This window comes from Nicotiana tabacum, chromosome 4 (assembly GCF_000715075.1).
Source record: "Nicotiana tabacum cultivar K326 chromosome 4, ASM71507v2, whole genome shotgun sequence".
Taxonomy (NCBI): domain Eukaryota; kingdom Viridiplantae; phylum Streptophyta; class Magnoliopsida; order Solanales; family Solanaceae; genus Nicotiana; species Nicotiana tabacum.
The window spans coordinates 67,481,342-67,553,430 of NC_134083.1; the positions used below are offsets into that span (position 1 = coordinate 67,481,342).

General features: G+C 39.3%; 2 protein-coding genes and 2 long non-coding RNA genes across 6 annotated transcripts; 2 read left to right on the forward strand and 2 right to left on the reverse strand.

Moving 5' to 3' along the window:
* Positions 1 to 3,776: 3,776 nt before the first annotated feature.
* Positions 3,777 to 21,051, forward strand: LOC107762128 (DNA mismatch repair protein MSH3). The gene is given in 15 exon segments (XM_016580455.2): positions 3,777 to 4,903; positions 6,136 to 6,330; positions 6,564 to 6,728; positions 9,466 to 9,564; positions 9,650 to 9,898; positions 10,232 to 10,483; positions 10,559 to 10,690; positions 11,790 to 11,999; positions 12,001 to 12,051; positions 12,129 to 12,200; positions 13,655 to 13,804; positions 14,321 to 14,812; positions 15,098 to 15,423; positions 16,181 to 16,285; positions 20,588 to 21,051. Coding segments are annotated over 14 exon segments (3,354 nt in total). The 5' UTR covers positions 3,777 to 3,946; the 3' UTR covers positions 16,185 to 16,285; positions 20,588 to 21,051.
* Positions 21,052 to 22,681: 1,630 nt separating this feature from the next.
* On the reverse strand, positions 22,682 to 32,984 carry LOC107762127 (single-strand DNA endonuclease 1). Its single transcript, XM_016580453.2, has 14 exons — positions 32,782 to 32,984; positions 32,511 to 32,668; positions 31,555 to 31,616; positions 31,303 to 31,424; positions 30,902 to 30,953; positions 30,643 to 30,715; positions 30,469 to 30,542; positions 27,182 to 27,241; positions 26,890 to 27,055; positions 26,688 to 26,787; positions 26,422 to 26,504; positions 26,067 to 26,167; positions 25,071 to 25,201; positions 22,682 to 23,307 (listed from the first exon to the last, which is right to left on the reverse strand). The coding sequence occupies exons 1-14, from the start codon at positions 32,847 to 32,849 to the stop codon at positions 22,761 to 22,763; spliced, it is 1,797 nt and encodes a 598-aa protein (XP_016435939.2). The 5' UTR covers positions 32,850 to 32,984; the 3' UTR covers positions 22,682 to 22,760.
* Positions 32,985 to 34,259: 1,275 nt separating this feature from the next.
* LOC107762126 (uncharacterized) lies at positions 34,260 to 38,361 on the reverse strand. The gene is made up of 2 exons (XR_012708757.1): positions 38,006 to 38,361; positions 34,260 to 34,528 (listed from the first exon to the last, which is right to left on the reverse strand). It is a non-coding gene; the product is annotated as an uncharacterized LOC107762126 (long non-coding RNA).
* A 1,390-nt stretch (positions 38,362 to 39,751) lies between these two features.
* On the forward strand, positions 39,752 to 44,448 carry LOC107762130 (uncharacterized). 3 transcript variants are annotated; one of them, XR_012708761.1, is made up of 6 exons: positions 39,752 to 39,878; positions 39,953 to 40,035; positions 40,292 to 40,394; positions 40,743 to 41,867; positions 43,372 to 43,436; positions 44,221 to 44,448. It is a non-coding gene; the product is annotated as an uncharacterized LOC107762130 (long non-coding RNA). The 3 variants fall into 3 exon arrangements; XR_012708760.1 differs by lacking the exon at positions 40,292 to 40,394 and having other exon boundaries at positions 40,743 to 41,643; positions 41,724 to 41,867; positions 44,221 to 44,446; XR_012708759.1 differs by lacking the exon at positions 40,292 to 40,394 and having other exon boundaries at positions 44,221 to 44,447.
* Positions 44,449 to 72,089: the final 27,641 nt, after the last annotated feature.

Below are 72,089 nucleotides of genomic sequence, written 5' to 3' on the forward strand. Positions count from 1 at the left end.
GATTTGGTTGTACTTAGAATAGGCGTCAAGAAAGCTGAGTATCTCGTGGTCGGCCGCCGCATCGATCATGCGATCGATATAAGGCAAAAGAAATAGTCTGTAGGGCACACCTGTTCAAGTCTTTGTAATCTACGCTCATTCTTAATTTATTTCCCTTTTTAGGCACTATAACTATGTTAGCTAACCAATCTGGGTACTTAACTTCCTGAATGGAACCTATTTTAAGGAGTTTGGATACCTCGTATTTGATGAATGTATGCTTTACTTCGGACTGAGGACTCCTCTTCTGTTTAATCTTGCGGAACTTCGGATCCAAGCTCAACTTGTGAGTAGTTATTTCTCGCGGGATTTATGTCATATCAAAGATGGGACCAAGCGAAACAATCTACGTTAGCTATAAGGAATTCAATGACTTTTTTTCTGAGCTAGGGAGTTAACCCTGTGCCCATGTATACCTTCCGATCAGGCAAGTGTTTGATCAATATGACCTGCTCCAGCTCCTCGACCGTTGACTTGGTGGCATCAGAATCGTCAGGGGCGATAAATGATATGGGAACTCCGTAATCATCATCCTCGCCTATTTTTGCTTCTCCAGTTCGATCGAGGCCAATGTTTGTGATTTCTATTTAGTTTCTTCCTTCCCAATCAACTTCAGGTTCTTTGATGTCGAGAGAGCGGATATCGGGATCACCTCATCGACCGCAAACCTTTTTTGCGGTCGGCTATTCTCCGTAAACTGTTTTGATCCCTTCCGGTGTGGGGAAATTCAATTCCTGGTGCAGTTTTGAGAGTATTACCCTCATGTTGTGAATCCATGGCCTTTAGAATAGAGCGTTGTACCTCATATCCCCCTCGATGATGTAGAACTTCATTTCCTGAATGGTTCCGGCAGTGTTCACTAGCAGGGTTATCTCCCCTTTAGTAGTTTCACATGCCATGTTGAATCCGTTTAATACCCGGACCACGGGCACTATTTGGTCTTGTAGACCCAGCTGCTCTACAGCCCTCTATCTGATGATATTGGCCGAGTTACTTAGATCAATCAATACACGCTTAACTCGAGATTTATTTATGAGTGTAGAAATTACCACACATCGTTATGTGGTTGCACGATGCCTTCAACGTCTTCATTGTTGAAAGAGATGGTCCCCTCCGGCATGTAATCTCGGGTTTGCTTTTCCCTTGTAATGGACACCTTAGTGCGCTTCAGCATTGGCCCTGGGGATATCGACTCCACTGATGATCATGTTGATGACGTGCTGAGGTTCCTCCTGCTCGGTCTGTTTGTTGGAGTCCCTATTCCTGAAGTGATTTTTGGCTCAATCACTCAGAAACTCCCAGAGGTGTTCGTTATTGAATAACCGGGCCACTTCTTCCCTTAGCTATTGGCAATCTTCGGTCCTGTGGTCGTGGGTGCCATGATACTTACACACCATGTTGGGGTCTCTTTGGACAGGATCAGACTGTAATGGCCGAGGCCACTTGGTATCTTTGATGCGTCTGATGGTTGATATGATGCCGACAACATCGACGCTGAAATTGTACTCCGATAGCCTTGGTGCCTCCCTGGCCCCGATTGGCTTGTCGAAATCGTTTTTACTCATGAGTCCTCGGTTATTATGACCTCGATCGCTTCTTTTTTCATTCCTCGCTGGGTTACATCCGGATCCACTGCCCCTTCGATCTCCGCTATATGGTTGGTACCGATTTCTGCTAATCGACGACTCTTTTAGACCTGTCATTAGTTCTGATGGGATACACGGACCCAGAGGGGGCTCTGATCTGATCATCCTCCACTCTGATTTTTGATTTATACTTGCTATGGATGTCAGCCCAAGTTACTGCCGGGTACTCTATAAAATTCTGTTTCAGCTGATGTGAAGCCAAAAAGCTTTGGGGGTTGAGTCCTTGAGTGAATGCTTGAACAACCCAATCATCCGCAACCGGGGGAAGATCCATCCTTTCCATTTGGAACATCGACACGAACTCCCTGAGCATTTCGTTATCTCTTTGCTTGACTTTAAAGAGGTCTGATTTTCTGGTCTCGACTTTAATGGCCCCGACATGAGCTTTTACGAAGGCATCCGCAAGTATAGCAAACGAATCAATGGAATTAGAGGGCAAGTTGTGATACCATATCATTGCTCATTTAGACAGGGTTTCCCCGAACTTTTTCAATAAAACCGACTCAATTTCGTCATCTTCCAACTCATTTCCCTTGATGGCACACATGTAAGAGGTTAGGTGTTTATTCGGATGGTCCCGTTATACTTTGGAATTTTGGGCATACAGAACTTTTTTGGGATCGATTTCGGAGCTGCGCTCGGAGGGAAAGGTTTTTGGACGAACTTCTTGGAATCCAAGCCTTTCAATATCGAGGGTGCTCCTGGGATATGATCAACCCTAGAGTTATAAGTCTCCACTTTTTTGTCGTTAGCTTCGATTTTATTTTCTCCCGATTCCACCTGTTTTGTTAGTTCCTCAAGCATCTTTATTATTTCGGGGTTGGTTCCGGGTTCAACTTCACCCGGCCTTTCTGTGGCCGGTTCATATCTGCGAGTATTTTCCCGGGATGGTTCGGGCTCAACTCTGTTGGGGGCGCGACTTTGGTTCTGCAACTGGGCTATCGTTGCATGTTGAGCCTGTAACATTTCGAAGATTACCCACAAATTGATCCCATCACCTTCGCCGTCGTGTGTACTCCGGGCCATCGATTGGGCTCCCCCACGAACGCTATTTTCGGGGTTAGTATGGAATTTTGCGTCGATAGCTACATGTGAGTTAGCATCGATCGGGTCCGCGACTGAAACTCTGTTTGTGTCAATAGGGGGCACCTCGTTGCTGGGTACTACATTGTTGTTCTAGCCCTGGTGGACAGACTCAACATCAACGTTTAAAGGGGCAGATTGAGAGTTCGACATTTTTAATTTGACCTGAAATTAAAATCTCAAAGAACAAGTGTAAAATAGAGTGTATTATGGGAATTTGTATCAAATTACCACTATTATCCCTAGCCCAGGGAGCCAAACTGTTTACCTTTAAAAACAGATAGCAATTGAATTTATATATGATTTTAAGAATATGTGGATTAATTCAATACAAGTGATTAATAGCGTTAGATTAAACAAATAAAAAACGTAATAGATGACCAAACCAATGATAACAGTGATTCCGAGCTCGGTTGATGGCTCGATGAAGAACCTGCCCTCGATTCCAAGCTTGTACTTATGAAGAATTTAAGAACATGAATAAGAACTTTGAACAACAAAAAGAATTAGAAATAAATTATCTTGATATACATGTTATAATGTGTGTTCTGAATAATAAGCTTTCCCCTTTATATAATAGGGGAGTTTTACCATAAGTATAATTCTAATAAAGGTAAAAATCTTCCGTTTCGTTAATATTTTTTGCCGATATGGGCCGAGATTCACTCTGTGATATCCGGTTAGGCACGAATATCACGACCCTTTGTTAGTCATGTGCTTCTGTTTGGTAATGCTTTCCGAACTCTCAATCCTCAAATCGGACCAGAAGGATATGACCCCGATATTCCCGAATATAAGTGTTTTGACCGAGCCCCGATACAAGAGGTTTGTCGACGCCGATCCATTACAGTCTCTTTCCTGCTCCGTTTAGCTCACTGGGAAGTCGAGTCATGCCGCGGGGCTCGATTTTATCAGTATACAAATAATTAACCTCTCTGGCGCTTGGACAACGTGTTTTTCACCTTTAGTGACACGTCAAAATAACAGTGTTATTTACTGCACTTCGACATGGTAAGGGGATATTGACCCCAAAGTATGATAATAACTGTAATGTAAACGCGCCAACAGAACCGTAACACTACAAAACCAAACCACCTTTGCACTTCGTACCGCCAAAACGCCCCCCGTCGGAACCACCGCCACCACCACGACGATCGACGACGGCAACATTTGTAAAAATGGGAAAACCAAAACAACAAGTGATTTCCCGCTTCTTTGCACCAAAACCAAAGAACGAAAAAGACCCTTCAACTTCAGCTTCAACCCCTCCCTGTACTCCACCTCCCAAAATTACTGCCACCGTCACCTTTTCACCTGCAAAACGCCTCAGAAATTCTCAACTCACTTCTCCTCCTCCCACAAAACACACCAAAATCCCTAAGCTATCACCCCACGTACACAACCCACCCCCTCCTCTTCCTAACCCCACTCTCCACCAGAGGTTCCTGGATAAACTTCTAGAACCATCTACCGACCTTCTGGAACCTTCTAAATGTTATGATATTCAAAACCCCAAGTACACACCATTAGAGCAACAAGTTGTGGAGCTTAAGGCCAAGTACCCAGACATTTTATTGATGATCGAAGTTGGTTATAAGTACAGATTTTTTGGTCAGGATGCAGAAAATGCTGCTAGGGTTTTAGGAATTTATGCACATATGGATCACAATTTCTTAACAGCTAGTGTACCGACTTTTCGGCTGAATGTCCACGTAAGGAGGCTGGTGAGTGCAGGATACAAAGTTGGTGTTGTTAAGCAAACGGAGACTGCTGCAATTAAGGCACATGGCTCGAATAAATTGGGCCCTTTTGGCCGTGGGTTATCGGCACTGTACACGAAAGCTACTCTGGAGGCTTCGGAAGATGTAGGGGGTGGAGATGAGGGAGTCGGGTCATGTAATAACTATTTGTGTTGTGTTGTTGAGAAGGGAATGGAGGATGTTGATTTTGGGATTGAGGGTTGTAGGGGGGTTGATGTGAAAATCGGGGTTGTTGGGGTTGAAGTTTCGACCGGAGATGTTGTTTATGGGGAGTTCAATGATAATTTTATGAGGGTGGGGTTGGAGGCGATGATCCTCAACTTGATGCCAGCTGAATTGCTTGTTGCCAAGCCTATATCTAAGCAGACAGAGAAGGTGACTGATTGTTACTCCCTCCGTGTCAATTTATGTGATGTAGTTTGATGTGACACGAAGTTTAAGAAAAAAAGTACGACTTTTGAAATTTGTGATCTAAAGCTTAACGGGTAAAATAGGTAAAAGAAAAAATTTATAGTTAAATTATTTTCAAATATAGAAATGTGTCATTCTTTTAAGAACAGACTAATAAGGAAAATGTATAACGTAAAAAAGAATTATTGCTCATTTGTGTGCAAATCTGTCATCATTGACTTCCTATTAATGGAAATGCAATATTCAGTTTGTTGAAGAATTAATTAGAGAATTAAAATTTCTCACTCTCTAAAAGCTTAAACTTTTAATAAAGGGAGCTGCACAATAAAAGATAGTATTTATTAGTAGGTCGTTCTGTTGCAGATTCTTTGTTAATTTTGTCTGCATTAATTTCTAGATTGAATACTGGACCCAGAGAATCTTTATCAACGGTGATTCATTTGAGGCACAAACATGAGTGAAACCTTAATCGTCAAAGCTCGAGCTGACCATGTATTAAAATAAGGTTCATGTTTGCCATATCTCTAATGGGGCAAAAATATACAGGCATTTAATCCTGATTCAGGCAGTGGTAGAACTGCCTCCCGTTTTGCTGAAAGTAATGGTTACGCCTCGTCCTTTCTCACAACACATTGTAAAGAAATTGCAGTTTTAGGATGTATGACCTTTTCTTTTCTTTTTTTGGGAATATGGTCCATTTGTTTCTATTAACGACGAACAAACTTGTGTAACTCACAAACAGGGACCTGTTTGTAACTCGAGCAGACCAGCCAAACTATGAAATGCCACTCATATAACTAAGCTAGCAAGTTATTATAGCCCAGAGAAGGTGTATATTCAAGTGAGATGAATGTAATATTTTAATATTCGAAGAGTATATGGACTGATCACTCACAGAAATACGACAGGAAACTGGTTAAATTATTAGTTTGAAGGTAGAGAGAGCGCTTCTTATTTTTGTTTGCTCTGTCCAAAATTTGTTGGTGATATCTTCTAGAGTTTTTGGACATGAAGTTACCGGTCTATTAGTCTGTTTAGAATTGTGCTTTTGGATTGTCACGTTCATGGGGTAATGTTATTGGGGCTTGTTTGGAACTCATCCAAAAATATAATAATTGAACTTTGTAGGGAAATTATTCAATTAAATGTACTGCAAAGCTCAGTGGTTTTGCTTTAATTTATTCTATTCTTTTCAGCTGCTACTGGCTTATGCTGGACCAGCATCTAATGTTAGGGTGGAGGATGTATCATCAGATCGGTTCAGTGATGGCGGTGCTCTTGCTGAAGTGATGTCTCTATATGAGGGCATGCAGGAACATTATTTGTCAAATGTCCAAGAAAGGGAAGAGGCTGAAGTGAAAATGCACGAACACAATCGGATCACAATCCAGGTGTGATTTCTACACTTGGATTTGGGACTGAATAGTCTAAATTTTTGATATACCATCTAGCAGATGGAATCAAAACGTCAAACTTAATATCTTCATATCTTTTGTAAACATGTTTATACTTTCTTATGTTATGTCTTTTTCTTTGTCCGTGGGGTGGGGTTCACTATGATATTGGGTTTCTCTGTGCATTAAATATGCCGCCTCCTTTCATCTTATTTTGTCTTGATCTGTAGGGAATGATGGCAATGCCTGGTCTGGCTATACAAGCATTGGCCTTAATTATTAGACATCTAAAACAATTTGGTTTGGAAAGAGTTCTGTGCTTGGGAGCTTCATTTCGTCCCTTCTCTTGCAACATGGAGATGACCCTTTCAGCCAATGCACTGCAGCAACTTGAGGTGAGTGGGTTAACGCTCCCCCACCCCAAAGCAGATAAACCAAAGAAAAAATTTGATATATTCCATTAATGAACTTTAGTAACTTTGGGACTTCCAGGCATGAGCAATGCATTTTCTTATTGTTTTCACGTGTTCTTCGCCGAAGCTTCCTTCTCAAAGCAATAGTTGATGGGACTCAAAACTAAAGGAGGGTGTGACTGCTGCAATTTATAAGAATTGAAGCATGAAGTAAGCAAAATTAGTTGGGGTTAAGGGGAACCATCTGTAAATGTGAACCTCAGTAAACTTGAGCTCGATTAACATAACTCTGCTATCATTATAGAATCTAAATTTGCTGTCAAGACAGCATTTAATTTTTCTGTGACAAGTAAACTCCATACTGTAAGGTAGATAAGCATTTAAATAAGCAACTGTCAATCATCTTATGATTGATATAATCAAGCCAATGAATTTGTTATATAGAGAGAGTCTAGATGTGGATAATATACCCAGTTAAAGGCAATCACTGACTCTCTGGTACCTGAAACATTTGTAGGAGTGGTTAAAACATCACAAGTGTATGAACTAGCAAGACAAAAGTGGGTAGCTCAAGTGGAAAGCTCTCTCCACCTCCAACCTGTAAGCTGGGGGTTTGAGTCACCATGGGAGCAAAATGATGAGACTTTTGACTCCTGGAGGAGAGGTTAGGATGGAGTAGATGCAAGTTACCAATAAGAAAAAGTGTCAACCAGCAAACCACTGTTGCATAGCTATCATTACTTTTCTTAAGGTGCTTATATGTGAACTAAACACAGGGAAGCGAACTGTTTTATGAACAACACTTGAGATCAAGACTCCACCACTTCTGTTCCTTCCACGTCTCCCATTCTCTCCCTATTTTCTCACACATCTCTTTCTCGCTTGTCTAGTTCTTTCATTGTACTCCTTATTCACCCTTCTTCCTTTAGCTCACTGGTTTATCTTCCTCCTCCAATTTTTGCAGTATATGAACTATGAGGAGATATGTTATTTTGTACAAAGTAGATACTACTCTGTTGAAAGTTTTATTCATTTCATATGGAAATTGGTCAAAATTGTACAGATTTTGATCTTTATTTAGCTTTGCTTACTTATTGCCACATTTGTCCGAGTAGAATTGAATATGTAGAGAATTCATTCCGTTTCCCACTAGTTCGTCATTGGGGCACAGTTACTGGATTGTTCTATTAATTAATCAGCTATTACTCTGTTTGCTATTTTCGTCACTTTTTACTTTATGAGAGTCAAGTTGACCAAAACTTAGACGTAGATAAAATTATCATATTGTAGTCAAACTTTACACTGCTCTGCTTGTGGAAAGTGTAGTCAGGCACATATTTTGGAGGGAGAACTTATTCATGATCTTTGACTTATAAGATTATCTATGGTTAGGAAGTCCCATAACTAACTCTTGTTCATATGTTTTCTAGTTGTAAAATGATGTAGTAATTTTTTCGTGTTATTCTTTCTTATCTCATTATTTGTGCATCAACGCGAGCCAGACTGCAAAGCTTACCTTAGCACGTGGGATTAACATTTTTCTTAGTAGGAAGTAGAAACTGATTAATATCATATTCTCTTTCTGTCTTATTGGTTTGTAAGAGTTAGATTCTGTTATATTCTAAATTTAACTGGGTTCCAATAGTTAAAAGTATTCAAGAATTCGGAGAAAAGGCTCTATCTAGAAAGTGCAAAAAAGTCAGGTAGGACAATTAATTTCGGAGAACGAGATTGCATTTGATTTTTGTGCATTTGCTAGCATAGGCTGCATAGCAATGTGTTAATATGTGACTGATAGGCGTGGTGTGCCTATGAATTACTAAACACATAAAAATGTGGTTGTTCTTGAATGGATAGCTGGTAGCGTCTATGATTTGTATCTGTACACAATACTACTAAATCCAGGCTACGTGAGATGCACAGGGGTCCCTTATCCACAAAAAAATGTGAGATAGCATAGTGGCCAAACTGCAAAACCTAATCCGGTGTCCCGCTTGATCCCTAACTAGTATTAGACCTGGTAGGACCATTAAAGAGTGCCCTGTTTGGTTAGAACTCGTAATAAGCATGTATTGCTTCCTTTTAATTAGACCTCTTTCACATTGGCGTAGTTTCAAGTGAATTTTCCAGAGTCACATCTGGAGGGACTACTGGGTTTACTTCTGTTAGGGTTTTGATCTGTTATAAAATCATGCAGGACGGAGAGGAGAATAATTTAGCAATCTTTTTTACTGGAGAAGAAGATGCCTAGCTTGTCACAGCATCAGGAATCTTCAAAAAAGAGAATGAATTAGAAAATAGTTCCTACATAAATTGATTATATTTATAATACTCCCTCCGATCCAATTTACGTGAACCTATTTCCTTTTTAGTCCATTTCGAAAAGAATGGCTCTTTTCTAAATTTAGAAACAATGTGACTTTAAACTTTCCATTTTACCCCTAATGAAATGATTTATAGCCACACAAATATCTATGGATTGTTTTAGGCCATAAGTTTTAAAAATCTTTCTTTCTTTATTAAACTCCAGTCTTTATTAAACTCCGTGCCCAGTCAAATAGATTCACATAAATTGAAATGGAGTGAGTATAGAATTCGATAAGAGTTCTAAAAGTTTTCTTTTCATTCTCTCTACTTTACTCCACCGGTAGTTTTTTAGCTCTCAGGAGACATACAAAGGCATATGCTTTCCTGATTTGTAATTTTACCGATGATGTAGGTTTTGAAGAATAATTTTGACGGATCCGAATCTGGCTCCTTACTGCATTGTATGAATCAGACACTTACTGTAATTGGTTCAAGGCTTCTCAGGCACTGGGTATGGAGATTCTTTGGCCCCTAGTTTGTTGGGTTATAGTAATATGAGTGGATACAGAGTACATCAGTAATTTCGTATTTTGCAGGTGACTCATCCTTTATGTGATAGAAACATGATAGCTGCTCGTCTTGATGCAGTTTCAGAGATTGCAGAATCTATGAAAACTTATCGAACTTCTTATACTTCTTTCTTAGAGGTGGAAGGTGCTGATGTCACCATTTCGCAACCAGAGATACATCATATAATTTCTTCAGTTCTGTCCACTCTAGGAAGGTCACCAGATATTCAACGCGGGATTACAAGAATTTTTCACAGAAAAGCTACCGCATCTGAGGTGAAGGGATTTATCTTTTGTTTAATTGATCAAGATCTTCTTAGGTTTATACTATATGCTACAGTCTCTGATCTGATGAGGAAAATCATCAACATGCAACTTTTCAAAGGTTCCGTCACTTAAGCAACAAGTTCTGTAACTACAGACAGGAACCTATGGTGGGGAGATATTAAACTTTCGGTTAGATGTTCCGATCAGCTCGCAGTGCTTACATATGAGATCATGAGAATATATCTTTATCACTCACCATAAACAAGCATACACTGTTCCTTGAATTGGTTTTGCAGCCTCAATCATCTTAAAGATGAAAGTTAATAGGAACTTCTTTATCAGTTTATTGCAGTCATTCAAGCTATCTTGACTGCTGCAAAACAACTTCAGCAGCTTTGGATAGAAGAGGATAAAAGTACGAATCTGCAAAGAGAGACCTTGCGCTCAGTACTGTTGAGAAAGTTGATATCAGTTGCCTCATCGTCTACTGTTATTAATGCTGCCGCAAAGCTTTTGTCTGCTTTAAACAAGGAAGCCGCTGACAGACGAGATCTTCACAATTTATTCTTCATTTCGGATGGAAAGTTCCCTGAGGTTTGTTGTATTCTCTTTCTGTGCCACGTTTCTTACCTGACCTTGATTCATTGACCAATTTCAGTTTGTACACAGGTTGCTGAAGTTACAAGGAGAGTTGAGTTGGCAAATGAGAAGTTAGACTCATTAATTGGTGTGTATCGCAAGCAGCTTCATGTCCGCAATTTGGAGTACATGAGTGTAGCTGGAATTACACATTTGATAGAGGTACATTAATAGAAGAAGTCAGAACAAGCTTTTATCATGTTCCCATTTTTCTTCTTGAAATTCTCCTTTCATGTTTATTGGTTTTAACTATTTTAAAAAATACTACTTCAAACTCTTGGTCAAAAATATTCGCTGTTGGTGGAATCTTTCCAGTGTGCTTGAAATAACGAGGACCTGTTCTTGCTTTTCCTGATTTTTAATTGCTTCTGTTGACGACTTATATGAAATCCTTTCTTCAAATGTTTTAACTGTTATTAGAGTCTTTCTGAAACTTATTTGGGCAGTGACAATGATTTATTTCTGTTAAGTCCTTTTACGTCTTCTTGCTGTTGACAATTTGGAAATATTTTGCTTCGCATTGCAGCTTTATTTCACTCTTGGTTGACTATACCTCAGGATTCAAAGTGTTGCAGTTTGAGAGATATATTTTGTTGTGTTGTTTTCTTCTACTATGCTGTCATGATCTATCTTATTTTACTCTAATCACCGAAATATTTACTCACTTTGTTTTCTCTTTTTTCCTTTATTTGGTTTTCTTTTCGAGTTGATTCTTTTTGTTGTTTATTTCTATCTTCTTCTTTTTGGGTGGGGGAGAGGGGAGAGTGGAGGGGATGTGGTTATGGGTTGTCCATGAAAATAAGAAGCATGGTCCTCCTGGTCGCCATGTCTGGCTTCAGCAGCGCCAAATGTTAACCTTGTCTTGTTGACCAAGTCCTCTTCTGCCCAACACTATTTTCTTTTCCACCATGCGTTGGACATATTTAACAAAGATGTATATCTCATGCCTTTTCCCCTATGTAAATTCTCCTGGATGCAAGTGTCTAGACGAATTTTTGAAGGGACAACACAAATCAGATCAAGATTAGGCATTGTAGTGCAAAACCGTATTCCAACGTCTGTGTCATTTCTGCTTTGTGGTTTCTGAGCAAGGTTTTTTGCTTGTTGGTGCTGCATAGGCTCCAAGTTTGAGGCCTTTAGGTTGTAATTATCTTTAGTACATACCTTGAACCTGTGGTCCATCATGAGATATTAAAACCAAGGAAATATGCCCTTTTATGTCGTATTGTTTTGTTTTGACTGGATGTTGCTTCAACTGCAGTTGCCTCTAGACACAAAGGTGCCGCCAGATTGGGTCAAAGTGAACAGTACTAAGAAAGCAATACGCTATCATCCACCAGAAGTATTAGTGGCTTTAGATGAATTAGCATTGGCAAATGAGCAGCTCACTGTCGTTTGCCAAGCTGCTTGGAATAAATTTTTAACGAGTTTTGGTGGATACTTTGCTGAGTTCCAAGCAGCTGTGCAAGCCGCTGGCTTCATTGGATTGTCTAAATTCTCTTGCCATTCTTTCGAGGAATAAGGTTAAATATTATGTTTTTACCCTTTCTGCTTCTACTTGTTTTATTGGATGTGAATGGTGCTTTATTATTTGTTCCAGAATTATGTCCGTCCACTCTTTGTGAAAGATGATGAGGCTGTTCAGATACATATTTGCTCTGGTCGTCACCCGGTATGTGCTTAAAACAGTATTTATTAAAGTTTCACCATTTTTAAGACTGCTTTAGATATTGTAGCTTAACTTCTGTTTGTGATTTGAAAAATAACTTACTTTAATTTTAGCTGACAAGAGAGTGTAGCTCAAGTGGAAAGTCCCTCCATCTCCAACCTTGAGATTGGGCATTCGAGTCACCAAGGGAGCAAGGTGGAGACTTATTCTGGTTTAGATCAAGGGAGAGAGACCGGTTTCTTTATTTGGTTTGCGAGTAGGATAACTAATATAGGCTAGCTCTATGTGGCATGACATATCCTGTGCTTGAGAAGGTCTTGTGTCCACTGCACTGCACTGAAAGTTATGATTCTTCAATCTCAAAAGTGAAAAAGATCAGGAATGGTTGCTCTTCAAAGATCTCCCTCGCTTACCTTTAGCAGGGACCAAAATAACTGACTTGACTCCTGGGAGGAGAGTTGGGGTGGCAGTAGATGTAGGCTACCAAAACAAAAGGAAAAAAAGAAGAAAGAATGAGACTCTGTTTATGTCTTCATCTGCATTAGATACCCAAGGATGGTGTATTGTGCTGAATTTTTGTCTTATTGAATTATATCAGTACAAAAGAAGGCATCCCATCATATTTTCCTGCAAAATTATGCTGAATCTGAATGGAAAATATCCTGAATTTTAAAGTCATTGGGTCACATTGGCTGATTTACCATGAAGATCAGGTACCTGTAATTAGTATATCACCTGGAAATTCAAGTGTTGAAATGGCTACTGCAGTAACCTTTACCAACATTAAGACATTCGGCAGTTACATTTTTGTGCCACTGGGCAACTCATCCATCACATTCCCATAAAGAACCACCCTGAGCTTTTTTTTTGGCATCCAAAAAGAGAGAATTGTTAAAAAGATTATTTAGCACTTTCTCATTGATTGTCAAGTAGATTAAGCCTTTTGGAAGCCAAGAGATAGTGGGATACCACTAGCATACATTTCATGTAAATCCATCTAGTTTACACTAATTTTTTATTTTTTATTTTTTTTTGTTAAGAGGGAAACCCGCAGCCGCTACACTTGGTGCGCACTGGGTAAACCTCCCCCTGTGTAATAGCCTGCAAACCACACATGGGAGGTAAACCGCACTAAGCAAGCCATGTGCGACAGGCTCAACCCAGAGACGAATCTTCTTAATAGGCCTATATGATTTCAAACTACCATTAAGCTAGATGCTCCGATGGCTTCCAAATAACATAGAAAATTAAATTTTCTTTTTGTTGCTTGGTAGTGCTTCAGAACGACATTAGATAACCTCTTTGATGCTTGCTGCCTTTGCCAATTGAAAGAAGGATTAGGATGCTCTTTTTACCCTTTTCGTTTCATTGGTTGTTTAAGACATTCCTTATGTGTGTTTGTGATTCCTGATTGACATATTTTGAAAATTTTAATTTTAACTGAGGGCTTTGAACAGGTTTTGGAGAGAGTATTACAAGATAACTTTGTCCCAAATGATACAGATTTGCATGCAGAAAGAGAGTATTGTCAGATTGTTACTGGACCAAATATGGGAGGAAAAAGTTGCTATATTCGCCAAGTTGCTCTTATTGCTTTGATGGCTCAGGTGAAGCCATATTGATGCTTGCTTCTATGTGATTATCTTTAGAGTTCTTTGCTTCACAATCTTTGTGCGGCCTTAGACGTGAAAACATTTTTTTACAGAAGAATGTATATATGTGGTCAGAAAAAGGTAAAACTGTCAGAAAAGTTTACTGGGAGAGATATATTTCTTGGTGGTGGTCTTTTATAGGTGATCATCTCTGTGGCAGTATGACTGAAGGAACATTTCCTTACTAGTTAACTGTTTAAAATAAAGAACACTTTAAAGGTTTTGTTGTAACTGCAGCTTATCATAATCTTTTTAATGTAAAGCTGGCCTCTAGTTCATGTTCTCATGGCATTGATGATGATTGATTACTTGTATCTCAAACAAGTCTAATTGGAAACAAGTCTAAATATCTAATTGGAAAATAAGTCTAAAGGAAAGCAGTCTTAGTGATGGCTGGTTGGTGCATAATTTGTTTGCTAAAGATCAACAACATTATGGTTTGATTAAGGTGTTTTTTCTGGATTCCTCTAGGTTGGATCCTTTGTTCCAGCGTTCTCTGCAAAACTGCACGTGCTAGATGGCATATATACTCGCATGGGTGCATCAGACAGTATACAGCAAGGAAGAAGTACATTCTTAGAAGAACTCAGCGAGGCTTCTGATATACTGAAAAAATGCTCAGCCAGCTCGTTGGTTATACTTGATGAGCTTGGGAGAGGCACCAGTACGCATGATGGCGTAGCAATTGCTTATGCAACACTTCAGTATCTCCTAGAGCACAAGAAATGCATGATTCTATTTGTCACCCATTACCCTGAAATTGTCAGTATCAAGAATGAATATCCAGGCTCTGTGGAACCATACCATGTGTCATACCTGACATCCCAAAGAGATGTGAATGGCGATTTCAAGTCAAATGAGAAGATGGATCTCATCAATACTGAAGACATCACCTACCTTTACAAACTTGCACCAGGGGTCTGTGAGAGAAGTTTTGGTTTTAAAGTTGCTCAGCTTGCACAAGTAAGTTAGCCTGTATTCATGGTTCCTCTTTAGACTGGTCCAGTAGAAGACATTCTCAATCAAGCCAGATAGTAAATCTAATATGAAACTAGAGAACTTGGAATCCACTCTAAGAATCTAAATTTGAAAGGAGGGCCACTAGCTAAAGTTTTGAGTCACTATTGCTCCAGTCTTTTTCAATTTTACTCCATTGCCTGTGTCAATATGGTTTGATTTGTAGTCCGATCATTTCCATTGGTCTATTCAAACATTCATCATTTATCTCATAGTTCTGGTTGGTTTCAGCTGCCGGTTGCGTGTATTCAACGAGCCATTGTAATAGCTGGAAGACTAGAAGCAGCAGTCTCTAACTACACAGTGCAAAATCGAACTAGAAGGAGCTCTTCCATAAGTTATAGCATAGATGGTTGTAAAGAATCTGAACCAGTGGAGTATGTCTTAGAACCTGATTGCTTGTCTGCTGGAAGAGCTGAACGCTTAGATGATATGAGCGAGCTTTATAGGGAGTTGTTTCTGAACCTAAACTTCGCACTTCTTGAAGAACATGATGATGACAGGAGGCTTCAGTTTCTAATGCAGGCTAGAGGGCTTGCAGCTCAGTTAATAAGTAGGTAAGGACTAATTAATTTATCCTATCACTCTTTCCACTGCTATCAAGTATTCCTTCCTTTCCATTTACACGAGGGTTTTTTCCTTTTTGGTCAATTTCAAAAGATTGACATACTTTACTGTTTCCGGAAGCTCTGTAGTTTTACCTTTCCATTTTTCCTGTAATGACATGTTCTTATTTCTTATAAGAATGACTTGGCATAATCTTCTTCTTTCTTTGTTAAACTCCATCAACATTTAAACAACATCATACAAAATGAAATGAAGGAAATGGTTTTTTCACAGTGATGCATCATTATCTTGACCTTAAAATTTTTGTGCATATTTCTTACTCCCGGTCCCGGGTCCACTTGTTTGTTATTACAGACTTTAGGCTCTTAAAATACCTTGAATTGCCTCCAATTAGGCGTAGCTTGAGTGGCAAGGCTCAGACCTCAAGGACTTCATGGTCCTGGGTTCGACTCTTCCTGGAGGGGGGCTCTTTAAGAAATTTAGAACTTACTCTTCCTCTTATCTACTAATCTCTTCAACTGGAGTTTTGTTCTGATTGCTTTTATTTCCAACTCCAGTTGCATTTCTTCATAATAGTGGGTAATTGTGTCTCCTGGAAAAGAGAAAAAAGGGTGCTCAGGCCCAACTATCCTTATTTGTAGTTGTGGCTGCATTTCATGGCGTCTTCTGTAAGCCCTGCATCCATGCTAGTACTTTGCTAATATCCCATTGCTGTTCCAACATGAAAAAGACCCTTGTCTTTTGCAGGTAAATGCTGCCTTGAAACTGTTTGCCTGCCTATACAGTAATATTAAGGGGACAACTATTTTGGTCATAATAGAGAAGTCAAATTCCTTGCTTTGTATCATTCAGGTGATGAATCATCTTTAGCTTCTGCTTATCTTGTTGCGCTCTTATCATCGCTGTCAATGTCCCTCTTACTATTCCTCCACCATATTGTTGATGAGAATTTACAAAGGTAGTATTTAACTATTGAAGTGATTTATCTTCAAAAAAGAAAATTGAAAGTGAGCATTGAGATCATCTTGAAACTCTTATCTGCATATATAATTTGTTAATTATTGAAATCTGGATCATCTAAACAAAAAGTAAATATACCTTTGAAAAATTTACTTGATAACTAGGGGTGGCAATTTGAGCCCAAACCTATTTGCCCCCCCCCCCAAACACCCCCCCAAGGTTGGGCTGGTCATTGACCCGCCCATTTGTTGAACTCGGTCCATCTTGACCCAACCCATTTTAGCCCATCTAAAGTTGGGCTTATTTTTAGCCCAAATTGATCCATGAGTAACTTTGCTAAAATATGTTTAAAATAATTTTTGTTTGTTTGATATGTTATATACGACCATAACAAAAGAAAAAAAGTCTTATTTGATAATTAAACAATACATAAGATACACATTAATTAAAGTTTGATAAGAATTGGGCGGGTTGGGTTATGGCCCAAATTTTAGCCCAACTTGACCCAGCCCATCTCAACCCAAGTTACTTTTGGGCGGGTCATTGACCCGCCCATTTATTGACACAGCCCATTTTGACCCGCCCAAAATCAGCCTAACCCGCCCATTTGACACCCCTATTGATAACAATATATATTAACATCAAATTGCAATTTTAATACGCTATTAGATATGTGAGTAAAGACCACATACAGTTGATGTATCTCGACATGGTGAATGATTTTATTTCTTTATAAGATCCTCATCACCGCTAAGTAGAAGCGGATTCAAGATTTAAATATAATGGGTTCCATTTTTAGGATTTTCAGTATTTAGCTCATTATACTATAAAAATTATGGGAATTTGTTGTTGTTTTGGTAGGTTTTTGCATATATATCTATACATTGTGTGGAAAGTTGTGGGTTTCGGATGAACCGGTAGCTGAAAGGTTACATCCGCTCCTTCCTCTAAGCTTAACGACAACATAAACTTCATCATACGCTTCAATGTTGGAGATCTTAACAACCATTTTAAACATGACGTTTCTATTAATAATTATAGTATCATCTCCAATGCATTATAACATTCATCAGCAACACCAGAGTGTAAAACCATGTTAGTATTAGAAGTGTTAAAGACTCCAAAAATAATTAAAAATAATAATATATCTCAATTAAACCTTCCTTCAATTCATTCCTTCCTATGAGCTGCAGCCTACATGGCTTCATGATCCTAAAGTAACAAAGAAATAAAATCAGTACTATTCAGGACACTCGTTTGAAGCTTGTACCTGAAAGGCACTTTTGATTAAAACTATAATGCTACTATGTTCTAATATTTTAAGGCAACATGTCAATATCTATTAGCAACAAAATACTCGATACAGCCACATCCTTGCAATAAAGGTTTTTTCCAACTTTATCAAAGTTGATAAAGAATGCCTTAAACAATCAATGAAAAAGAAGGGTAAAAAGAGCATCCTAACCCTTCTATTCAATTGGCAAAGACAACAAACATTAAAGAGGTTATATAATGTCATTACGGAGCACTACCAAACAATAAAAAAATTAATTTTTTATATTATTTGTAAGCCATTTGAGCATCTAGCTTAATGGTAGTTTATATCATACATGCCTATTAAGAAGATGCTTCACTAAGGACTATAGAAGAGATCGATTTATATGAAACATGGACTAGTGTCATCCCTTGGATTTCCAAAAGGTTAAGTTACTTGGCAGACTATGTGAAAGTGTTATCTTAGAGATCAGTTTATATTAATGTTCCTTTTAACACATTCTCTCTTTTCCCGATGTCAAAAAACAAGCCGAGAGTGGTTCTTTATGGGAACGTGATGGATGAGTTGCCCAGTGGCATAAAAATGTATTTGTCAAATGTCTTAATGTAGTAATGGTTACTGCAGTAGCCATTTCAATATCTGAAAATCCAGGTGATATACAAATTGCAATGGTAATTAGTAAAGTTGATAAAGTTCAAAACAGAATAAAGAAAGTCCCAAGAGCAGAACCTGTCTAACTCGCCCAAATACAAGGGAGCGGGTACTGCAAAAAAAATTTATTGCAAGAGATGTAACCATTTTGAGTATTCTGTTTCTCACAGATATTCACCATAATCTCTGTTGCCTTGGTAAATTTAAACATTATAGCTTTATAGTCTAATAAAACGTGCCTTTCAAATACAAGTTTCAAGTGTGTGTCCATTGGAGATGGAAACTATTTTTGATAGAATGATCATGTTTAAAGTGGGTGGTTGTTAAGTGCTCCTGTCCAACATTGAGGCATGTGATGAAGTATATGCTGTTAAGCTTACCGACAATGAGAATCTTATAAAGCAATATAATCATTCTCCGCGACAAGATACATTCACTGGGTGGTGGTTACTGACATATTTTATAACAGATTGAAATTGCAGGTTGATGCTAATCTAGATTATTACAACAACAACATCAACCCAGTAGTAATCCCACTAGTGGGGTCTGGGGGGGGGGGGGGGACCTCGGCTCAAAGACAAAAGATCTGTAACAACAATAGAAATCAGACAAATAGAATCAGTACCGTAAGAGACAACAAATAAGTGAAAGGGCAATAAGTATGTCAATAATAAAATTGAAAAATAAATTATGGAAATAACGTGTGATGAACAACAACCGCTAGCAGACCTAGACCAAACTCTATCAGACTAGCTGGAAAAACGCTCAACTACCCCCTAACCTACAACCCTAATGCTCAACCTCCATACCTCCCTATCCAGGGCCATGTCCTCGGAAATCTGAAGTTGCGCTATGTCTTGCCTGATCACCTCGTCCCAATACTTCTTAGGCCGCCCTCTACCTCTTCTAGTACCTGTCAAAGTCAATCGTTCACACCTCCTAACCGGGGCCTCTAGGATCCTCCTCCGCACGTGCCCGAATCATCTAAGCCTCGCTTCCCGCATCTTGACGTCCATGGGAGCCACGCCCACCCTCTCCCGAATATCTTCATTCCTAATCTTATCCAGCCTAGTGTGCCCACACATCCATCTCAACATCCTCATTTCGGCTACTTTCATCTTCTGGATATGAGAATTATTGACTGGCCAATACTCAGCTCCATACAACATGGCCGGTCTAACCACCGCTCTATAGAACTTACCTTTAAGTTTCAGTGGCACCTTCTTGTCGCACATGACTCTAGACGCTAACCTCCATTTCATCCACCCACCCCGATACGGTGCGTGACATCCCCGTCGATCTCCCCGTCTCCCTGGATAATTGACCCTAGATACTTGAAACTCTCTCTCTTAGGGATGACTTGCGAGTCAAGCGTCACCTCCACGCCCGTTTCCCCCGACCCCTCGCTGAACTGACACTCCAAATATTCCGTCTTGGTACTACTCAACTTGAAACCTTTAGACTCCAGGGCCTGCCTCCATACCTCCAGTCTCTCATTCACGTCGCCTCTCGTCTCATCAATCAGAACTATATCATCAGTGAACAACATACACCATGGCACCTCCCCTTGAATATGGTGTGTCAGTGCGTCTATCACCAGAGCAAATAAGAACGGGCTGAGCGCAGATCCGTGGTGTAACCCCATAACCACCGGAAAAGGCTCTGAGTCCCCTCCCACAGTTCTTACCCGAGTCTTAGCTCCATCATACAAATCCTTTATTGCCCTAATATAAGCTACCAGCACACCTTTCACCTCCAGGCATCTCCAAAGAATGTCCCCAGGGACCTTGACATACGCCTTCTCTAGATCAATAAATACCATGTGCAAATCAATAATCCTGATAGATTATTATGAAGTAGAATTTTCAATGTTATTATTTTTGTTTAATAGGATCCAGTTTCAATATTTAACAAGCCATATATGGAGAAGGAGTTCAAGATGATTTAAACACTCACTTTCAATATCTTTTTGAAGATAATCACTTCAATTAAATAAATAATTGCCATTGTAAATTCTCATTAACAATATGGTTTTTGTGTTCATTTTTTGGGTGTGGATGATCTGCAACTTATATGAGGCGCAGGAAAGTTCCATCTTAAGCGAAATGAGAACTAATATCTACAGTAATTCATAGGATGGCAGGTGCTGACTTACTCATATTCCCTGATGATTCCAGAGTGTATTCTTAAAAAGAACACCCATGCTGGTAGTAGATAAATGCTTCAGGGAGTATATTAAAAAAAATCTTTTGTTTTTTCTTTTTCAGATGACGGTAGTGTTCAAGTTAGCCTGGACAACCGCATCTCGACTATTTCAGTTGCCAAACCGCTGCAGCTTACAATCACTAGTATATGAGAACCTGCCCGAGGAAGTTGGATTAGATGGGCTTACACCAAGTATTGTGGCTGGATTTAAGAATTCTAGTCTTATACCTCTTGCCTCCAAGTATCACTATTGGTCATTAATTTTCTATAGCTATAGACAGCCAATCTGTCTATAGCCCATGGTAGTCTGCTCTTTCCAGAGATTGCACCGGCATAAACCACTGGCTCAGTATCATTATGTGTCGAAAGTCATCCTTTCGCGATTCATTTATCAATTTAATTCATCAATTAAGTTAAAAGTGCTATATATCTGAATGAATAGGTAACTGTTGTCCTGGATGCATGTGAAGTAACTCCACCTGATCTTTTTCCATGGTTATTCTAACTATGATTTTGTTGGTAAAAATCAATGGTGATCCAGCTGCAATACAAGAATACAGCAAGAAGTAAAAACAATGACGAGTTAATGTATGTTGTATATTTGAGAGGGATATCTGTAAAAGCAACACACTTGAGACTTAAAAGTTCTAAAAAAAAAAGGCAGTCCGGTGCACTTAGCTCCCGCTATGTGCAGGGTCTAGGAAAGGGTCGGACCACAAGAGTCTACCATACACAATCTTACCTTAATGCATATCTTTAAGAGGTTGTTTTCACTGCCCGAACCCGTGACCTTCTGGTCACATGTCATTGATTGTTTCCAACTTTTTAAAGTCAAGGTAGCTAAGATGGCTAGAGGTTCAATATTCCTTTTCTTTTCCCCCACGGCCCCACAGGCAAGAACATCGAAGGATGTCAAGCCTTTTCTGAAATTGGCACAAATGTTACCCGAGGAGTTCACCATTTTTTTTTATTTAATTATTTAATTCTTCCGGTGATGGTTGGGGGTTTGGCAATAGGCATTCGACTGTACCTTAAATAGCTAAAGTGTAATACATGAAGTAGGAGATGTGGTGCCTTAGTTTCTCAACATTAGAAAGTTAGTAATTGAAAGCTCCATAACAAAATCTGATGCTTGTGTGGTGTTGCCTTACTCAGAAGTCAGGCTTCTTTATCTTCTTCAGCTTGAAGGCCACTCTAACTTCTCTTTGGCATGGTCCTCAGTCTTGAATAGCATGGTCGAAGCTGGTAATGTTGTTTGCCCATTTTGCGAAAACATTTGTTACGCAAATTGTCTCCCTAAATCAACGAACGGCGTTTTCATTTCCTTGCCTACTATCAAGTGCAATCATCCTGAAGGTTATTTATTGACTTCTTTCAACATGTTAACAATAGGCGTAGAATCCAGTTGAAGAATTTCATTGGCAAATCCTTGAAATGTACCAGTTATCTCAATGTAAAGCTATTGCTGCATTTACCTCGACCACTCGTCTTGCTCGGGGATCCGGCAGCCGGTTGGCTACTGTTATTGCTATACTCACCTCTTTATATTCCCGTGTTTACTTCCTTTATTGCACACTGAAGCTAACTTAAATCTCAACACACTTGTTTCGGTTTGATTTTTTTAGGAGGGAGGGAAGTCAAGTAATCAGAGGCGGATCTAAGATTTTTATAACATGGGTACGCCACTAAAGAAAGGAGAAAAAACTATTAAGTGGGTATTGATCCCTACTCCTCTAGGTAAATAAATTAGCATTTAACCAAGTGCATCATTTAGTCTCTTTGGAACATGAGTACAATCAGATAATATTATTAGATCAATGCTAGAAAATATGTACATGAAAAATATAGTTTGACGGAGACACCATGGGTTCACATGCCCCATATATTGGGCTATAAATCCGTCCCCTTGAGTAATAAGATCCAACAGCAAGAGTAATAGGAATTAGCTTAGCCAGTGATCGGAAATGCTTTATGGAAGAAGGGGTCTCGTTTTCTTTTCGGTTACAAGAGAGCGAGAGTGTGTACATTCAACATTCTAATTCTCATTTGAAGATGGCTGGCTGGTGGTATTCTATGGCTACAGGTTGCTCATCTAGGAGAGCAGACTAAGAAAATATATTGCGACAAGTTGACAGCATGCGAGCAATTGCCAGAGATGGGGAAACTTATGATAAACATTAGAATAAATATATATATACACAACCCATTACACCAAACAAATATCCACGGCCACTTTCAGTAAAACTTGTCCTTAATTCCCGCAATGAACATTCTCAGTTCTCTGGCTCTTCTTATATGTTCAGGAGAAAACATATCATTTTCTGAATCACTAAGCTCAATTACATCAATGCATTCAACGTTGTCCTCCTCCTGGTGTTTGGATTTCCCAGAAGCATGCCGCACTGGTGGAGGACTTGTGAGATCAATTACTTCAGCTTTAGACAAAGCTGGTAAAATGTCGTCCTCTTGGCAAATGGGGCTCCCAGAAGCAAAACCCTTCTTGACACTGTAGCTATTCCACGTACTATGCGTCTGTATGCTTGAGTCTATATGAATTTGAGCAATGCTTTCATCATCTTCTGATGCTGATCCAAACAAAACAGTTGCACCATCAGCAGCTGAGCTTTCTCGATCAACCTCAAGCAAGAGGTCTTGGAGTTTTTGATCAATCTGACCCAATGGCGGCATTTTCTCTAGTCTCGGTCGTCTTGACCTAGTATTATTTCTTTTCTTTCCTTGAACTCGTCTTTCCTGGAACTCCAAAATCCTTTCCGGACAAGCCCTGTTGGCAAAGAAGAGAAAAGATTCAATAACATAGATCAACCAATTTTTTAGTCAAAGAGGAACCTTGTATTTTATTCTGAATGGATTTCTCTTGAGCTTACATAGTTACTAAGCAATTGCTATACCTGGAATTAATGCATTTTATGTCAACCTTCTGGCCGATAGTACAAATTCAGGAAAACTTAAACTAACATCCTCATTGAATTTATTAAGTTCTAGTGCAGTCAGATATGTTGTAGACAAGCAACAACAAGACCTGGCATCTAACAATGGCTTGCTATTCTAAATAGAAAGTAACAGGAGTTGATTTGACCAAACCGTGTTGTGATACATTTGGGGGCAAAAGAGACCTTAATAACAGTGATATCATGCTTCAAAAAGCAAAATTGAGAGGGAAAAATCTTGCGCATAATTGGTGTCTACACCAAACCACATTAATTCATCATGGTCAAGTGATAAATTGAGGTGAGAAAACGTATTACTTGATCATGGTTAAGTGTTGGAAGCGTACGCATAAGTAGAGGCGGAGCCAGGGTTTCAAGCTTATGGGTTCCGAGATCCTAGTCCTTTTAAATTACTGGGTTCTAAATTAATAATATTTATATATTCAATGGATTTAGATATAGGGTTTGGACCAAAGCTAGTGGGTTCAGCCGAATCCGCAAACCAAACACTAGCTCCGCCCCCTATAAGTCATCTAATTATTGGTTTGGTGCAAATACTAGACGTGGATAACAAGCTGGACAGAATAACATAAAACAACACAAACCAACATACTGATCTAAAAGTTGCTTCACCGGAGGGCCTAAGTTGATGATCATGAATTTATAAATTAGAATTTAGGTAGAAAAGTGGTGTGCTTAAGGAATCATCTCTTTTTCAAAAACCAAAGCAGGAAACAAACTGTTAATGGCTTATTCTCAATAAACATGAATACCTTTTACTACTCAAGAAATTGGAAATTTTCGTTGTTCCAAAAGGTATGACCGGAAGCCATCTCATATAGCTGCTATTGATGATCAGACCAAATCTCTTCAATTTGATATGCATAACAAAAGCTTATTTATCAAACAGTCTTCTACTAAACTCCATTGGCGTTCATGGAATATAGGATTCTCCTTTCCATATAAATAAACCTCCGTGTAAAGACATTTTACAACGGCAAGAAAACTACGCTTCTTAATTCCCCCCAAAAATGTACTTCCTAGTTTTTTCTTGCATGGAGTAGAAGGTGTGAGTCTTTATATGTATTGTGAAACGTCTTGCTACTCAAACATAAAAATATTTAGGTCTTCGCAGAAAATACCTAAGCGATGCAGTTTGTTACAGATATCCTTCACCTTTTAAAATGTCGTGTTTGATGCATTAAGTTGCATTTAGGTCAACAATATCACCAACCAATGTGATACATATATGAATTTACATGAGCTGTTGAATCAAAAAAGAGTTCTTGCTCATTCATCTTTTCAGGAGATAGAGAACAGAATGAAATTTCTAAACTCCAATATGTTAGAATATTTTGGTAATAATATGACCAAAAAATTTATTCAGTAATTTTCATGATGACGGAATTTGACGACCTACCCATCTGAAAACCAGTTTCAAAATGGTTCAGACAAATGGTTATTTTCCTTATTTCCTATTGCTTTCGATGATGTATAAATAATTAAAAACTGACCTTACTGATTAATCCGTAAATTAGTAGCCCCTTAAATCATTAGAACATATCTCTGTAAGTCATCAAGTTAATAGTTGACATACCTCTGAACGAGATCAGCTGGTACTATAGAGGTTTCAAGTCCATCCATTTCTTCCCAAGATACCTCAAAGCAATCTACTCCTTGAACTTTCCTCGGCTTTATAATTCGAGATAAAGGACACTTTATTGGCATCTGTGCATGTTCAGATCTTAGAAATCGTTTCCAGAAATAGACTTGATAAAATGAAATATAATGCAATAGAAAAAATATTCCAACAAAATGATCACAAAGATATTGAGATAACCATAACTCAAGGCGTCATTACATGTGCAGCCTTGCAGCATACCAAACTTCCTTCTCACAGACAAAGCAGACATCACAAACAGTTCACACATTAAGACATCTAATTTTCATATGGCACAACTGTCAGGCCCCTATAATGATGAGGCCATTAAATTGTTATTCTATTTTCAAAGTCTTTCAGATATGCAATCTCTTCTCTTAATTAAGATGGTGAAACATCTTTTGCAATCATATTACTTTGATTTCTCCTTTCAGCAATATTACATTACATTCAAGTCTGTTAAATGTACAACCCCAACTCTCGAAATGAATGAGAGAATGTCTTCCAAATCATGTATTTTATGGTCTTGAAGTCACAAAGTATCAAACATATCCAGAATGCTAGTGATTCGGTACACGTTCCCTGAATCACTGGTCTGATCAAAGCATACAGAATCCCACAACCATCTCTCATCTACTTTCTGAACCCAAATATTTGGGGCTAGTTAACTGGGACAGAATACAATTTTGATAAGCAATAAAGAAGTTTCAGTATCATCTCTGAATAGAGAAGTGCAATGAAGTTCTGCAGATGCTACTATCATCACGAGGATCATTCTCAGGTAGAGATATGCAGAATAGCGTAACTGCAAAAATGATCTTGATAGTAAACTACTGTACGGAAGCAAAGTTGGTTTCAGAAACCACTGAGTTTGAAGCACAAAAAGTTGTATTAAGTAAAATTGAGCATTCATTGCAGTAGGATGAGCATTACCTCATTTAATGGAAGCTGGACTCCCAATTGTGTTGCAGTGGACCGCAAGTTGGCGAATCTCCGCAGTTCCCTTTCAGCAATCTTAGGAAGGATATACTCGTCTGAGCCACAAAGAACAGAGGGTTTCAGAAAAGACAAGCTTCTCATTAATTGGACCAACGTCTAAGGTATTGCATATTTAATTCTTTTAACTATTACAGAAAATGAAACTATCAATTTAAAAAAAAAAAAAAGACAATCGCAGTTGGAATTATCCACTATGGATGCCGAATCACAGGAAACAGGTCAGATAAGTGCATGAAATAGAATTCATATCAGCTTGTATGAAGCACCAAGATTTGGCTCATAGAAACACCTGTCTTCTCAGGAGGCCAATCAAGAAATTCAGTGCATATTTGCTGAAGCTGGCTGCGGATATATGGATACAACACAAGAATCCTGCAACAAATATCTTTCTTTTCAGACGTCTTGGTTCTTAACTAACATGTCAACAGATTTATTACCAGCACAATGTAATGTGGTAAAACTTTAACCATTAAGGCAAAAGGGAAAAGCAAAAAAATGAGGAAAAGAAGAAAAAAGTGCAACTTTGTATAAATGCTGTCTCAAATAAGAATCTACCGTTGTACGGCATCAGATTCCGCTGAATGGCACTTTGGTTTCAGATATGCATTTAATACTTGCAACGTCTGACTTTTCATTTGTGAAGGGCATTTGCTTCCTAATGCAAAAAGGAAAAGTAGCAATAAAAATGATTACTACATATTAGTCAACACCGGATATTTTTAATTTCCTTATTTTTTCCTCTTTCCGAGGGACTCACCATTAGGATTTTTATACTCTGCAGCATTTTCTCTACCATTGCATTTGTCATCTTCAATCTTTTTCTTAGAACCTTTTTGCTTCTTTACGAAGGAAAATCCTTCTGATGCAATCCATTGAAGAACAGCACTATCACCAATTGATTTAACAATCTGACAAGCTGACTCCTATCAACACAAAAGCATGTCATACCATAAGCATCGGATTTTAACCCTTTTCAGTCATAGACATGTTAAATTGAGAGGAAAAAAGAATGCATGTCGGATACAAGAAACAAAATTTCCAAAACTTACCCGACCAAGCCCATAAACTCCTTCAGAGTAATCACCACCAAGAATAACAGCCAGCGTTATCTGGAAAAAGTAATTTCCAAAAAGCAAGCCCCAACAAATACATCAAAAGTTTAGACAATGAGTTGCAATTGTTGATCTGTTCCACAGACAAGCAAGGTCAATAAAATTCTGACGCCATCAGACTTCGTGGAATCAGAAAGATTCACAGTTTCTCCATTCACATCATTTATGTAATGACCCGGCCGGTCGTTTTGAGAGAATTAGCCCCGAACCCCTATTTATTGCTCCCTCTACTTCAGTTAGTGGTTATGTAACTTGCCGCGAGGATTTATTTTTGGTTTCGGAGTGGAATGGGACACATAGTCCCTAAAATGGAAGCTTAAGTCGTAGGAATTGACCGTAGTTCGAACTGTGTGAAGGCGACTCCGGAATGTAGTTTTGACGGTTCCTATAACTCTGTAGGGTGATTTTGGTCTTAGGAGCGTGTTCGGATGTTGAATCGGAGGTTCGTAGGTCATTTTAACGTTAATTGGCGAAAGTTGGAAATTTGATGAATTTTGGGAAGTTTGACCGGGAGTGGACTTTTTGATATCGGGGTCGGATTCTGATTCTGGAAGTTGGGATAGGTCCGTAACGTCAATTATGATTTTTGTGCAAAATTTGAGGTCAATCGGACTTGATTTGATAGGTTTCGGCTTCGGATGTAGAAGTTTTAAACTTTAAAGTTCATTAGGCTTGAATCGATGTGTAATTCGTGTTTTTAGCGTTGTTTGATGTGATTTAAAGGCTCGACTAAGTTTGTGTGATGTTTTAGGACTGGTTGGTATATTTGGTTGAGGTCCCGGGGGCCTCGGGTGAGTTTCGGATGGTTAACGCATCATTTTTGGACTTAGAAGATTTTATGGTGTTGGGCTGGTTCTGGTGTAATCGCACCTGCACAAGGCTGACCACAGGTGCAAGCCCGCAGGTGCGAGCAATGGGGCGCAGGTGCGGGGCTGGGGGAATTGGCCAGTGGTCGCAGGTGCGGCGTAAGGGCCGCAGAAGCGGAGTCGCTTCTGCGGGGGATCGATCGCAGAAGCGGACGGGTGCTTGGGGAAGCTTCCGCAGAAGCGGACGAAGGACTGCAGAAGCGCATCCGCAGATGCGGACATTTGCGCGCAGGTGCGGAATCGGGGAGCTTAAGTGAACTCCGCAGATGCGGAGACTTCACCGCAGAAGCGGAATTTGGTCCGCAAAGCGGAAAGCCTGGGCAGTGTTTAAAACCGAAGGGTTTTGTGATTTTTGTCATTTTGGACTTTGCAAACTCGGTATAGGGCGATTTTTGAGAGCATTTTCGAGGGATTTCTTGAGGTAACTCTCTTGTGCTTATTTTTGATCAATAATCTTGTTTCCCCGTTGTTTTCCCCACCTAGATTGTGTGTGTTTAAGGTGAAATGTGGGAGTTGAGGCTAGGGATTTGGAAAGTGTAATTTGGGGATTTGAGTGGCGATTTGGTGTCGCATTTTGGTAGTTTTGGTATGGGTGAACTCGATATCGAATGGGTGTTCGCATTTTGTGACTTTTACCCAATTTTGAGACGTGGGCTCGGGTCGACTTTTTGGGGCAATTTTTCGATTCTTTGCTAAAGTCGTAGATTTATGATTTAAATTAGTTTCTTGTAGTCGTATTCATGTTATGTAATTGCTTTTGGCAAGATTTGGGCTATTCGGAGTCGAAAAGTCGAGGGAAAGGCATCCTTATCGATTGATTGAGCGAGATTTGAGGTAAGTGACTTGTCTAACTTTGTGTGGGGGAAATCCCCTTAGGATTTGGTACTATTGTAACAATTTGTGATATGTGAGCGCCGTGTACGCGAGGTGACGAGTGCGTATACATGCTGATTATAGAAAAATTCGGTTCTTGCTGATTTGTCATCTTTTAAAATACATTAACTGAGTTGTCTTCTTTTAAAATATATTAACTGAGTTGCCTTAACATATGTAGTGATCATGTTTAGTCTAGCATCGCATGTTTATGTGCCTTAACTCTTACTTGCAATTTGTGCAACATGCTTAGTTGAATTACCTGCTTTCCTTGATTTGAATTAAATCTTTAACTGTAAGATTCTTGCTGAAAATTTGTGTTTTCCTTCGATTACGTGCTGCATATTTACTTTAGGACTACGAGGCGGTTCCTCGGGAGATCCCCTGTACTGCATATTTACTTTGGGACTACGAGGCGTTTACTCGTGAGATTCTCCTGTACTACATATTTACTTTGGGACTACGAGACGTTTACTCGGGAGATCCCCATGTACTGCATATTTACTTTGGGACTACGAGGCGTTTACTCGGGAGATCCCCCGTCTTACATATTTACTTTGGGACTACGAGGCGGTACCTGGGGAGATCCCCCCTTGTCGTGCATATTTACATTTCACACTACGAGGCGATACCTCGGGAGTGCCCCCGTTCTTTACCTCTATTTACTGTGCTGATATTTTCTGAAACTTCTTATTGTTTAAATTCTCAGTCATTTCAAAATATTATTTTATCTTTTGCCTTACTTTTCTTTTAAACCAGTAGGGCCCTGACCTGACCTCGTCACTACTCTACCGAGGTTAGGCTTGGCACTTACTGGGTACTGTTGTGGCGTACTCATACTACACTCTACACATCTTTTTGTGCAGATCCAGGTTCTTCCCACCAGACCAGATACCAGTGAGTTGGATCGCACGTGGAGACTTCAAGGTATATCTGCCAGCGTCCGCAAACCTCGGAGTTCCTCTCTATCCTTATTACGTTATTTCCCTGATTTTCTTTAGACTTGATGTATAGAGACACTTAGTATTTCTATTAGAAGCTTGTGACTTGTTTCCACCGGGTTTTGGGAGTTGTAATTATTGAATGACAGTTTTACATTTATATATCATGTGTTGAGATTTGGAATTCAGTTTGTTATTCATTGATTCCGCAAATTGTTAGGCTTACCTAGTCTTAAAGACTAGGTGCCATCACGACGTCCTACGTAGGGAAAACAAAATGGGGCCGTGACAATTTATCAGGACATAATACTTGCAAGTTGCAACAAATCTCTTAAAAGGTGATCATATCGTTGTATTCTGAAGTCTAGAATAAAACTAAGAAATGAAATAAGTTTTCTTTCCCCACAAGATTGATTGGAAGTGTTTTCCCTTAGACTGATATGGTTTACACTTTATTCTATTTGGATGCCAATTATCACGACTTCAGAACAATATTCTTTCCATTGTAATCAATAGTACTGGAAGAAAAGAGAAAAAGAGTTACCAAGGAGTTCCTTCCAAGTCCAAGCTTTCTCTCAATATCATCCATTTCATAGCAAAGAAGATACCCACCTTCCCCTGAATCTCGGAAAGAAGAAGTATGAGTACATCAACATAAATGAAAAACACTACTAAGAGTCAAAAGAAAAGAACAAACAAATAATATCTCAATTCTCACCAAGGCAAATATCTCTATACACTGTCCTTGCCCCAAATAGGAAGACATCAGAATCTGATGTGAAACATCCATCCTGATAATTACAATCAGTACTGTGTGATACAAAATGAGGTTGCTCCAGCGGAAAAAACCAATAATTGTTATGGTAATAATTTTCTAAAAGAACAGAGTTTTAGAACCACAATTATATCAGGAAAAACTAGCTTAGTTCTCTGAAATGAAGCATTACTAGCATAATGGATCGATGACTTCCACTTACACAGAATGATTCATAGTTTAATACTGCGCATTGAGCTTCAGCCTCCTCAATCCTGAAATTTTTTGCAGATTCCAGCAGTCAATAGTTGCAAAGAGTTACTTTCTAACTCCAATAGTTATAAGCTTCATATATCACACAACTCATTGAAGCACTGTCAATTCACAAGTCAAGGCACTTTTATCACATGGAATGACCTGGTTTCTGAAAACGTGTATTCTTTCAAGTATAGATACCTGGAGCAAGTTAAGATGTAAAACTAACGTCTGATAATATCCCATAGAACAGGAGATGGAAGACAATCGTCTCAAAAGATAGTTGATTTCCTTTTATCATTTACAAAAATGTTCGCTTTCTGACAGATCAATAGCATGAGAAAAACAAATGCATAAGTAAAGAGTTACCCATCTAAGCAAGGAATTCCAAGTGCATTTCCAAGAACTTTAGCCTCCTTTATCATGCGTGAAAATTCAGATCCTGCGTTTCTTCGTATTGATGACGGTTTAATCGCCTCATCTTGAGTGAGCTACATTATATAAAGCTAGTGTATAATGAGCAAAGTAAAATAGAATGTAGGTCAACAAATAATTAAAGGAGTGTTGGCAGGAGGATGGGCAGAAGCAGATAAATGGAAACAGATAATTAAGTAGTCTTACCACATTTCCAGGATTTAGTCGCCTTCTATAAGTAGATGATTTGATAGCAGGAATGGCTCCATCTGGAAAAGGAAAAAAGTTCCACTGTGATGTGTATCATGTATTAAGTACTGTCGATCCCTATATTCCAACACCCAATATGCACATTCCAACACATACAACCAACACCAACTATGTCCCAATCCCAACCAAGTTGGGGTCAGCTAAAACATTCCAACAAGCTTAGTTTCAAGACTTTTTCAGAGACAGCAAATATTCTAAATTTCTTTGGCTAACTGTGTTTGGTACGAAGGATAATATTTTCCGGAAAGTGTTCTAATTTATCCATGGTTGGTTGGTCAACATGTTTTGGAAAATATTTTCTCTAGGAAAACAAGCTCCTTAAAAATAAGAAAAATAACTACCCTGGTAGGAGTAGGGAAAACAAGTGCCACAAGTGGCATTCCAGCTCACCACGCCCCTAACCCCACACTCCCATTCCAACCAACTCCCACCCCCACCCCATAGTCTCCTCTCCAACATCCCTCACCTTGACCACCGAACCCCAGACCCCACCCCAGACCCCATAGTGATTTTGTAGATTATATATAAATGCTCTAGGACAATATTTTCTTCTTACTTACCAAACGCCAGAAAATAAGTTTAGAAAACCCTTATTTTCAGGAAAAAGATTTTCTTTCATACCAAACACACCCTAAATAGACGTTTCCCCGCAAATGCTAGACTGTGTGAAGCAACAATACTTTTGTGGGTGGTGAGCCGCAACTTGATAGTAGCAGAGCAGCATCTATGTGGAACCAAACTCAAATCTCAATATTGTCTTGAGTACTACAATTAAGAATCTTCACCATCTTACACAGTAAACTAATTAAGAATGCAACAATAGCAAGTAAAGTACTTCTTAATTGAAAATAAGTGAAGTATAGATTTGCACAAAGAAAGAAAAAAAAAATTACCGGTGACAAAGATGAGGCTACAATTCAAAGCAATGAGAGCTCTAAGGCGGTGGAAGAGACCCCTGAGATAAAGCTTGTCTTTGATGGCACAGTGAGATTTGTTGACATTTTGAAGTTGAACTATCCAGCAAGAAAGATCTATACATACCCTCTTGTTCCTTTTACACGCATCAAACCCCGAATTAATTAGAAGAACCACAACAAGTAAAAGATTGTGGTGTTTTGGAAAAATAAAAAAAAAGTAGGGGTGAAGTTGGATTAGAAGACTTAGTGGAGATGATGAAGAGGAAGAGTTTTCTTGCAAGATTCTAATATGTCCCAAAGGTTCTTTACGCCCATCCTTCTGTTCCCGTCCCTATACACTTTTTGCTATATGGGGTTTATGAGGAAACATACACTTCAACAACTGCTAAGAACATAGGCCATAGCGGTGTCGATTTATCAGAGAAATAACCGTTGTTTTTGAATTTTGATTTGTACTATTTCGACTACTTCCACAATTTATAGGGGCTGTTTTAACAGCTGGTTCAAGTAGGAAATAAGATTAATTATAATTTTAGTCCCCCAACTGTAGGTTTTCTCTCTTGTTAGCCCCCAACTTTCTTTTTTTGACCACAAGCTAGTCCTCCCATTAAATGCCGACAATGCCTTTTTTTTAATGATTTTTAATAATTTCATTCATCTAAGCTTGCTTTCATATTTTCTTTTAAGTGGTAGACTTCTAGAAAATCGTACATTCATTGATTCACTTGAAGATGAGTTGTTTTGCTAGATAACGTCACATTGCGGATGAGAAAGTTGAGCTTGCGCTTGACAATTGAAACTCAGCTAGTTGAGCTAATAAGAAGAAAGATATGTTGCATAGAGAAGTTGCACAACTCATCCAAGTGAAGGAAAGTGCTTCAGCAAGCTCTCTATAGTCGTCGTAGTTCGATCTTTTCACATTTTCTTTCTGACAGAATCCAATATATGGGAAATTCACGTTAATGTCTTCCAGTTTATGGCTTAGCCCATAACCATTGAACTAAATAGGTTGGTTGGCTCTGCTTGTGTGAAACTAGGTATGGGTTTGAAGTCCACTAACGTCAGATAAGGCAATTATTGTTTTTAGCAAAAGGCAATTATTGTTTTTAGCAAACCACAAACGTGATGTCCGAATCAACTTATGCACACCTCAACTAATCATTAAGTAATTGTTAAGAGTATCTCTATCTTCCAAAGCTAAAACAAATGGCAAGAATTCAACTAATTCGCCTCGGTTGTCTACTATGTAGAAAGCGAAGAGGCATGTGGTGGGTGCACACGATCTCCGTTTCAACCATGATCAACGGTATGCAGGACGCATCTGCTGTAGCTATGAGCACAAGGTGGAGGCAACACACAAAATCATCTTCAATTGATAGTTGTCAAAGTTTAGTCAAATAATGTGCCAATAGTTCCACAAGGTTCTCAGATGGCATACACCCCTTGCCAGAAAATTGATGTAGGTGCTTTCTATGCTGACGAAGAAAACCCTTTGTGAGGCTACTAATCTTAAGATCCTCCAGTCATACTTAGATTCAGTCTACTTGCTGGGTCTCCTCTGCTACCAGAACAGTATCGGGAGGCAGGGAGGGTAAGGCTGACTTCTGGAGAACATTCTGACACACACACACACACAGAGAATACTGTATAAGCCCAGGAGTCGGGACCAACTGCTTCTTTAGCTTTTCTTGATGTACAGAATATAAAATAGAAAAACACAAATCATCAGGAGAATCAGCTCTGGCTGGCTTTCATCATTGTAATAAAGCACGCAGAAAGTTTCATTTTTATTTTATGGAACATTGTCACACTGATCCGATGAAAAATAACCATGAAATGCACACTTCAGAATCCAAATACAGGAGGTGATGTGATCATCTACCACACAGCAAACTACTATAGTTGCTTTACTAACAAGACTAGTAGTCTTTTGTTCCAAAATTCTTGCACCAGAGCTGAGAAGGAATGGGGCGTACTGGAAGATGTGGCCTTTGCTGCAAAACAAAAAGCTTGTTATTGCATGAATATCTAATATCCCCGTCGAAAAAAAAAAGATAAAAGAGAGAGAGACACACACACACAAAGAAGAGAGGATGGGGGGCAGATTGCCAGGGATTAATCAAAATCAATTGGTGTCACAAAAACACATAAACTTGCACGCAGATCTCTGAGTGAGTGGAGAGCAAGACAATGAAAGGAAACAAGAGCACCATCTACTTGAAAATAAATAAAAAGGTAGACAAGGAAAAAGGACCGCTAAACACTATTCTAGGAAATATCAATTAGTCTTTGAAGTGGAAAAAGGCACCATCTACTTGACAAAAGAGACTCTATATCAGCTCTGAACTGAGGCTTTAAACTTGACAGAAAGCTTATACATTGGTTAGGAAAATCTTCTTTCCTCATACCAAGTGTTTCAAGTAGTTCTTTTTGGCAAAATACATAATGTGCACCCTGAACTTGTCCAGAAAAATTTGTTGCACACTGGAATTTTACGGGCGTTCAAGTACCCCCTTGTTCTTATTTGGAATGATTAATAACCCCTTTTGACATACACAACATGTGCATGGTGGGAGGTGATTTACACTCTCCCTATAACTTCGCCACATAATTTCCATGTCAGATATCAATTTTTCTTTTTACTCTTAATTTTTTTTCTTTTTTCACTCTTTTACTGCATTTTTTTTTTTACAAAATCCCTTTCCAAATCCCCCCTTCGCTGTTCACTGTAGCACTTCACAGTTCAAACCAACTAACGGGTTTCAAAATCTTTGAGTTTCATCTTGATGGAATAATGATAATGGTTTTTGACAAAGTGATGCCAAGAGAAAGAAAGTTAGCATGAGATGAATAAAAGCGGTTGAAGGTTGACTGAAAGAAAAAGGAGCGCTTGCCGGAGGAATTTTTCCGGCCAACTTTTGTCAATGCTGTCCTGTAATTGATTAGGCAGAGATGCGCATTGAACTATTCCTGTAATTGATTAGGCAGAGATGCGCATTGAACTATTTGATTCAGATCGAACTCGCTATGCTCACGTATTTTGTATGAAAATAGTGTTCTTTTGGAAACCAAATCTTGAGTACAACAACAACAACAACAACCCAGTATAATCTCGGAAAAAACTAAAACTAATTGCTTTTTGGAATCTGGGTATTACATAGAGAGACTATGGTAATGGAAATTGTGGTTTTCTCGGTGTTGCTGTTAGTGAGTATACATGTTTGGTGTTCATTCATGTCTGTATTTTGGGGAGAGCTTCCAGGAGTATGAATGGTATCAATAGTGCCATACTACTATTTTCTAATCCAAGAAATCTGAACAGGCACAGAAGTGTGTTCTGTCAGATTGAAAAGGTGGGTTTAAGGGTGTTTTTTATGGAGTCAGAGAAGGGAATTAAAGAGAGTGGTGAAGAAAAGGTGTATAGAAAACTGTATCAATGATGAGAAACAATGAAGAAGAAGGGGTGGGGGGCGTGAAGAAGGGAGGGGGCTTGAAGAGGGAGAAGAGTTTTTTTTTTTCTTTTTTTTTTTGGAGGGGGGGGCTGCTTTTTTGCTTTAATTTTCTTTCCTACGCGCCTCTTTTTTTATTATAAATAATTTTTTTGCCACATCAGCTTTTGGGGTAGTATTAATTACACTCCAACTAAGAACAAGGGGGTACTTGAAAGCCCGTAAAGTTTCACCGTGCAACCAATTTTTCCGGACAAGTTCAGAGTGCAACTAATGTATTTTATCTTTTATTTTTCATTGTACTCTTTAGATTTTGCTTAGAACAGACCTGTTTGAGCGATGATTATATATTCACTGTACCTAAACAAGAATACCAAACCAGAGGTCTGACCTTTTTGTCAAGGAACAAAGCCAAGATGATAGATAACATGAGAAGGAAAGGAAAAGACAAGACATGGCGAACAGTAGGGAAGGGGAGAAAAAGTCTCATCAACAAGCAACCTCCCCTCCCTCTCTTTTTCGCCTAGAAGGATGAACAGTTCCACAATCTAAGTTACCCGATCTGCACGGTGGGAGCTAAAAGCTCGAGAGAGGCAATTTCAGCGTAACTAGAGTATCCTAAAGAACTACTATTTTTTACAAGTAATATTTTCTTTTTTAAAAGTTACACATTTATAATAGATAATAACTTAGACATTAATAGATCCTTAAGAGTGACAGCTCCTATGTAAGAGAACAAAAAATAAACTGACACTTCGGTAAAAAACTTTTGGAAAAGCTGCGCCTTTTTGTTGCCTTTACCGTAGGAGACCAACTCTGACTATCTTGGCTTTTCACTGAAACTGAAGTCTTTGTCACACCAAAAGTTAGAGAATGTGAATGGGTTAACCAGGATTGACACTCTTGTACCATTGAGTTCACAAACTATATGTGTATTCAGCTTGAATTCTACCTATTTTCTAATTGTTCGAAGATCCAATACCTAAGTAGACGTATTAGGCATCCTATGGAAGGAGCAAAAAAGGGGAACACTGATTAAGAATGTTTCACCATGAACCTGTCAAGTCTACTTAATTTGACTTTCTTGCTAGACCCTTTTTGCCCATTTAAAAGAAAAATTACAGAGCATTTCCAATATCCAAGTAAACTCAGCCTCAAGTACAGACTTATCTTAGCCAACATGAGATTTTCCATGGAAGAAGATTCCAGGTAAGAGAATATTGGATTACAGCCACGGGATGAAATCCTAGCACTATCAGTTTCTAATGATACCAAATTTTGTGATTTCTACTATTTTCTTGCAAATCATAATCCGAATGATCTAGAACCAAACCTTGCTTTCTATATAAATCTTAATTACATGTACAATAATCTACGGAACTAGATATAGTCATATACACTTCTCAGAGGCTTGTAAAAACATTTTTCATACCTGGCCGATAAGACTATGGATATAAAAAAAGGCTTAAGAGTTGAGATAGATACCCAATTTTTGTCACTGCAGTTCTGGTATTAGAATGAAGATAAAATAAAGGTACTTCCCAAGGCAGGATTATCCATAGTTTGACCAATCAATCAGAGAACCCTGTTAATTGAACATCAAGTCTCTGAGATTGAGCATTCAACCTTTGATCGGGTTCTGACCGTGCATTTCTAATTCCTGCCAGCACCAGCCAATATTGTACCACATTTCCACATAACTAAATCATCTTCCCCGTTGTGCCAAAGCACAAAATATAATACTTGCCTTCTGCCCTAAAAAGACTAAAGGTAAAACTCAAGATGAGATGCTTTACTGTCCCGAGACCATCGAGAAATAAGAGAGTCAGTTGCATCTAATCAAATTAATGAAAAGTAACACAAATCAATCTTCGTGGCAAATCTAAACCCTTAGCCTACTCTCAACAAGATCACAATGTTTACCAAAAGTACAACAAGCTACACAATTTCCAAAACACCTATCAATACATTTAATTTTTTTTTTTTTTTGGGGGGGGGGGTTGTAGAGTTGGCTAAACTGACCTCAAGCTCGGCGGATTTCAAAGCCACTGGAATGCAGATGAGTACGATTCCGGCAAGGGCAATAGCGGTATTGCGCTGCCAATGCTTGGGCCTACAGTAGGGCCCACCACTCATACTCCAGACCTTAGCCCTGAAATCTCCACCATGAGAATGGTCTCCTCCGCCGGCCATTTTCCGTATACAGCTGATGAGAAGCTTTGGAGAGTGGTTGGAAGCACAGAACAAAAGATCAAGATCAATTGGGCGTTGCAGGACTCGTTTCGAATAATTTGTATTATGATATAAGCCCTAAGGTCCGTGCTATTTGGGCGCTCCGAATAAGTTGTCACTGCTCGCTGTTTTACGGACCCGACTGAATAGAAAGTAATGTCAACGTTATCTGTAATAGTCTCGTTTGTTCCGATATTTTTAGAAGAAATTCAAAAATAGCCAGATTTATAAATGATAATTAAAAAATAGCCACAAATTAAATTTAACCACTTTTCATATAAAGAAAAATCTGAACAAAAACACTGTTCAAAATCCGAAAAATATTCCAGCATATAATACTGGAGTTCCAGTATAATATATCGGTCCAGCATAATATACTGGAAGTTCATACACAGGTGCTCAAATTTCCAGTATATTATGCTGGAACTTTCCGCGTGTTGGAGTTTCAGCATAATATGCTGGAAGTTCATACACATGTGTACCAATCTCCAGTATATTATGCTAGACCGGTCCGTGTTGTAGCAAAATAGTGGTTATTTTTTAATGACTTTGCAAACGGTGGCTATTTTTGAATTACCAGTCCGAAAACTAACTAGCCCGTACTATTTTAAAGATATTTTTTGGCTTTTATAATGAATGGTTGTTATACACCTAGAACAACATTTGACGTTTAAATATTTTTTGGTTGTTATAGATAAAAATTATCCAAAAATCAATTATTTTTCCTTTTTTAATATTACATATAAAAGACAAAAAAAATTATTAAATTTAAAATCTTAAAAGATATGCATATTGAAAAAAGTTAATACATTATTAATAAATTCATAACTAAACGTATAAAGATTTCAACTCCAACGCAAACATTTTAAAGCTACCTAGAAAAATAAATTCTTTCGAGATTGATGGAAGAACTTTGTAATTGTAGCTTATTTTTCGTAGATTTCATTCTCGTAATAGCGATATAATGCTTGAATTGGCGAAAATTCTTGCCCAAAATTTTAACAAAAAGGTATCCAATAGCTTTCCCTTAAAGACAATCTAAGAGCTTAATAGTTAAATTTTCTATCTAAATATTCTTTGAAATTTGTCTAATGGAAAAAATATCATGTGCAAATCTTCAAATTTTATATCTTATGCAAGATAGAAACTTTGTTTAATGAAAAAGATTGTGTACATATTTTTAAAATTATTATTAGTAATCTTAAATATTCTATATGACTGTTATAGAGGGGTAATTTTAGAAAGAGTGTTCTGCTATAAATATAGTTGTTGCTATTATAGGTAAAAAGCTCTTATAGAGAGGTAAAATATAACTTAAAAATTCGGTTCTGAGAAAAACTTGACTTTTATAGTGAATGACTGTTATATATGGATGTTGTTATTGAGAGGTATGATTGTATCTTTTTAGATCTCTTATGTACAAAAGATAGAGTGAAAATGGCGTGGGGTGGCCACTTTTTAAGGTGGTATTTAGTATTTAGCCAGCAATTTTAATGCTAAGCAAAAAGAGACAATATTCTGTTAAAATTAATGTGAAAAGATATTTTTACCCTTCTTCTATCTCTTTTCTTTCCCAAACCCTTTTTCATTATCAAAAGTTCAAAACCCTCGCTTCACATACACAGTAGAGATTCATTACGACATCAACCTCTCGTTACTGAAGGTAGGGAATTTCTCCATTTTCTAGATACTTTTTCATATCAAAAACCATAAATTGTTGTGTTTTTACCATTACAGTAATTCGTGGTGAAGTATTATTCAGAAACCAACAAGAGAGTATATTGAGGTCAATTACAAACAGCTTTGATTACATTAATAAGGTCGGTTTGAAGCTTGAAATTTTTAATTGAGCATTGTAGATGCAAGAGTGTTATATTTTGGCACAAGTTTGGGAACGATTGGAACTTCTTCTTTTTTCTTTTTTTTTTTTCGTGGTTAAGTTAATAATTTATTGATCATCCGCACAAAGAATGTGCTGGCTTCAATTCAATGCATCTAGACTCTGCAAATTATCTATAATTTTATTTATGTTTGCTTCATTTTCACTTAGACTGATGATTATGCTTTTTATATTAGCGAAAATTTGAAGAACTAGAAGAACACTTGTTTCAAGTTTGAAGAACTTCTCGGACTCATTCTAACTGATTCGGGTAGATGAGAAATCATCGCAACGAATCAGGTTTGATTCTTTGAGTATTAAGCTGAACTTCTGCTTGATCTTCTGATAGTTGACTTGAACTAGTGAATTCGATCGACTTCCTTATTACTTTGTGATTGAGTTTGAATTCATGAATCAACTCGAGGTTCTTATTGGTTTGAATTGTTCTGAGAAATCCTTATTGAAGAATTGACTGGGAGTTAGCTGTTGTATATTGTGATGAGGTCCTGAATGTTAGTTTTTTACTTTAAATATTCAGGACATTTCAGAAAAATGGTTCTGAAGTTTACATGTTATTTCCTTCTTTGTAGATTGTTGGATATATTAAATATATTCTTTATTGGTGAACTGAATTTGTTATAAATACAGGCTCTGAGTATTTTGCTAATGGAAGGAGATCGGTATTTCGAGTTTGATGATTGACGTAATTTGATGAGTTATTGGAAAGAAGATTTTCAATATAAGGAAACAATAACAAGTTTCTTGTCAAAAGCGCAATGGAAGAAATTGAGAGATGGTGTTTTTGGAAAAAAAAACTCGGCTAGAAGGTGTTAAATTCTGTGGTAAATTAATTCATTGTGTGTTGCTTTCTGAAATTGTAAGCAATGATAAGAATTCAATGATATTTAAGGTTTTTGATCATGGAGTGAAGTTTACAAATGAAGCCTTCCACATAATTACTGGGTTGAAATGTTCTTCTTCAGGGGACTTTAACTTTTTGAATGAAATAGAGAATAAGCTTTCTAAACTTCACTGGTAAGGAAAGAATTAAATTAGGGAATTTGTGGCATTTTATTACTAGTCGCCCATCTGGTACAACTGCGTCATTTGTAGGTAGCAACGGCGATGCAGTAAAGTTGGCAACAATTTATTTTGTTGAGCATGTGTTGATGGGTAAGCGTAAGAATAGAAATGTGTCTGAGCGGGTTATGAAAATTATTGATGATGATCAACTCTGCTCTTCTGTCTATCGGGGCTCTTTTTGTTATCAAAAGTTGTCAACTCATTGAAAAGTTGCTTGAAGCCCAAACAAAAACTTCAGACAATGAGAATGAGAATGAGAAAGAGCAAAAGAAAGAGAAGGTCATTTATACTATATTTGGATTCCCCTTTGCCCTCTATGTTTGGATTATGGAAGTACTCCCAATTTTTCAGGAAAAAAAACTTTGTCAAATTCAAAGAATGCGGGTTCCCTAGGATGTTATGTTATTCAGATATGAAATCTTCGCATTATGAGAGCCTCTGTAAAAACTACTTCCATAACAAAAAAGTAAGATAATAGTATTAATGGATATTTTTTTGTTTGTGTGTTTTGGTTCTAAATATATACTTTATTTTCTTATAAAATAGGTATCTGAGATACTCGTGATGGTACCACTTGTTTATTCTGAAGAAGTAGTAGAGCCCACTAGTGTGCATGCATAATTATCTCGAGATGAAAGTTCAATGCCTTCAACACAATTTGATGAAGGCTTGCTTAATAAAGTTGTTGATGTAAGTATTCTGTAACGATCCGACCTGTCGTTTTACTATACAGATCCCCGTTCCTCTAAATAAGACTCCCCGTATGTGCTTTTACTGTTTTATGTCTTGAGGGGATGGTTAGGACATGTTTGGAAGGGTTCGGGTTGAGATTAGAACATTCAATTCCTTAAGATTGGCTTTAAATGGCTAAGTTTGACTTGGATCAACATTTCTAGTAAATGACCTCGGAATCGGGATTTAACGGTCCCAATAGGTTCGTATAATGATTTGAGACTCGGGCGTACGTATGGATCGGGTTTTGGATGACCCAGGAGCGTTTCAGCACCTAGAGTTGAAAGTTAGTTTATTGAAGGTTTTAATGTTCTTTAAATTTGGTTTGGAGTAGGTTTTGGTGTTATCGAGGTCCGTTTGGGATTCTGAGCCTTTGAATAGCTCCGTAAGGTAATTTAAGACTTGCACACAAATTTTGGTATCATTCCGAGTAGTTTAGATATGATTCGGCGCGTTCGGGGTAAATTGGAAGAACTTGAAGTTCATAGTTGATTCAATTTGGTTTGGGGTGCGACTCTTAGTTTTAGTGTTGTTTTTCTTGTTTCGTGAGGTCGAGCAGGTCCGTTTTATGATTTTGAACTTGTTGGTATGTTTGGGCGGAGCCACGGGGGCCCCGAATGCCATTCGAACGAGGCACGGAATTCACTTGGACTTGGAAAGAATAGATGAAGCATCAGAGTTCTGGTGCAATCATACATGTGGAGGGCCAGCCGCAGGTGCGAGCTCGCAGAAGTGAGCCAACAGCCGCAAAAGAGGCCTAGCGCGGGCTGCCCAGAGATCGCAGATGCGGAGCATGGTGCGTACCAGCGAAAGTGCAGGTGCGATGGCAGCAACCGCATAAGCGACCAAAGCCGCAGGTGCGACACGTGCATCGCAGAAGCGATCCCGCTGAAGCGGGCCAGTGTCCGTAGATGTGGAAGTAGGCCAATTAGGGAGGAGCCTCATCTGCGATGATATTTCCGCAGATGCGGAGCTGCAAAAACGGCCATAGAGCCGCAGAAGCAGAAGTGCTGGAGGCAGTAAGGTCCATTTAATACGGGACTTAGGCCATTTTGGGTTCATTTATTGTATTTCTTGGGCGATTTTGGAGCTCTTGGAGAGAGGGTTTTCACCTAGCTATTGGAGATAAGTAATTTCTATCCAATGTAAGTTAAATATATAGATTATGGGTAGATTCTAACATGTAAAATATTAAAAATTTTGGGTTTAGATGAAAAACCTAGGTTTTGATAAAATGGGATTTAACCACGATAATAGTTATGGAATTGGGTGAAAATTATATATTTGAGTTTGTGAGGTTATGAGTAACAATTATCTTCAAAAAATTTTAGAATCCGGGCACGTGGGCCCGAGGATAAATTTTAGGAATATTCCAATTTGGGTTGGGTAATTACTCTAATAGTTAAATTGTGAACTTTTGAACATGTATTGATTAATTTATATAACATTTGACTATTTTCAGGTCGTTTGACACCAAGTTGAGGATTTAAGGCATATTTGTGGATCGGAAATGAGCTTGAGAACGAGGTAAGTCTCTTGCCTAACCTTGTAAGAGGGAACTCATCCCCTTAGGTGTATTTGTTGTGAATTACTTGTGTGGGGAGCTACGTACACACTAGGTGACGAGAGTCCGTGCTTAGCTAAATTACATGTGATGTTCGGGTAGTCTTAGATTTACATCATGCTTTGTTTGCAATGTTATGTTGGTTTTGCATATTAATTGTCTTAAATAGAGCTAAGATTAAGGATTTTAAGATTTAAAGTCTCCAGTTTGGATTTCTTATGATTGGGAAGAATGGAAGAATTTTATATTAACTCTAATAAATCCATGTTCACTCGCGTCGCAAGTATTTCCGCGAGTGGTGTAAATTTCTCTACTCTCATGGGAGCGGGCCATTCGCCTCGGCAGGTTATTAGATCCATCTATGATTCGTGCCGTTTGGCCCTCGGCAGTGCACACAATATATTTTTGGATCGGGCCGTACGACCTCGGCATAAATCATGCGTGATAATACTCGGAACCTAATTATACTTGATATTATTTTATGGCTTAAGCGGTTATAATTATTTAATGATAGAAATTAACTTTGGAATTTATTATTAGTGAAAGAATTATTATTCACTGCTTGTTACTGAGTTGTATTTATTATTTATATAATCCATGCTTATTTAGAATTCCTGCATTTTATTGTTAACCCATAGTAAGTGTCGATGTTGACCCCTCATCACTACTTCTTCGAGGTTAGACTAAATACTTACTGGGTATATATTATTTATGTACTCACACTACACTTCTACACTAATCGTGCAGGTTCTGAGGCAGGTGCATCTGGTAGTTATCCCGGCGCACACCCCTAATACTTCGAGACTTAGTGGCGAGCTGCTTTCCGAGTCCATCCTGCAGCACCTGGAGTCTCTTTTGCTTTTATTTTCTGTCTACTCCATTCAGAAAATAGTTTAGTATTTTGTATATTCTATTAGTAGCTCATACACTTGTGACACTAGGTCTTGAAATTTTACTAGTAGACACTTGATGATTTTGAGTATTTTTATCTCACCATACATGTTCGTAAACTTGTTCACACTTTATTTTATTAAATTTCTCACCTCTTACTTATTTAATAATTTAAAAATCAACTATTTCTAAAAATGTTAAAAGAATAGATCCATGGCTAGTTCACCGTTGGCTTGCCTAGCGGCGACGTTGGGCGCCATCACGGTCTATAGGGAAATTGGATCGTGATAACATGGTATCAGAGCACTAGGTTCACGTAGGTCTCATAAGTTATGATCAGGCCTAATAGAGTCTTGCGGATCGGTGCGGAGACGTCCGTCCTTATCTTCGAGAGGCTATAAGGTGTTAGGAAACTATTCTTTCTTGATCTCCTATCGTGCAGTTGATGTTGTGCTAAGTATCTTTCTCTTATTCTCTCACAGATAGTGAGAACGTGCGCGATAGATGTACCCGATCATGGAGGAGCTGCTCCCCCTATTTCTAGAGGCCGAGGGAGGGCTCCAGCTCGTGGTATAGGACGAGGGCATCCTAGAGTTGCCCCAGCTATGCCACCAGTGGATCCAATAGAGGATCCTATTATTGAGGAGCTAGCCCCAGCAGATTTTATGTCCGTGCCAGGATTGCAGGAGGTCATGGACTGTATGCTGCAGTTCATGGATTTAATAACTCAGGCTGGTTTATTTTCAGTGGACCCAGCCACATCTCTGGCGGGAGGGGGAGCAAAGACCCCTACCTCTCAGGCTCCAGGGCATGCAACTGCAGTGTATCAGACTCTGAGCGCACTACCCGTGGGTGGAGCTCAGTCAGTTGTAGCAGCTATACCTGAGCCCAGACCAGCTGCGACCACCGATCCACAGAAGCTATTGGACAAATAGACCAGGCTACATCCTCCTATCTTTGGAGGTGAGCGACATAAGGACCCCCAGGACTTTATTGATCGGTGCAGGGACATAATGCACAGCATGAGGATATTAGAGTCCCACGGGGTGGACTTTATCACATTTCAGCTGGAGGGCAGGGCCCGTAGATGGTGGCAGTCCTATCTTCTCGGCAGACCAGTAGGTTGTCCTCCCATGACTTGGGACCGGTTCACATGCCTCTTCTTGGCCAAATACATTCCACCCTCTCAGAGGGAAGAGTTACAGTTTCAGTTCGAGCTGCTCCAGCAGGGCCATATGTCGGTGATCGACTATGAGGTGAGACTCTTTGAGTTGTCTCGCGATGCACTTATGATATTTTCGACCGATGCAAAGAGAGTGTGGAGGTTTGTTGCCGGTTTGTACTCTGGTATCCTGGCCACTATGGCCCGAGAGGTTGAGATGAGAACTTCTTACGAGCTAGTTGTAGAGATATCTTGGAGGATCGAGGGTGTCCGTCAACAGAGCCAAGAGCAGGCAATGAGGGATAAATGGTTTCGATATTCTAGAGAGATCAGTGGTACCCCGACTGGGGGTAGGATTCAGTTCGTGAGGGGTCAGTCTAGCAGGCCCACATATCCATCACCGCCTCCTCCTCGAGGTGCTCCAGTGCGACCCTATTTCAATGCCATACCAGAGAGTTCCTACTAGCCGCCAGCTATTCTGGGTTCCTCCAGTGGGTATTCAAGCCATCAAGGCCAGACTTCAGGTTAGCAGTCCTCTGTTCTGAGGGGTTGTTACGTGCGGGGATCCTGGCCACATGAAGAGGTTTTGTCCCAGACTTCGGGGCAAGGCAGTACAACAGGGTCATCAGCTGATGATTACAGCACCAGCTGCCCCACCAGTTGTCCGGCCGCCCAGAGGCCAGCCAGGTGGCGCTCCAGCCAGATTCTATGCCTTTCCAGCCAGACCAAATGCAGTAGCCTCAGATGCCGTGATCACAAGTATTATTTATGTCTACGGTAGGGATGCTTCTGTGCTATTTGATCCAGGGTCTACATATTCATATGTTTCATCTTTGTTTGCTCATTTCCTAGGAGTTCCTCATAAATCCTTGGGTACTCCTATTTATGTGTCCTCTCCAGTGGGCAATTCTGCTATTGTGGATCGCGTCTATCGGTCCCGTATTGTGACTTTCTATAGTTATGAGACTAGAATGGATATCCTGTTGCTTAATATGACCGACTTTGAGGTCATCCTGGGCATGGATTGGTTTTCACCATATCACGCCATCCTCGATTGCCATGCCAAGACTGTTACCTTGGCGATGCCAGAGCTTCCTAGATTGGAGTGGAAGGGTTCATCTGTTAGTGCATCTAGTCGGGTTATCTCCTTTCTGAAGGCTCGACACATGGTTGAGAAGGGGTGTTTGGATTATCTAGCTTATGTTTAGGATACTACTACAGAGGCTTCGGCGATTGATTCAGTGCCCATGGTCCGGGAGTTCTCCGATGTGTTTCCTTCTGATCTTCCAGGCACACCACCAGATCGTGATATTAATTTATGTATTGATTTGACTCCAAGTACCCAACCTATCTCTATTCCATCGTACCGCATGGCCCCGAAAGAGTTAAAGGAGTTGAAGGAACAACTTGAGGAGTTGCTAGCAAAGGGGTTCGTCAGACCAAGTGTATTGCCTTGGGGTGCATCGGTGTTGTTCGTGAAGAAGAAAGATGGGACCATGCAGATATGCATTGATTACCACCAGTTGAACAAAGTTACCATTAAGAACAAGTACCCGTTGTTGCGTATTGATGATTTGTTTGACCAATTGCAGGGTGCCAGGGTGTTCTCTAAGATCGACTTGAGATCGGGGTACCATCAGTTGAAGATTCATGATTCAGATGTTTTGAAGACGGCTTTTCGGACTAGATATGGCCATCATGAGTTGTTAGTGATGTCTTTCGATTTGACTAATGCCCCCGCAACATTTATGGATTTGATGAATCGGGTGTTCAGGCCATATATTGATTCATTTGTCATTGTCTTTATTGATGACATTTTGATCTACTCGCGTAGCATGGAGGAGCACGAGCAACATTTAAGAGTGGTGCTTCAGAACTTGCAGGAACAGAAGCTATATACTAAGTTCTCCAAGTGTGAGTTCTGGTTAGATTCTGTGGCATTCTTGGGAATGTTGTATCAGGTGAGGGTATTAAGGTAGATCCCAAGAAGATCGAGGCAGTTCAGAGTTGGCCTCGTCCTACCACGGCGACTGATATCAGGAGCTTCTTGGGGTTAGCAGGCTATTATCGTCGGTTTGTGGAGGGCTTCTCATCTATTGCAGCACCTTTGACTAGATTGATCTAGAAGGGTGCTCCGTTCTAATAGTCCGAAGATTGTGAGGTGAGATTTCAGAAGCTCAAAACCGCATTGACTTTAGCACTGGTGTTAGTGTTGCCTTCCAGTTTAGGGGTGTATACTATGTATTGCGATGCTTCACACGTTCATTTGGGTTGTATATTGATGCAGAAGGGGCAAGTTATTGCATATGCTTCACGTCAGCTGAAGCCCCACGAGAAGAATTACCCCATACATGATTTGGAGTTGGCTGCGATTGTTCATGCTCTTAAGATCTGGAGGCATTATCTTTATAGGGTGTCCTGTGAGATTTACACCGATCATCGTAGCTTGTAGCATTTGTTCAAGCAGAAGGATCTCAATTTGAGGCAGCGCATGTGGTTGAGTTACTAAAATATTATGATATTACCATCCTTTATCATCCGGGCAAGGCAAATGTAGTTGCGGATGCCTTGAGCAGAAAGGCGGAGAGTATGGGTAGTTTGGCATTCATTTCAGCAGAATAGTGGCCACTAGCTTTAGACATTCAGTCCTTGGCTAACAGACTTGTGAGGTTGGATACTGCAGAGCCTGACCGAGTTCTTACATACGTCGTCGCCCAGTCATCACTACTCGAGTAGATCAAGGCTTGCCAGTACAAAGATCCACACTTGTTAGTTCTCAAAGAGACGACACTATAGGGTGGTGCCAAGGAGGTTACTGCCGGTGAGGATGGTTTTCTGCGACTCCGGGTCGTCTATGTGTCCCTAATGTTAATGGATTAAGGGAAAAGATTCTAGAGGAGGCACACAGTTCTCGGTATTCTATTCATCCAGGTACTACGAAGATGTATCGCGACCTGAGGCAGCATTATTGGTGGCGGAGGATGAAGAAGAAAATAGTTGAGTATGTAGCGAGATGCCTTAATTGCCAGCAGGTTAAGTACAAGTATCAGAGGCCAGGTGGCCTACTCGAGCAGATGGTTATACCTGAATGGAAATGGGAGCACATTACTATAGATTTCATAGTTGGATTGTCGCGGACCTTGCGGGAGTTTGATGCAGTTTGGGTCATTGTCGACAGGTTGACCAAGTCGGCATACTTCATTCCGGCAGTGACCACGTATTCTTCAGAGAGATTGGCCCAAATTTACATTCAGGAGATTATTCGGTTGCACGGTGTGCCTATATCCATTATATCAGATAGAGGCCCCCAGTTTACTTCACATTTCTGGAGGGTAGTACAGAGTGAGTTGGGGACCCGGGTAGAGCTCAGCACAGCCTTTCATCCGCAGACCGACAGGCAGTCGGAGCGGATAATTCAGATCTTGGAAGATATGCTTAGAGCATGTGTGATTGACTTCGGAGGGCAGTGGGATCGATTCTTGCCTTTGGCCGAGTTTGCCTATAACAACAGTTATCAGTCCAGCATCGAGATGGCTCCATTTGAGGCTTTATATGGTCGGCGATGTCGTTCGCCCATTGGATGGTTTGAGCTCGGCGAGGCTAAGTTATATGGTACTGATTTAGTGAAGGATGCCTTGGAAAAGGTAAAGTTGATTCAGGAGCGACTTCGCACAACACAACCCAGACAGAAGAGTTACGCGGATCAGAAGGTGCGTGACTTATCATTTATGGTGCGTGAGAAGGTTCTCTTGAAAGTGTCACGACCCAAAATCCACTATAGGTTATGATGGAACCTAACACCGCCATCAAGCAAGCTAACGATGATTTACTAATTTAATTACTCATTTTAGTATTTTTGAAATCATAATTTTCCTTAATTGAACAGTATAAAATAGAATTTACAGAGTCTATAAAATGTTTACACGAACCACCATAATGAATAACCTGAAGGAAACCCCCAAAACCCGGTGTCACAAGTGCATAAGCATCAACTAGGAAATATTATAAAATACAACATCTATCTGGAATACAAATTAGACAGGAGAATATAAATAACTCTGATGGAGACTCTATAGGTTGCAGATCGCAACATGAAATACAGCTCACGGTTAAGTCCCCGCAATAGCCGCGCCTCTACGCCCAAAAGACCACCAAACATATATGTACCTACACGAAAAGTACAGCAAGTGTAGCATGAGTACGTAAATCAACGCGTATCCAGTAAGTATCTAGCCTAACTCCAGAGAAGTAGTGATGAGGGGTCGACATCAACACTTACCAGTGGTCCAATAAGACAGATGCAGTAAAAGTAAACATATGTGAGACAGAGTAAATAAGCAAAATAACAAGTATATTACGTGGTACAATCCTCCTCTCAGCAATAACTCAAACTCTCAGCTAGTAGATACCTCCTCAATCGGAGTATATATATAATGGACCTTACCAGATAGGTCGTCACAGTTCAATCAAGAAAAGCTCACAGATATGCTGGCTTCTTGCCAATTATTATGCACGATTTCATAAGAGTATTTTATAGAAATGCCGAGGCCTACGACCCGATCCATCATAACATTGCCAAACCATAGATACATCTATTTTTATTGCCGAGGCAAATGGCCTGCTCCCATGAGAGTGTGGTACATAAATCCTGTCGAGGCGTACGACCCAATCCATCATAGTGTATGCACTACCGAGGGTTGAACGACACGAACCATAGATGTATCTATCCTGCCGAGGCGAACGGCCCGATTCCATTAGAATCGGAAACTTTGACGGGTCCTTGACCCCACTCACGAGTAGACGTGTGAGTTATGTATATTAAGGGAAACCTTTTGGTGAAACGCAATACGCGAAAGAATTTCGCAAGAGGAGTACAATCATTTTGCGGCTAATCATGAAGTCCGTCGAATCTCTACCATATCGAGTCTATCACTAAAATCAAGTCTAGTCTCAAGTCGCAACGTAAAAATAAAGGAATTTAATAGGCATGAGACAACTCAAGTAGTACAACTATGGCATGTTATGAACCTAAGTCTACCCGGACATAACATGAATCTAGCTATGCACGGACTCTCGTCACCTTGTGCGTACGTAGCCCCCGCAATAAGTAACACATAATAAATACATTACCTAGGGGTAGTTTCCCTATCACAGAGTTAGACATGAGACTTACCTCGCTCCGAAGTTCCAAAACTGGCTCCAAGGCCTCTCTAACTCCTCAAACCAAAGCCCGTCGATCCAAAACTATTCAAACAACATGCAAACCAGTCTAAATATATTCTAATACCCATAATTAATCAATTTAAACAATTTCCAACTCCGCTCTAAAAGTCGATGAAGACAACCCTCGGGCCCATATGCCGGGGTTCCAAAAATATTCGTAGATAAACTTTACCCATAACACCACGAACTAAAATATATAACTTATTCCAAATTCCATGCCCAATTTCCTGGTCAAAATCCAAAAATACCAAATTCTAGGGTTTCTACCAAAATCCCAAGTTTCTACAAATTTCCATGTTTAAATCCATACACAAACCATATATTTAACTTGTAATAGGAGGGAGTCACTTACCTTGTGTTGCTTGATAAAAATCTCCCCTTGAAGCTCTCCAAAATCGCCCAACTAAGTGAGAAAATGAGGGAAATGAGCAAAATCCCAATTTTAAAACAATCTGCCCAGCCGACCTTCTGCACCTGCGGACCACTAGCCGCACCTGCGAAAAATTCATTGCAGGTGCGGTTCCCTCTATGCCAGCCGAAATCCGCTTCTACGGACCACTTTTCTCTTCTGCGCGACTGCTTCTGCGGTCCACCACATGCTCCTGCGCCCCAGCACGTGTGAAGATCTTCAGCTTGTGCGACCCCAATTGCCCAATTCATTTTCTCCTTCTGCAGTGCACCCTTCACATCTGCGGGCTCGCAAATGCGAAAATACACTCGCATCTCCGGCCATCCCAGCTTAGTCCAAATGTTGCTTCTACGGCCACAGTGCTGCTTCTGCGGCTCCGCAACTATGACCAAACCTTGCAGGTGCAGTTACACAGATGCCAGTTGCTTCAGCCTTCCTCCTAAGTCCAAATTCGATCCGTTTTTAATTCGATTCGCACTCGAGGCCCCCCGGGACCCCATCCAAACATACCAATACATCCCAAAGTACAATACAAACTTAGTCGAAGCCTTAAATCAAGTCAAACAACATCAGAACTACAAATCGACGGCCAAGACCTTTCTTTCAACTTTCCAACCTTCAAACTTTGACGAACGCATCCGATTCTTACCAAAATATTACGGAATGATGCCAAACTTTGTTCACAAGTCATAAATGACATAACGAAGCTATTCCAAGGCTCAGAAACCTAAACGGACATAGATAACATTAAAATCCACTTCAAGTCAAACTTAGGAATTTCTTAAACTTTTAAAATACCAACCTTCCATAATAAGCCCTGAAACTCTCCCGGGTGATACGATACTCAACCCGAATACACGTCCAAGTACGAAATCATCATAAAAACCTATTGGAACCTTCAAATCCCGATTCCGAGGTCGTTCACTCAAAAGTCATACCTTAGTCAATTCTTCCTACTTAAAGCTTTCGAAATTAGAATTTTCCATCCGAATAAACTTTGAACTTTCCCGAAATTCAATTTCGACCACACATACTAGTCATAATACATGAATTGAAGCTACTCAAGGTCTCAAACCTCTGAACTATGCGCTAGAGCTCAAACGACCGATCGGGTCATTACAGAAAGTCTCGCCGATGAAGGAAATCATGAGGTTCGGGAAGAAGGGAAAGTTGAGCCCAAGGTTTATAGGTCCATTGAGGTGTTGAGACGGGTTGGGGAGGTTGCTTATGAGCTTGATTTGCCTCCCAGTCTATCGGAAGTTTATCCGGTCTTCCATGTGTCTATGCTCCTGAGGTATCATGTCGACATGTCACATATGTTAGACTACAACACGGTCCAGTTAGATGAGAGCCTAGGTTATAAGGAGGAGCTAGTTGCCATTGTTGACAAGCAGGTTCACTAGTTGAGGTCCAAGAAGATTTCTGAGGTAAAAGTTCAGCAGAGGGGCCAACCAGTAGAGGAGGCAACTTGGGAAGCCGAGGAGGACATGCGGAGCAGATATCCACACTCATTCGACACTTCAGGTATGATCCTTGACCCCGTTTGAGGATAAATATTTGTTTAAGAGGTGGAGAATGTAAAGACTCGACCGGTCGTTTTGCTATACATATACCCATTCCCTTAAATAATACTCCCTTTATGTGCTTTTACTGTTTTATGACTTGCGGGGATGGTTAGTTCGGGTTGAAATCGGAACACTCAGTTCCTTAATATTGGCTTTAAAAGGCTAAGTTTGACTTGGGTCAACATTTCTAGTAAACAACATTGGAATCGAGATTTGACGGTCCCAATAGGTTCGTATGATGAGTTTAGACTCGGGCATACGTTGGGATCGAATTTTGGATGACCCGGGTGCGTTTCGGCACCTAGAGTTGAAAGTTGGTTTATTGAAGGTTTTAAAGTTCTTTAAATTTATTTTGGAGTATGTTTTGGTGTTATCGAGGTCCGTTTGAGATTTTGAGGCTGGGAATAGCTCCTTAAGGTGATTTAAGACTTGTACGCAAAATTTGGTGTCATTCTGAGTAGTTTAGGTATGATTCGGCGTGTTCGGGGCAAATTGGAAAAACTTAAAGTTCATAGTTGATTCGATTTGGTTTAAGGTGCGACTCTTTGTTTTGGTATTGTTTTTCTTATTTCGTAAGGTCGAGTAGGTCCATTTTATGATTTGAAACTTGTTGGTATGTTTGGGCGGGGCCACGGGGCCCCGGATGCCATTCGGACGAGGCATAGAACTCACTTGGACTTGGAAAGAATAGCTGAAGCATCGCACCTGCGGAGGGCCAGCCACAGGTGTGAGCTCGCAGAAGTGAGCCAACAGCCGCAGAAGTGGTCCAGCGTGGGCTGCCTAGAGACCGCAGATGCGAAGCATGGTGTGCACCTGCGAAAGCACAGGTGTGATGGCAGCAACCGCCGAAGCGACCAAAGCCACAGGTGCGGCACGCGCGTCATAGAAGCTGTCCCGCAGAAGCGAGCCAGTATCCGCAGATGTGGAAGTAGGCCAATTGGGGGGGGGGGGGAGCCGCATCTGCGATGATATTTCAGCAGATGCAGAGCTTTAAAAGTGGCCATAGAGCCACAAAAGCGGAAGTGCTGGAGGCAGTAAGGTCCATTTAAGACGGGACTTAGGCCATTTTGGGTTCATTTATTGCATTTCTCGGGCGATTTTGGAGCTCTTGGAGAGAGGGTTTTCACCTAGCTACTGGAGATAAGTAATTTCTATCCAATGTAAGTTAAATACATAGATTATGGGTAGATTCTAACATGTAAAATATTAAAACTTTTGGGTTTAGATGAAAAACCTAGGTTTTGATAAAATGGGATTTAACCACGAAAATAGTTATGGAATTGGGTAAAAATTATATATTTGAGTTTGTGAGGTTATGGGTAATAATTATCTTCAAAAAGTTTTAGAATCTGGGCACGTGGGCCCGAGGATAAATTTTAGGAATATTCCAATTTGGGTTGGGTAATTACTCCAATAGTTAAATTGTGAACTTTTGAACATGTATTGATTAATTTATATAACATTTGACTAGTTTCGGGTCGTTTGACACCAAGTTAAGGATTTAAGGCATATTTGTGGATCGGAAGTGAGCTTGAGAACGAGATAAGTCTCTTGCCTAACCTTGTAAAAGGGAACTCATTCCCTTAGGTGTATTTGTTGTAAATTACTTGTGTGGGGAACTACGTACGCACTAGGTGACGAGAGTCCGTGCATAACTAAATTCCTTGTGATGTCCGGATAGTCTTAGATTTACATCATGCTTTGTTTGCACTGTTATGTTGGTTAGGCACATTAATTGTCTTAAATAGAGCTGAGATTAAGGATTTTAAGTTTTAAAGTCTCGAGTTTGGATTTCTTATGATTGGGAAGAATTGAAAATTTTTATAATAACTCTTATAAATCCATGTTCACTCGCGCGCAAGTATTTCTGCGAGCGGGGTAAATTCATTTACTCTCATGGGAGCGGGCCATTTACCTCGGCAGGTTATTAGATGCATCTATGGTTCGTGCCGTTCGACCCTCGGCAGTGCACACAATATATTTTTAGATCGGGCCGTACGACCTCGGCATAAATCGTGCGTGATAATACTCGGAGCCTAATTATACTTGATATTATTTTATGGCTTGAGCAGTTATAATTATTTAATGACAGAAATTGACTTGGAATTTATTATTAGTGAAAGAATTATTATTCATTGCTTGTTACTGAGTTGTATTTTTATATAATCCATGCTTATTTAGAATTCCTGCATTTTATTGTTAGCACATAGTAAGTGTCGATGTCGACCCCTCGTCACTACTTTTTCGAGGTTAGACTAGATACTTACTGGGTACATATTATTTATGTACTCATGCTAAACTTCTGCACTAATCGTGCAGGTTCTGAGGCAGGTGCATCTGGTAGTTATCCCGGCACACACCCCTAATACTTCGAGACTTAGTGGTGAGCTGCTTTCCGAGTCCATCCTGCAGCACCTGGAGTCTCTCTTTTGCTTTTATTTTCTGTCTACTCCATTTAGACAGTAGTTTAGTGTTTTGTATATTCTACTAGTAGCTCATACACTTGTGATACCAGGTCTTGGAATTTTGCTAGTAGTCACTTGATAATTTTGAGTATTTTTATCTCACCATACATGTTCGTAAAAATATTCACACTTTATTTTATTAAATTTCTCACCTCTTACTTATTTAATAATTTAAAAATTAACTATTTCTAAAAATGTTAAAAGAATAGATCTATGGCTAGTTCACCGTTAGCTTGCCTAGCAGCGACGTTGGGCACCATCATGATCTATAGGAAAATTGGGTCGTGACATATTCTGTCTTTGAATATGATTAGTTTTTTATTTACTTATTTTTTCTTAAGAGATTTTTCTGTTTTATGGCTTTTACCTAGAGGTTATCGGCGAAGTTGAAAATGGATTTGCAGGTAGAATATGTTAGAATTCATCAAAAATTAACTTTATCAGAAAAAATGAGTCAAAAGGACATCAAGTAACATGAAAATAACTTGTTACTTTTGGTTACATTGTATCATGAACTTTCTAATGCTAATTCTGGATTCTGGACTAAGTGTCCTAAATTTATAAACTGCTAATTAGGAATTGAGGACTAACTTTCCTGAAAATTGAGCTTCTAATTTTAAATTTCAGGACTACCTGTCCTGAATTTTTGAGCTTTTAATTTGAAATATAGGACTAAGTGTCGTGAAGTTTTAGCTTCTAACATAAAATTCAGGACTAGCTGTCCTCCATTTTTGAGCATCTAACTTTAAGTTCAGGACTAACTATCCTTAACTTATAAGCAGCTAATATTACTGATTTTTATTTTAAATTTTATCTTACAGGCTTTAAAGACAAACCTAGAGTCGAAGGTTTGATACTTTATTGAAGCTTCTTGGGAAGCCACATGAAAAGAACAAAGAGAGAGAACCTAGTGTTCCATTAATTATAAAAGATGCAGTTAATGATCAATATGATTATAATAAAGACCATTATGTGCATTTAGAAGATAAAACTGATATGGGCATCGAAATTGGGAAAGGTTAGATAGAGTTTGTGATATTGTTTTCATTGTAAATTTAAATTCAATGGCGTAACAAATATTAACTATTTTGCGCTTACAAATATTGTAGAATCTTGTGATGGAGTGGAATGTCAAGATGGGGTGGAATGTCAAGATCAAGAAAATTCAAAAAAGAGAAATGTAACTAAAATCATTTTCAAATCTGGAGTGCAATCTCAGGATGTAGAAAATCCCTTGGGAACACGTACAAGTGTGTATGTAAATGTATAGAATGAACATATGATATATCTACATTTCTCTCCCTTAAAGACAAGTTTGGAAATCAAAATGATGCTAATCAAGGTTAGATGGAATTTTGATGATCTGATGCACATTAGTTTCAGTAAAATATTAGTAACAAGTATTAATTATGTTTGCTATTGTAAATGTTACAGAATCTTGTGAAGTTGCAAACAAAGAACATGGAGTGCAATCTCAAGATAAGAAAAATGCAACGCAGGGAACAAGTATAAGTGATATCATTTTGCAAATATGCTGAAGGACAATCTCCGGACATAGAAAATACCCAAGGAACAATCATAAGTAAGATTGTTTGCAAATGTGTAGAAAGAACATATGATATCTCTACACCTCTCTCTTAGAGCCAATTTTGGAAGTCAAAATGATACTAGTCAAGATAATGATTTAACTGGCTTGATCTTGAATGTTGTGAAAGGTTAGATGGAGTTTTGTTTGATCTTATACATGTTAGTTTAAGTCGAAAATTAGTAATAAGTACTAATTATGTTTGGTCTTGTAAATATTGCAGAATCTTGTGAAGTTGCAAACAAAGAACATAGAGCACAGTTTCAAGATAAAAAATGCAATGAATGGAACAAGCATAAGCAATATCTCAGCACCATTGTCTCTTGCAGAAATAGAAGAAGATAGGGTGGACAACACATGTATTAAGTTCTTATCTTCGGGTCAAATTCCAGAACTTAAGGACATTTCAGAAAATTGTGTCATGCATATTAGATTCATACTTGTAACGACCCGACCGATCGTTTTGAGTATTTGCACTTCGCTCGGTAGTTTGAGGGCATGAGTAGCTCCGTATAATGTATTATGACTTGTGTGAATCGTCGGTTTTGGTTTTCAGATTATTCGGAATTGATTTGGAAGAACGATTCTTAACTATAAAACTTTAAGTTGGAAGAGTTGATCAAGTTTGACTTTGTGAATTTGACCTCGGAATGGAGTTTTGATGATTCCAATAGCTCCGTATGGTGATTTTGGACTTAGTAGCGTGTTCGAAAAATTATTTGAAAGTCCGTAGTTAAATTAGGCTTGAAATGGCTAAAATAGAAATTTAAGTTTGGAAGTTTGACTGGGGAGTTGACTTTTGATATCGGGGTCGAAATCTAGTTCTAAAAATTTTCAAAGGTTCGTTATGTCATTTATGACTTGTGTACAAAATTTGAGGTCAACCGGACTTGATTTGATAGGTTTCAACATCGAATGTAGAATTTGAAATTTCTTAGTTTCGTTAAGCTTGAATTGGGGTATGATTCATGGTTTTAGCATTGTTTAATGTGGTTTGAGGTTTCAACTAAGTTCGTATCATGTTTTAAGACTTGTTGGTATGATTGAATGGGGTCCCGAGGGGCTCGGGTGTGTTTTGGATCAATGGTTGAGAAGCTAGTTAAGTTAAGGATTTGGAGTTTGACCATGGTCAATATCGGGTCAAGATGACCTCTTTTCGGTGTTTTGAATGCGCGAGCAGGTTCGTAGCATATTTTATGATTGAAATGCATATATGGTTTGTATCTGGGAGGTTTCGAATGAGTTTTGAGTGCTAAAACGAAAATTCTTTCGTTACTGATTTTCTGGTGTAAAATAATTACGAAAATGTCATTTTTTATCTCTTAAATTTCCAGACTTCATTTAAATCTTCAAAACATCATATCTCCCTCATTTTAATGCCAAATTGGGTGATTCAAAAGCCTAACTTGACTGAAATTTCACAAGGAATCTATTGGAGGCATCAAAAGAGAGTTTCAGGATTGTTTGGAACATGAAACAAGGAAGAATAGCTGGGCAAAAAATATTTAATATTGAGGGTTTGTTCATTTTCCATTTTTGACGAATTGGAGCTCGGGAAGATGCGGTTTTCAGGAGATTTTCAAGAAAAATAATGGGGTAAGTATTCTTAACTCTATATTGGTTAAATTACCCGAATCCATGGTTATTTTTAATATTTAATTGGTGAATTAAGTTGGAAAATTTAGAAAACCCTCTTGGTTTAATTTGAGGATTTGAGGGTCGAGTTTATGTCGGAATTTGGTAAAATTGGTGTGGTTGGACTCATGGTTGAATGGGCATTTATATTTTATAACTCTTATCGGGTTCTGAGACGTGGGCCCCATGGGCGATTTTTGAATGTAATTTCGGATTTTTTGGAAAATTTAGTATTTTAATATGAAATTAATTCCTATAATTTGTGTTGACTGAATCGAATTAATTATGACTAGATTTGAGCCGTTTGGAAGTTGATACGTGCAGAATGGAATTTCTGGAGCATTGTTTAGCTTGCTCGACATTAGATTCGGCTTGTTCGAGGTAAGTAACATCTCTAATCTTGGAGCTGAGGGTATGCATCCTGATTATACGTGTTATGTGAATTGTTTGGAGGTGACACACATGCTAGGTGACGGGCGTGTGGGCGTGCACCGTAGAAATTGAGACTCGGTTGATTCCGTAGAGCTTTATAGTCAATTAACTTGTATTTTTTCATGTATTTTTATGTGTTAGAGAAACTTAGCTGTGACTCATGTTAGAAATCATGCTTAGGCAAATATTGGTATTATTGAGACCCACTAAGGTCATTTTTGCTGTCGAATTATTTGTTTAAATTGTAACTTCATACTCAGTCATGTTCATTCATTTCATATCATCTCTCAGTCTCTGTTGCTATTTATTGATTCATCATATCATCATTTTTGGGCTAATGTTCATGACATTGTGGGCCCGAGAAACTGAAGAGATTGATGACTGAGTGAGGCCGAGGTCCTGATGGTGAGGATATTTATGGGATCGGGCTGCGCGCCGCAGCATGTTTTATTGATTGATGCCATGATTGGCTTGATATAGCGCTTGGGCTAAAGGAGTCCCTCCGGAGTCTGTACACACCCCTAGTGAGCGCATGTACCTACTGAGTGTGAGTGCCAAGTGCCGAGCGATTGGGAGGATTGAGTGGCTGTGAGAACTGAGTAACTGGGAGGACTGAGTGATTGAAAGGACTGAGTGAATTGATACTCTGAGAGTATGCATATGGTTTATCACTGAGTTGCATCGCATTTGACATGCACACTTGACTTACAGGCATAGAGATGCATTTTTCCTTATGCTGTACGGTATCACGTCATTCATGACTTCTCATATACATTGACATGTAGGCATAAAGATATATTTTCCTCATGCCATTTAAAAATGAAACATTTACCTGTTGAAAATTTTTGGGAAAAATCACAGTTTTCAAACTTACTCATAAATTGGTGATTTCGGTAAAGGATTTGGGTTTTCACTGATATATTTGAAAAGCAGATCTATTTTTGTGGAACTGTGAACGAGCTGAGCAGTTTATCTCTGAGCTACTTCTTTTATTACTTCCATTATGTTGTTATGAACTGTTGTTGGCTATTGGTGTTGAAACCCGACTTGTGTTCCAGCTCGTCACTACTTTCAACCTAGGTTAGGTTTGTTACTTATTGAGTACATGGGGTTGGTTTTACTCATACTATACTTTTGCACCTTACGTGTAGATATTGGATGTTGATGTTGCTGTGATCGATGGAAATTGAATTTGAAGATGTACATGTGTTCCGGTCGTAGCTGCCTCTTGTTCATGGTAGCCTTAGATTTATAAAAATCTGTTTATGTATATTTCGAATAGATGATGTATTTATTTCATACCAGCTTTGTAAATTCTAATCTTAAAAGCTCATGATTTGTACTACCAGTCCTTGGGGATTGTATTAGAGTCAGTTAAATATTAATTGAATCGGATATTTATAAATTGACTTACCTAACGGATTGGGTTAGGTGCCATCACGGCTAGTTGAATTTTTGGGTCGTGACAATACTTCAAATTATGTAATGCATATTAGATTCATACTTCAAATTGTGAGGACATTTCAAAAAATATGTCTTGACTTTTAGTTTCTTCATTGGACAATCCGTACTGGAATTGAAGTTTTGCAGCCAAACTAATGTATATGTAGTTTTGCTTGTAGAGCAAAATAAAAAGGCAGTCATTAACTAGTATACTAGGAAAAGAAAGAGAGATAGTATTGGTTTTGGTGGCCCATCATTTGCTATTCTTACTCCTACTCCTCCGACTACACACAGGAGCATTGATGAAGGTTTGTCCATTGATGTTAAAGGAAATATTGAAGAAGAGCTTGGTAGAGGGGAAAAAAAATAAGAAGCTTAGTTGGCAGTTGCAGTCTCCATTTGCACAGATTAATAAAAGGAACATCAATGGAGCACAATGAGAATACTGCTGAGTATATGGGTTGGATAAAATCAAAATATACTGGTAAATGTATTTTTCATTATGCCAAAGATGATGAAAAGTTATTGAAGAAATTCATTGGGTGGTTGGGCAATGAGAAAAGGAAAGATCGCAAAAAAGTGTAAGTCCCTAAATGTATTCACTATTTCTAAATTATTTACGTTATGTTTTGAACTTTCTACTTCTAATTAGAAATTAAGGTCTAACTGTCCTGAATTTTCGAGCTTCTAATTTTAAATTTAGAACTAAGTGTCCTGAATTTTTGAGTTTCTAACCTTCCAACTCTAAGTTTAGGACTAAGCGTCCTAAATTTTTGAGCTTTTTACTTTAAGTTCAGGACTAACTATCCTGAACTTATAAGCTGCTAATTAGGAAAATATCCTGAATTTTTTAGCATCTATCTTTAAGTTCAGGACTAACTGTCCTGAACTTATAAACTGTTAATTAGGAATTGAGGACTAACTATCCTGAATTTTTTTAGCTTCCTAACTTTGATATTATTTTTAATTTTTCAGGGGAGAAACTGATATTTATGCTGAGGGTAATGATGTGAGAAAGAATCCATACAATTTGTACAGTCAAAAAATCAGTAGCAAAATGTTCTTCCTTGAGCTTTCAAACAATAGCTATGTACTTGATGATAAGGTTTGATAATTTACAAGACATTTCTTTTCTTCTTCTTAATTTATTGTTTTTAATTATTTATGAGGCTGGATTGAAACACATTGAAATGTATGCGCGCATGACCCTCCACCCGCTTAAGTTCTCACAGTTTGAGTAACATCATAAGTCTTTTGGAAATATATTCAATAAATTTGATATTTAGTGGCAAAGAACACCGAAACAAACTGGATCGTAAGTGTTGTCATTTGCTATATAATTTATATGTACTTTAGATTTATTTATTAAAGATATTGTTTAATTCATTCCCTATATTTAATTTTTTTAGGACTGATTGTGATGCATTCCTAATCAAATATGTTGAGTTGTTGATGATGAGGAAGGATGTGGACAAATTTCAACCTGAAGACATATCAAACTTCAGACAAGAACTTGCAGCAAACCTTTCAGCACATAGAGAGTGGAAAAATAATTCTGGTTATGAAACGCCACCTCAGAAAGTCGGTGATGATTATGATAGTGAAAATAAAACTTCTTGTGCAAAGGAGCGGTAGTGTCATAATATAAAAAGTCAACTAACTGTCCAGATTGTAATAGGATATCAATGACAATTAAAATATTTCATAAAGTATTTTTGTCTTGAATTTAGGCCCATGAGTTGTAACGACCAGACCGGTCGTTTTGAGATTTAGAGTTTCATTCGGTGGTTTGAGACCTTGAGTAACTTTATATTATGTATTATGACTTACTTGTATGGTTAGTTTCAATTTTTGAGTGGTTCAGGATTGATTTGGAAAAATGATTCTCGTTTTAGAAGCTTTAAGTTGGAAGAGTTGACCAGTGTTTGACTTTTGGGTAAACGGACTTGGAATCAGGATTTAATTATTTTAATAAGTTTTTATGATGATTATGGACATGTCCACAAAGTTTGGTTAAATTCTGATGAGGTTTGGATAAGTTTGGGTTGTATGGTGATTGTTTTTTGTTTCAACGTCGGTTTGAACATAAAGGTTACCATATTGAGAAAACCGCATATGATTTGTGTTTCGTCTAAACTATTATATCCGTATCATAATTTTGGAATCATAGCAACTGAAATCATCAAGTTTCGACATCGTATGAGGAATTTATAGTCATCTTACTAAGAATTGAGTTGCCAGATTTTTCAGATTAATTATAAAATTGCCACTGGATTCATATTTAAAAATCTGTACTATTTCTAAATATTAAAACCAGCATATCTCCTTCATTATAAGGTCAAATGGGGTGATTCAAACTTGACTGGAATTTCATGAGGAATCCATTAGAGGCATCAAAAGCGAGTTTTGGGATCATTTGGCACAAGCAACTAGGTAGAACAAATGGGCACTTTTGGCTATTAATTTTGTTGGAGTTTTCTCATCTTGAAAGTTTGGTATTGGGAGAATTCAATGATGTTCTTCAAGTTTCATTAATAGGGTAAGGTGTAACGACCCGACCGGTCGTTTTGGGTTTTAGCATATCGTTCAGCAGTTTGAGGCCTTGAGTAGTTTCTCTTTAGGTATTATGACTTTTACGTGTGGTCGGAATTGAATTTCGGGAAGTTCGGAGTTGATTTGGAAGAAAATTCTAATTTGAGAAGCTTTAAGTTGGAAGAATAGGCTAAGATTTGACTTTTGAGTAAACGACCTCAGAATTGGGATTTGAAGGTTCTAATAGGTTCGTATAATAATTTCGGACTTGGGTGTATGTTCGGGTTGAGTATCGGGTCGCCTGGGAACATTTCAGAGCTTATTATGGAAGGTTGGCATTTTTAAAGGTTTAAGAATTTCATAAGTTTGGTTTGAAGTGGATTTTGATGTTATCGATGTTTGTTTGGGGTTCCGAGCCTTGGAATAGATTTGTTATGTCATTTGTGACTCGTGTGCAAAATTTGAAGTCATTGCGGATTGATTTGATACGTTTCGGCACAAGATATAGAATTTGGAATTTGAAAATTTATAAGTTTGATTCGAGGCTCGATTCATGATTTTGATATTGTTTGACGTGATTTAAGGTTTCGACTAAGTTCGTGTTATATTTTGGGAAGTGTTGGTATATTTGGTAAAAGTCTCGGGAGCCTCGGGTGTGTTCTCGACGAGTCGCAGATCAATCCGGAGCTTTGTTGTATTGCTGAAGGGCCTGAGTTCTGGTGCAATCACACTTGCGGAAAATGGGCCGCAGGTACGATGCCGCAAAAGCAGCCAGGCAAGCACAGGAACGGACCCTGGCTGGGAAGTGCTGGGACCACAGATGCGGTCATTTTGCTGCAGAAGCGGGACCGTACCTGCGGAGTGGGGAGGCGCAGAAGCGTAGGTTGGCCAAAAGGCCTAGGCCACAGAAGCGGGCAAAAATGCGCATGTGCGCGAGTGCAGAAGCGCTTGAGGGATACAGAAGCGGAAGCGCAGATGCGCTACATGGGGAGCAGATGCGAAGGCTGTTGGGTTGAGCTGGAGCCGCACCTGCGATAGATTTTCCGCAGGTGCGGAGCCGCAGAAGAGGCTATTGGATTGCAGGTGCGAAGGTCGGGTTGGGCAGTGTGTTTCTTTAAAATGAGGGTTTGGCTCAATCCCACTTCATTTCGTCCATGGGAGCCGATTTTGGAGCACTTTTGGAGTGCTATCTTCATCAACTATTATGGGGTAAGTGATTTCTTCATATTATGTGTTAAATACTTGGTTTATATATGGATTTAAGCATGAGAATTTGTAGAAATTGGGATTTTGCTAGAAAACCTAGAAAATCAATATTTTTGGATGTTGACCATGAAATTGGACATGGAATTTGGAATAAGTTATATATTTGAGTTCGTGGTGTTATTGGTAAGGTTTATCTTCGAAAACTTTCAGAATCCGGGCACGTGGGCCTGAGGGTTGACTTTATCAACTTTTCGAGCGGAGTTGGGAATTGTTTAAATTGATTAATTATGGGTATTAGAATATATTTTGATTGGTTTGCATATTATTTGAATTGTTTTGGATCGACCAGCATTGGTTTGAGGTGTTAGAGAGGCCTTGGAGCCAGTTATGGAACTTCGGAGCGAGGTAAGTTTTCTGTCTAACCTTGTGTGGGGGAAACTACCCCTAGGTGATATTTATTGTTATGTGCGACTACTTATGGGTGCTGCGTACGCACGAGGTGACAAGAGTATGTACGTAGCTAAAGCATGTTTATGTCCGGGTAGACTTAGGATCTTATCATGTAATATTTGAATTATTTGAACTCATTTTGCTGGCTTAATTAATTGAAGTCTTAAATGAAATTGATTTAGAAATAAATATATGTACACTAGGCCAAGCCTTAATACTTTGAGTTGTGGGGGAGTTATTTGAGAAACGGTAAAGATTATATCCATTAGTTACTCATGTACGGTATTGTAAACACGTGACTTGTAATTCGGTAACTTTCTTCCTTTTGTTGTGGAGCGGGCCGAACGCCTCGACAATATATAGATACATCTATGGTTTGTGCCGCTCGACCCTCGGCAGTGTACACATTATTCTGGATCGAGCCGAACGACCTTGGAAGAATCGTGCGTTATATCGCTAGTAGTTCGAATATTCACGAGCTTATCTCTCCACTGATGTCCGGCATTTTATATGGCATTCCTTATTTATTTGATAATGACACTTGACATTTGTCTGAGCCGTTAAGGTAGAATACAAGATTTAGAAATTCATGCTTTGAAAGAAGAAATTGGAAGATTATATAACTTACAGATTTAACCCATCATTGCTGTATGCCTCATATCTGCTTATATTTCATTATATTATTATATTGGACCTTTAGTAAGTGTCGATGTCGACCCCTCGTCACTACTTTTCCGGGGTTAGGCTAGATACTTACTGGGTACTCATTGATTTACGTACTCATGCTGCACTTCTGCACTAAATGTGCAAGATCTGACAGGTTCATTTGGTGATCACCTTGGTGCGTAGGCGCACTTGTTGAGGAGACTTTATGTGAGCTGCATTCCAGGCTACGCATCGTAGTCCACCGAGTCTCCATTGTACTATTTATTTTATTCTGTCTTACTACATTTGGGACAGGTGTTGTATTATTATTGTACTCCTTAGAAAATGCTCATGCACATGTGACACCGAGTTTTGGAGGTTCCTACTGGTTGTTCGTTATTATAGTTCATGTGGTTATTATCCTTTTACCATATAAATTCCATTTTATACTATTTAAGTACTGGAGATTATGATCTCGAAAGTAATAAAATGAGTAAATAAATTGATAAATTAACGTTGGCTTGCCTGACGGCGGCGTTAGGCGCCATCACGACCTATAGTGGATTTTGGGTCGTTATAGCTTAGTATGAGAGCGTTAGGTTCACTTAGGTCTCATGAGTCATGCGCAAGTCTAGTAGAGTCTTGCGGATCGGTACGAAGACATATGTACTTATCTTCGAAAGGCTACAAGGTTGTTAGGAGCATTTCCCTTCTTGATTTCCTCATCGTTCGGTGTGATTCCATTGAGGCTTTTGCCTTTATTTCCTTCCTACAGGGCAGACGTGGTGCATGATGTTTTTCCATGCGTGTTTGGGCAGGCTATTACTGTCACCTTGCGGAAGGGTGTTTTGTCGTTTCAGTTTAGTATCTGTATTTTCTGTGGTTTTGAGGCTATGCACAGGTTGCTATGATGTTCATGAGTTGTTAATGCACCGTGTTGGTGTAATGGTAGAGTGCTTATTTATGGATCGCGGCAGTGAATGACTCGAAAGGAGGATTCCTTTGCGCATGATTTAGATGTTCAACATTTAATTCCAGCAAAGGAAAGGCAATCGGACTATGGATACTCAGGTTTTGATTGATGGAGTAATGAGACTTGGTATTCTCGAGCGTGGTGTAATCTTCATTGTGATGCGGTGTTGTCTTCCTTGTCTGAACCCATTATGGTTCGCTGGTATTATGGTCTTCTTTGATTTTGCCTTCGGGGCAGGGTGTTGTGAAATGGTACCTAAGGGGCGGTTGTCAAAGATAGCGGTGTGCAGCAGTTCAGAATCAAATTGGTATTTCTAATGTCGATGGCTCGAGAAAGATGATCTTCTAGGAGGTTTAGAGTTTGTAGCAATTCGTTAGTTCTGTTGCTACAGGTATGGATTTGATTTGAGGCAACATTTGGCCAGCGAAGTATGAGGAAGGACATGGCGGGAGGTGTCTCACGGCGGACGAATTACTAGCAGGTCAAGTATGAGAAGTGGAGGTCAAGAAGTTGCTTAAAGGAGATGGTTTGACCGAAGTGGTAGTGGCAAAGTAGCATAGAGATTCTGTGGTAGGATAGCCACGTACCTTGAGGAAGATTTTAGCGATTTGGGAGGCATGGTGGAAAGTGATTAGGTCCACGAATTATAATTAGAATGGTGATTATTGTACAGAGAAAGATGGAAATGGCAGAAAGGAGTTTGCTTGAAATAAAAAGGGGTGTGAAGATTTGATTATCGTTTCGGATGCAACATGGCTTTGAGTTTGAAAGGTAGTGTTGAACTTTCAGTTGATGTCAATGGGGAAGGAACAGACTTATACAACTGGTGGTCGAGCATGGGCTTAGGAGAATTACTGATTACGTGGTAGTTGCACCCAGTGCAGCGTCGTTGGAAGATGTCGATAGGGAATTCCATAGTTGGGTTATCTTCTGCGAGCAGGTTAGCGGTTGCATGACTTTGATAAAGTTTCTACGAGGAGTTCTACGTACTACCCAACAGAAGGTCAAATATGCGGTCGTGGCTGATAATTCGGAATGTTCATGAAAAGCTTAACAAAAGACTTCAAGAAATTTGGTGGGTTAACAGTGCGAGATCATGGTAATTGAGAAGGAGGAGTCATTGTGGGCTCCACATTATGTGGTGGTAGCTTAAAGCTAAGTGAGGGAGCCCCACCATTTAAGATTGGTTCGCGTGGTTGTCTTCTTGTGCGGTTTCTTGTTATCGTTGCGTTGGTGGATTAATTCGAACAAGGAACTCGATGAATGTGTGCTATACTTTGCCTTGTCGATTGAGGTGCAGGATTTGGGAAGACTCAGAGTTTATGCTTCTTGTGGATGTAACGTACAAGGAAAAGAATTCAGCCTGTTGCTTCTTTGAGAGGGTGCTATCAGAGCGTTAAAGTTTGGTTATACTCGGGATCAGGTCAGAGTTGGTGACTCTTAACAACGGTTCTAGAGGGTTCAAGAATTAAAGTGCAGTGCCTAAGGATTTCGGGTCTGATGTGTGGTTAACGATCGAGTCTTCACAATAGATTACGAACGGGACTTGGAATGTTCTATGTTATCATCGGGTATGCGGTGTTGTATTAGAGGAAAGGAAGAAATAACTTCGGATTCACGGAAGGTCTTGCAGAATGGGTATACCAGTCGGAGATGCTATTGAGCACATAAGGACGGTATGATATGGTTCATGAGTATTGAGATGATGTGGTCTCGTGATTCGGGTAACTTATAGTGAGTGCAAATTGAGTTTGTTATGTTGTGAATGGAGCTATTATATTTCTAAGTCAGGTCAAGAGTAATTGAAAGAAGTTGGGTCGATTAGTAATGGTTGAGTCGGCATGATTGTGGTAATGATCAGTTCCTTCAGTGTGAAGTTATGCACATGGGTTATGGTTGTACGTGCGGGCTTGACAGCCACCATTCCTTGATTGAATTGGGAGGTATTTGATTCGAATGGCCTTGTTATGTAAATGGACTCCGGAAGAGTCATGACGGCTTAGATCACGACTTGAGGTTTGTGTTTTCTGCGGTTTGGGAATTCAGTTGTGTGTTGCATTGGTTTTTCTGAAATGAGTTAAGTGTAAGGTTTCTAGCCAATGAAGTGTTCATTCTACTAGTAGTTCAGGGGTTATGATGAATTCTTGTACTCTCGTATAGCGGCATGATGGGTGCAATGAGCGACATGGGAATTGGGAGTTGAGGATTAAGGCTGCGGTTCGGTGTTGATAAGAATGTCACGAGCTCGGATGAGCAAGGAAGAATTTAGATGTTTAGAGTAAGCTGGCGTTATCTTAGTGTCTCCTGAGGATGGTGTCCTATGGAAGAGGCATTGTGTATTGGTTTGCGGATTGTGATTTTCCTTACGGAATTAGTACGGTTGGCGGTATGGATGTGCGGGACTTTGCTACCTGAGTGGAAGGTCGTGGGAGCGTACCCCACGGGGGTATTTGTATAAGTGTGGCAGGTTAGTCACTTGATTATTAAAGATTAACACCAAGTATGGAGGTTATGGTAATATCGCAAATTCGAGGGTTTATACCTGAGAGGCATCCTATTCCTTGGGTTGTGGACCATGTGAGTTTGTTTTGGATTTGACGGGTGTTCGTATGTGTCATGAATGGGGCCATTTTGGATCTTTGCAAGGTTATTGGCCCAGTATTGTATGATCGGAATCGGTATGAGGTCCGTTGGTGGGTCTAGTGTGAGTGTGTGCTCTATGTCAGGTCGGATGTGTTCGTTCGTCATAGCATTGCTTACGGAGGAGTCGTCGGGCATTGGATGTTATTCCCATCGTCAACTATTCCATGTAAATCTCTATTGTGCCATATGGGTTGTGAGGCGGCTTGATTATTCGCACACGTGTTGAGGTCCCGTGTAGCTTGTGGCACTATGTGAACAGGTGGATCTCGAGATGCAGGTCATCCTTGCACCTTAGTTGTGCTTGGGTTTCGTAGCGTATGGCGCTACCCGTCTCCCCAGGATTCGTATTATGCACTTGGCATGCTTGTGGTCGATATTCGGGTAGTTCGTAGTATAAGCATTACAGCTTGATGTCTGTGTTTTTCTTCTTGATGTTATGTGCGGATCGGGTGGCACGCCGCCACTGGTATATTGTCTGGATCGGGTGGCACGCCGCCACGGGCATGTTATGTGGATCGGTTTGTACACCGCAATAGTGTAATGTCGGATCGGGTTGTACGCCGCAACAACGAGATGTTGAGCATAGTTCCTTACACTTATTTTGTGTGCCTTGTTTTCATCCCTGAGGTAGGTTCACATCATCTATTCGACTGCTTTATTCGTTACGCGGGCTGGGTAGTCCTTCTCCATAGTTCGTTCTTCCTTATGTATCACATTCGAGTTGTAGCTTGTTGGCGCGTTACGGGCGTTATATAAGATTTTTGGCAGTGTCTGAGATGGCTTATTGCCTGAGCAGCTTGTACTGGGTTAGGCAAGATTATTGGACCTGAAATTAGCGCAATCAGATTTATTTAAGGTATATTAAAGAGAATTTCTATAATCCTCAACACGTAAGCCTAGTCCGGCACCATGAAAAATTATTTTCTTTGCAAATTTTACTGGGCTTTACACTTAAGTACTTCGAAATTTTTTCGGGGTGTTACACCCCGGCCCCGGCCTCTCGCAGCTCTAGCAAGGGGCGCGGGTGCCTGGTCATCAGATCCGCCTGTACGTGTCCTCACCATCTGTGAGAGAATAAAATACAGAAGTTTAGAGTTTCAAAGTCAACAATTTCGCATGACAAGGAATCAAAGAAGTGAAATATTTCCTAACAGTTTCATAGCCTCCCGAAGATAAGTACAGACGTCTCTGTACCGATCTGCGAGACTCTAATAAACCGGCTTGTGACCCACGACACCTATGAACCTAGAGCTCTAATACCAACTTGTCACGACCCAATTATCCTTCCGTATGCACCTAGTCTCTACGACTAGGTAAGCCTAACAAAATGCTGAAATAACAAAAATGGAAGTAAAACTTAACAACTAACTGCAACAGATAACAATGCTGCGGCTCAGACTTTTTGGGTTGAACAATGCACAGGAAAGTGAACGAAATTTTTTGGCAGAAAAGTGCATTTATACGGTCCATTATGCGACCGCATAATCACTCTGCGGGCCGCATAATGGCCGCAGAAATGAGAAGGTGAGGGCCATTCTGGAAGCAGCTATGCGGTCGACTATGCAACCGCATAACTATTATGCGGTGCATTATGCGACCGCATAACATTTATTTGGACCGCATAGTGACCGCATACATAGATAGTTCTTTTGGCTATTTTGTAACCAATTATGTGACCTATATGTGGTCCGCATATCGGTTATGCGAATGCGATCGCATACCTTGTTCCGGAACTCCATTTTTGGGTTTTTAAAACCCGACCCTATTTCGTTAAATACACTCTTTGGGCCATTTTTGAGCTATAATCTGATATTTTAGAGTGAGAGAGAGTGCCCTAGAGTGATAAGTTGTTCCTCAATAATTTATTCTTCAATTCTTGCTCAAGGTTTGGAAGATTAAGAAGGGAAACTCACTAGGTCTTCATCCTAGAGGTAAGATTCTACACCCTAACCCTCAATTTCGAATTTTGTCTAGAAATGGGTAATTAGCAAGAAAATTGTTGGGCATGAGAGTTGTTTATTTTACATGCATGTGATATCAAAGGGTGTAGGAAGATCGTTGAACTAAGCATGGTAAAGATTGGGTTGTGGGATGATGGAATCCTCCATAAAAGGACCTTGAAACCTTTTGCACACCTAGTGTTTGATAAAATGCTCAAATGAGCTAGAACTATGACCATCTTCCTAATTTTGGTGCAATTTGTATATTTCTAAAATAGATTGAAGTTTCTATGAATTCCGAAACATTTAGAGTGTAAGGAATCTCAAGTGAGGTATGTTGGCTAAACTCTTCTCTTAGAATTGAATCCCACGATATTCATGTAAATTATGTAAGTCCCGAGTGATTCATTATGAAACTGGCTATTCCGAGTAACATTGGGTTGAAAGATATATGTTCAACAAGCATCCCAAATGCTTTATTCATGTTATGTTACCAATTGAGGATGTGTTAAAATATGGGCTGTGCATTAATAATGTTTCGACTTTAAGTCAAGTTCAAATGAAGGCTATTATGCCAAATTTTGTGAAATATCTCTATGTGCCCTAGACTCTAAATTGCTCACATGTGTACTATACACATTGATTTGAATTGTATTTGTTGTTGATTATGATAATGATATTTGAAATTGATAAGGTGAGCATGAAATACTGAATATGGCCAACGTGCCAAGAATGATCTTATAATTATGGCCATTAGTGCCAATAAAATGAAAAGATGTGAAAGTAATACGAAATGTTTTAATTGATATAAAAAGGTTGATGTCTCAAATAAGACAGCCTAGCCGGTCGGGTCGTAATCGGACACCATGCCGCACACATGGTGGTGATTGTGCTGGAAATTATAATTGAAATTATGATTGTGATCGATGTCCCTAATGGATAGCCTAGCCGATCGGGTCGTGATCAGACTCCGAGTTAAAGACGGTGGTATTGATATTGAGAGATATTGTGGTTGATGTCTCTAATGAGATGGCCTATCTGATTGGGTCGTGATCGGACTCCGTGCTAAGAGTACGGCGGTACTGGTTTTGTGAATAATGGTATTGTGGACAATGATATATCGATACTAAAAGCTCCCAATGTGAGATATGGAAATTCATTTGAACACTGTCTTGATCCTAAATTGAGGTTTGATGTTGATTAAGGATTTCATTGATATTATGATAATCTTGTTTGTATTATTTGTCATTCTATTGAGAGGGTGTTTAGTTATACATACTAGTGCTATTCGACGGTACTAACATCCCTTTTGCCGAGGGGCGCTGCATCTGTAAATGGATGCAGGTGGTTCCACAGCAGGAGATATTGATCAGTGATAGAAGTACACCTTCTTCCCAGCTGACTTGGTAAGCCCCAC

What these genes read in the sequence shown, in the direction of transcription:
- LOC107762127 (XM_016580453.2), bottom strand. Translation starts at nt 32,849, where the DNA reads ATGGGCGTAAAGAACCTTTGGGACATATTAGAATCTTGCAAGAAAACT. An exon ending in GGAATTCCTTGCTTAGATGG is followed by an intron (nt 30,954 to 31,302) that starts GTAACTCTTTAC and finishes AAAAAATTTCAG; the next exon opens with GATTGAGGAGGCTGAAGCTC. An exon ending in GAATCTGATGCCGTACAACG is followed by an intron (nt 26,505 to 26,687) that starts GTAGATTCTTAT and finishes TATTTGTTGCAG; the next exon opens with GATTCTTGTGTTGTATCCAT.